Raw genomic sequence first — 65,042 nt, forward strand, 5'->3', positions numbered from 1 at the left:
GCTGATTGATGCACTAAAATCCCTGAAGGACAGTGCTCAAGTTGTAAGCCTAGGCAATACTTGGTCTTACCCAAATCCTTCATCTCGAATTCTATCTTTAGATGTTTGCTTGCTTCTTTTATTGTAACACCTCGGGTGTTAGCCTTGCATAACTTGACTTGCATAAAATGAGCATGATCATAAAGCATTCATAAACAAGCATTTGATATTGAAACATTCAATTGAAACATATGCAACATTCTTATTATTTCATATTTCCATATGTGTATGCAAATGATCATGAATGAAAACATGTACTTGGTAGAAGTGAGTCACAAAAACATATAACCACACTTGGGTTAGCAATTAGAACATTGTTCATGAAAGTCACTTTTCTAAAATCAAGCCTTTAAGGCATGTTTCATGTGATTGCCCTAACTAGCTCTATGAGTGACCACTACATAAAATGATGGAATGACCTTGCAAATTGCTTAAACATGCTTAGGATATCATCAGGAACAACTTTGGTATTTAGGGCTAGGGCTAAATTGGTCATTTAGTCATGGTTTGAGTATGTATCATGATTTCAAAGTGACATGTTTGACTAAAGTTGAACTAGGTGCTAGAGACCTTGCATGGAGGAGTTCACTAAAGCAATGTTGTAGTGTTTGACATAAGGAACAACTTTGATTTTTGGGTCTTTGACTGATTCAGCTCCTAACATGTGTGAAATTGGATTTCAAAAATCATCAAATCACTGATTTCAGCACTTAGCAAATTTCGCTAAGTCATGAACACTGACAGCCTGACAAGCCAACCTTGTGCCTGATTTTTCTGTGTTTCTGTTGCGAATTAGAACAAGTGCCTTGAACAAGTATTGCAGTTGGTACATAGTTCTACAAATCGTATTCATACAATTTCTACCTAGGAGCAACGGATTAGCAGTTAGATGAGCGTCGAAACTCGTCGTCAGGCTCGGCATGTCGCGACTGAACGAACTGAATCAAGCCGATCGGTGGCCGACCGGCGCCAGAGCGCGAACGCCGCGTGTCCGCGGCAACGGCCGCGTGTCGCCAACGCCCTGACCGCGCAGGCCACGACGCGCTTGGGCGCGGCCTTAACCCCGCCAGCGTCTGCCCGAGCCATCCCGCGCCCCCATTTGCTTCGCCTCGGCCTTTCTTCCTCGCCGCAGCAGCAACCGAGCTCCCGCAGCTCCGCCGATGCCATAACCGTGCGCCAGCTCGCGTCTAGCCACTCCATCACCACCGCCATAGCTCCACCACCACCCCAGCAGAGCACTGCCTCCTCTCGTGCCCGCTGACCGCGTTCGGTAAGCGCCAACGCCATGCTAGTGCTCGCCGGAGTTTCCCCGCCGCGCCCGTCACCGTGGCTGGGGCGCGTCCCTCCACCATAGACCGCGTAACCGTGCGCGTTAGGTTCGCCTGAGCCCCGGGATACTCGTCCGCGCCCTCTTTCGCTTCGCCGTGGCCTCCACCAGTGTACCGCCGTGGTCCAGCCCCGCCGTTCCGCCATTGCCGCCGCCGTCGTCTCTAGAGTCAGCAATAGGTCCGGCCATCTGGCTCATTAGGCGCGCTAGGTCGAGTAGAAGGTTTGGTGAAGATGTCACCGCCGGCGAAGCTCGCCGTCGACGAGTCGTAGCCGCGCAGTGCCAAGCAGTGCCGCTGCTCTGTTTCGTCTCAATGACGCGTGGGTCCAACTGACGTGTAGGCCCCACCGGTCAGCGGCAGCAGTGTTGAGGGCTAGTTCAAAAATTGCAGATTCACATGTGTTTTGTTATTTTTGTATCTTCAGTTTGGTAGCTCCTAAATTTGTGAAATAAATTTTGTAGTGTTCATTAGGAAGTGTAGTATTTAGGAAAAATATGTTCTTGACTTGTACAGTAGAAATTTTTGGAGAATTAATTAGGGATTTGAAATGTGCTTTTGAATGCATTCAAATTTGTTTATTTAATATCTAGAGTTCCTGTGCTCCAAAAATTATGAAATTTTTGTGGTAAGCTATTCTTGTCATATATGAACTCTGGTAAAAATTTGAGGACCAGTGCATGGGTAGATTTATAGTTATAGATTTTCTTTTATGAATAGTCAATCCTTGCATGAATTTTTATAAATTATTTATGAGTCCAAAATTCATGAAATTTGTTGGAGGTAATCCTAGTACCATATGGATGTTAAGAAAAATAGGAAATCTGTTGCTTGACACTTTTCAATAGGATTTTCCATTTATGCTATTTCAAGCCTTGCTTCCTTATCATTTTTGTATAGGATGTTCTACTTGGTAAAATGACCTGAAATTTTTATAGTAGTCCTTTGATAGCATTAGTAAGGCACTGTAAATTTTTGAGAATTTATTAAGCACATCTGATATATATTTATTATTTAACCTAGATATATAAGTAAAATAATAAAGGCAATTAAATGAATAGTTTGGGCTTCACCATTATATGATCTTATATGTATTTGGTATGCTTAAACTGTTGGTAGATTCTATGTGGTCAAATTTTGAATGATTACATGAAGAAGAAGTATCGTTACTTTATATTGCATATTAAATAGTTTCCGGACTGATTCTAGAGTTCGATGAGTTGCATGTTGAAACTGATGTGTACTGTAAAAATAGTTAATAACAAAGTTGTAGAGAATTTGATAAGCTTTCTAGAAAGTCTAGGATCACTGTTTTTGGATTAGTAGAACTCCAGTTATGAGTAAAACAAGTAGCTACTGTTTGTGGCATAGTCGATACATTGTCGGAGTAGATTAAGTAATAATCAAGAAGAGATATGCACCTACTCAATAAACATGATGCACTTGTTAACATTTATGCATTCGTAATACTTATGCCATACTCATGCATCTAGGATCGGAGGAAGAGATCACGTTGCTGGAATTCGAAGAAGCAGAGGAAGGGAATCAGCAGGAGGATCCGCAAGCCGCAGCTCCCGAAGGCGTGGAGCAGAACCCTGAAGAGCTTCCGAAGTGTCCTGACCACCGCCCTACTTCCTTTCTGCGAGGCAAGCCCCGGAGCATTATAAGTCTCCCAGTAATTTACAAATGTTTACTTACGTATTTATGATTGATGCATTAGGTTATAAGAGTTGAATGAAACCACTTGATGCATGTACATTCCTTGTCCAAATATTACACCTTTAACCGGTATAGGTCTAGGATCGAATATATATGCTTAGCCATGCTTAGACTGGTAGAAGTCGGGTGATGTCCTGTCACCTGCGAGATATAGGTGGATACCGGAGCACAGTTGGCTATATTTGCTATCGTGGAACGAGAACCATGGGGTAAAAGTAAATCGAGACCGGACGGGAAGTCGATAGAGAAGCGACAAGACATGGAGGTCTTGGGTGTGGATTTATCCCCGTCTGTGTCGATTAAGGACCGTACCATTGTTGGTGCTTCTGACAAGATTGAACGCATGCCTCTCACTTAGCTGGCCGGATAACTCGTTCCGACTGCGAAGCCAAGTAATTCAACTCAGGCCGAGAATCGTTCTGTTGTGCGCTCCTTCCGGGGAACGATCAGACTAAGCCCAAGGGTAGGCTTGGCCTGAGCATCCTGGCATCTGGTGTTCCAGATTGTGTGGCGCAGTATGGACCCGCAAAATGTGTACCGGAGTTGTACCAAAGGTGACCTAAGGCTATCGTGGCTGGTAGACCTGGGTTTGTGTTAAGAATAAATTCTCAGCTGGTTGAAATCGATTCGAATCGCCGTCTCTCCCGGATAGTGAGAAACTTGGCTAGTCCCAACATCATAGTAACTGTGTTATGAAACATGATGGTTCGGATGAAAATGGAATTACAATACCTGCTATGGTTACTATTGTATGCTTCTAAATGATATACCACATGTTTGGCACAGGATAGTTGCTAATCTAGAAATGGATAGTTATAATTAACTTGATAAAGGAATCATAATTGTACAACGGGTAAGTTGCCTTTTTCGCAAAATGTTGTCAAGTTACGTCCACTTATACAGCCTTGCATAATCCTTGGAGTCATTTTATTTCTGGTTCATGATGGGTAAGTCTAGCTGAGTACCTTCTCGTACTCAGGGTTTATTTTCCCATTGTTGCAGATGGCACTGTGTATCATGGTTATTGCAAGAGTTGCTTCTATCCCGCTGTGGATGAGGAGTAAGCCTTGGGCAGGCTTCTTTATTAATTCCTATCCTTGCTTTTGTGGACCGTGATCTTACTTGGCACTGTATCAAACTATGTTGGAAACTTTATCTTTGAACTTATTTGCTTCCGCTTTATTTATCAAACTTGGTTTGTAATAACTTTTATTCGTACTCTGATGATGAAATGTATCTGCGAACTTTATGTAATATGTGGCATGTATGTTGAACCCTGTACGATCTTGGTTGTTGTAAATCGTTTATCGAGACCCGTCGTGGTACTCGACGGACTACCGGGTTTATATGGGTTCAAGTATAACAGTGCGACCGCTTGCGGATTGCCATTGTACTTGTATTCTTATAAATTGGTCGGTTCTGCGACAGCTGGCATCAGAGCAAGATTCAACGTTAATTGTCACAAGTGTATTTAAAACAAAAGTTTTTGTTTTCCAAAAACCCTTCTCTAGCAACTATTAGTTATATAATAGGTATTTGAAATCTAAAGTGTGCCAATGATCACTTTCCTTATGCCCAAATTAAGGACTATTAGGTGGCTATTTAAGTACTAACATGGGGGTTTTTACTTCGTCGTCCATACGGCGTGCTATTGTATGGATACCATTCATTTGAGTGGTAATGTATGGATCAAATGCCTCTACGCCAAGGTAAGATGATGAGTGTATGACCGCAAGATGTGAGCGTGCGGTCGGGAAGAGTTAGCTTTGGTACGACTATGTATGCATGCTTGCATGTGTATATGGTACGTATTTAATTGTGGGTTTAAATTATTGTCGGGTAGATTGATAGGGAAGTATATGTATGGGTATACATATATGGAAGTATTTACAATTACATTCTGCATATTTCACTATGGGTTTAGGGCTGAAATGAAATTTTATGCAGGTACACTAACAACGAAACGTGTAGCTCGACTAGTTACGCTATTTATGAGAGAACGTATGTATGCCACCGTGTCTACCGTTAGAAACAAATTTTTCCTAAGTTTGTGAGGACGTACGGCACGAGCATGCATCATGTTAAATTACCATTCACATAATTACATTGTTCCTCCCCTTATAAAATTCTTACTCGGTTATGTAACTCTTATCCATTATGGCATTGTCTCACCAAGGGGTACATGTTAATGGTGCAGATGGCACGCACCAAGCAGACCGCTCGCAAGTCCACCGGAGGCAGAGCTCCTAGTCGTCAGCTTGCTCCACGTACCCATCAACGTCACACGTTCCTTGGAGAGTTTGGGATGCCTACACTCTTGTGGAGAGTGCTCAGCTATGTAGGCTATCCTGATGGAATAGAACCCTGCTACTTCTGGGCGAATGAGCGGTTGGGAGAAGGTCTCTTAGTTACTGTGGAGGCCGTTGTTCGTCCCCGAGGTGACGATTCTGAGTGGACAGGCTGGTGTTATGAGTCAACTGGCAGGACTGCTGAAGAAGCAGCTGGCAGGACAGCCTTTGGGATCTTGAGGAATATCATGGATCGTTTTCCTCAAGAGCTGGCAGCCACTTTGGTTGGAGTCTTTCCAAGAGGTAACCCCTCCACTGACTCATGGCAGCAGGCAAGAGGAAGATCTTTGGAGATTGGTGCAGCAGAAGGGCAGAACAGTGATAACCCTGCCATGAGCGCCATGTTCGCAATAATGAGAGTGTTAGATGGAGTTGAAGGTAGCCTCAGACGTGTGTCTGGTGCTCTTGGTCATGCCCACGAGGATCGACGTCAGCTTCAGAGGGAGCACGACGCCGAGATTGAGAGGCTCACTGAAGAGATGACTCGGTTAACTCACCAGCGAAATGTAGCCTGGACCAGGGAAGATGTCCTGAGAACTCGACAGTTTGAGTTGGGACAGCAGCTGGCCAATGTGGAAGAATACAACGATAATCTGCATGAAGAGGTTCACCTACTGAACAATCAGCTCCACCCTTATGTCCCACCTGGAGCCGCAGAAATGGATCTAGAAGGGTACGAGGAAGGAGAAGAAGAAGTGGAGCCTGAAGAAGAAGTAGAACCTGAGGAAGGAGATGATCCTGCGTCTGACCTCGATAGTGATCATGATGAGGATTAGATCGCTTAGCACTTAGTGGAAGGACTAATGTATCACCTTTATTCATGTAATGGACCTGTAGTTTGAAGTTGGCATTAGTAACCAGACTATCATTTAATGTTGATTATGTGCACGTTTGGTTGAACCTCAATGTTATTCCAGTCCTTTGTTGGTGATCACGATTTAAATTTGCATGCGTTATGAGCATGATAAGTGGTCAAATTGGTGATGTCATGTTGCGAGAATGAATTATTATGCCTCTGTTTTATTGTGATTTTGAGAATTTTCTCCAGTAATTTCAGTTTGGTATGAGTACAAAATTCCTCTGCAATCTCTTGACCTCAACCAATAATCGCTTATTGTTGCAACTTCGTAGATGACGCGCACCTGTGTAGGAGCTAGTAGCAGCCAGGATGGCAACCATGATGACTTGCCACCCCCACCGCCGCCGTCTGCTCAGGAATTCTTTACCCAGTTCCTATGGAGCCAGAGGACAATGGAAGAAGCTTTGCGCCTTATCGCGCAAAACACTGCTCGTGGCCACCCACATCAACCAGGGGCCGAGCCAAATCAGCACAGTACATTCAAGGAGTTTCTGGACACGAAGCCTCCGATCTTCAAGGTGGCTGAGGAACCACTGTAGGCCGATGAGTGGCTGAATACCATTGAGCAGAAATTCCGTCTGTTGAGGGTCACGGAGCATCTGAAAGCAGAGTATGCTTCTCATCAATTGCAAGGACCAGCAGGGATCTGGTGGACACATTTCCTGTCGTCTTTGCCCGCTAATGCACGAGTTGCCTGGGAACAGTTCAAGCTGGCTTTTAGGGGACACCATATTCCCCCGGGCCTGATGCGCATGAAAGCAGCCGAATTTATGAGGCTCACTCAAGGAACAAAGTCACTCATAGAATATATGCACGCATTCAACAACTTGTCAAGATATGCTCCAAGTTTCGTGGATACTGAAAAGAAAAAGATAGAGAGTTTCAAGCGAGGTTTGGGTACTAAACTGATGAAGACAATGGCAAATTCTCGATGTGCTATGTACAATGAGTTTATTAGTGATGCCTTGACCCAAGAAAACCACAACAACATGCATGCAGTTGCTAAAGGTCGCAAGAGGGCATATGAGGCCGGTGCATCCGGATCTTTCCAGTCGAAAGCGCCTATCATAGCTAGGCCACAATTCCGTCCACCTACACCCAAGTTTAGGCCTCCACCACCGAAAGCTCAGAATAATAGGCCACAGAAACCATTCCGTAAGGCGTTCACTATTGCCTTACCAAAAGGAAATGGCAATCAGGACAGCTCCACCGGATTCAGAAGTAATCAACCATGTTTCAACTGCAACCAACTGGGTCATTGGTCCAAGGAATGCCCCCACCCCAAGAGGAATGGCAACCCAAATCAGAACAATCAGAGGCAGGTGAATGCCAGGGCACGTCAGGGACAAGTGCATTATACCGCTGTAGAAGAGGTGCCCACCGGAGAAGTTGTCACGGCTGGTATGTTTCTTGTCAACAAGCATCCCGCTGTTGTTTTATTTGATTCAGGAGCTTCTCATTCATTTATGAGTCAAGCATTTGCATCTAGACATGATCAAGAAATAATTGAAGTAAGCAAAGGGGGTTTTAATATAAGTTCAGCAGGGGGAACTGTTACTACCAAAAAGATAGTCAAAAACGTACTCATCTCGATACAAGGGAGAGAGTACACAACAGATTTGATAATATTGCCGGGGTTGTCAATAAGTGTAATCTTAGGCATGAATTGGATGAAGTATCATGGTGCTCTTATTGACACTAGCACCCGTACTATCATGTTGAGAGAACCCACGGGAGGGAATGCTTTTCTAGTCCCACTCTCCCACGATTTCGAACCCCAACATTTAGCCTGTGCTATCCAAACCACCACAATATGTGATATCCCCATGGTTTGTGAGTTTCTGGATGTATTTCCAGAGGAATTACTAGGTCTACCACCGGATAGGGACGTGGAATTTAAGATCGAATTAGTGCCAGGTACCGCACCCATATCCAGAAGGCCCTATAGAATGCCACCCAATGAGTTAGCGGAACTTAAGGTTCAATTGCAAGATCTATTGGACAAGGGTCTTATCCAACCTAGCTCATCTCCGTGGGGATGTCCAGCCTTGTTTGTGAAAAAGAAGGATAAGTCACTGAGAATGTGTGTAGATTATAGACCACTCAATGCGGTGACCATCAAGAACAAATATCCATTACCCCGCATCGACATCTTGTTCGATCAGCTAGCGAAGGCAAAGGTATTCTCCAAAATTGACTTGAGATCAGGTTACCATCAGATAAAGATCAGACCGGAGGATATACCTAAAACTGCTTTCTCTACTAGGTACGGCTTATACGAGTATTTGGTTATGTCTTTCGGACTAACAAATGCTCCAGCCTATTTCATGTACCTGATGAACTCGGTATTCATGCCCGAACTTGATAAGTTCGTGGTCGTGTTTATCGACGACATATTGATTTATTCAGAAAATGAGTCAGATCATGAGGAGCATCTGAGGATTGTCCTATCTAGACTGAGGGAGCATAAGCTATATGCCAAGTTTAGCAAATGTGAATTTTGGATGAGCAAAGTACCTTTCTTAGGTCACATTTTATCAAGAGATGGAATCTCAGTAGACCCATCCAAAGTACAAGAGGTCATGGATTGGAAAGCCCCAACTTCGGTTCATGAAGTTCGGAGTTTTCTAGGGTTAGCAGGATACTATCGTCGGTTTATTCCAGATTTCTCAAAGATAGCTAAGCCTATGACCAGACTACTTCAGAAAGATGAGAAGTACAAATGGACACCAGAATGTGAAACAGCTTTTCACACCCTCAGAACTTTGTTGACTACAGCACCTGTGTTAGCACAACCAGACATTGAAAAGCCTTTTGATGTATTTTGTGATGCATCAGGAATAGGTTTGGGATGTGTGCTTATGCAAGAAGGGAGAGTAATTGCATATGCCTCTCGGCAATTGAGAAAACATGAAGTCAACTACCCTACACATGATTTGGAACTTGCAGCCGTTGTTCATGCATTAAAGATATGGAGACATTACTTGTTGGGCAATGTATGTCATATCTATACTGACCACAAAAGTCTCAAGTATATCTTTACCCAGCCTGAGCTGAACATGAGACAACGAAGGTGGTTAGAATTGATTAAGGACTATAATTTAGAAGTGCATTACCATCCGGGTAAAGCAAATGTAGTAGCCGATGCACTTAGTCGGAAGTCCCATTGCAACACTGTGGAAGCATTGTTGGAAGATGGATTCAACTTGTTACACCCTGCTGTACTACACAATATCACAATCAGTTGTTCGCTTGAGGGCAAAATCATTGAGCTACAGCAGACAGATGTGGGAATAAGTCACATCAAGAGAAAAATGCAAGAGCAAGAAACCAAACATTTTAGATTGGACGAAAGAGGTGTATTATGGTTTGAGGACCGGTTAGTGGTACCAAAAGACCGTGAGTTAAGGAATCAAATTTTAGAAGAAGCTCACTCATCCAAATTGTCTATCCATCCGGGTAGTAGTAAAATGTATCAAGATTTAAGAACCCGTTTTTGGTGGACTAAGATGAAGAAAGAGATCGCAGCCTATGTTGCTAGGTGTGATAACTGCAGTAGAGTGAAAGCCGTCCATATGAAAACTGCTGGATTACTTCAGCCATTGCCTATTCCAGGATGGAAATGGGAGGAAATCAGCATGGATTTTATCACAGGCCTTCCAATGACGCCAAAAGGTCACGATTCAATCTGGGTCATTGTTGATCGTCTCACCAAGTCAGCCCACTTTATACCCGTGAACACACGGTATATAGTTGGAAAATATGCTGAGATATATGTTTCCCAGATCGTGAGACTGCATGGAGTACCCAGGACTATAATCTCAGATCGAGGACCATAGTTCATAGCTCGTTTCTGGGAGCACTTACACCAGGCTTTGGGAACCAAGCTAATCAGAAGTTCAGCTTATCATCCGCAAACTTCAGGACAGACAGAGCGAGTGAATCAAATCCTAGAAGATTTACTTAGAGCTTGTGTTATATCTTCAAAAGGTTCATGGGAGAAATGGTTACCTTTAGCTGAATTCTCCTATAACAACAGTTATCAAGCGAGTATCAAAATGGCTCCATTTGAAGCCTTGTATGGCAGAAAGTGCAGAACTCCATTGAATTGGATTGAGCCCGGTGAAAGGAGATACTTTGGTATTGATTTTGTCAATGAAGCCGAAGAGCAAGTACGTATCATCCAACAACATATGAAGGCAGCTCAATCAAGACAGAAGAGTTATGCAGACAGAAGAAGAAGACCACTAACCTTCGAAGTGGGTGACTATGTATACTTGAGAGTATCACCCATGAAAGGTGTGAAAAGATTTGGGATGAAAAAGAAGCTTTCACCAAGATATGTAGGGCCATACAAAATTTTGGAACGAAAAGGAAATGTTGCGTATAAGTTACAACTTCCACCAGAGATGAGTGCAATCTTTGATGTGTTCCATGTTTCTCAGTTAAAGAAATGTCTTCGAGTACCGGAAGAAGCTATTGCACCCACCAACGTGCAGCTTCAATCGGATTTGACCTATGAAGAAAAGCCAATTCGAGTATTAGAGGAGATGGAGAGAGTAACAAGGAGTAAGATTATTAAGTTCTATAAGGTGATGTGGAACAATCATAGTGAACAAGATGCTACGTGGGAAAGAGAAGATTATCTATGGGAAGTTTATCCCGCCTTTTTCCAAGAATGGTAGGTCTTGCAAATCTCGGGATGAGATTTTTATAAGGGGGAGGGGCTGTAACACCTCGGGTGTTAGCCTTGCATAACTTGACTTGCATAAAATGAGCATGATCATAAAGCATTCATAAACAAGCATTTGATATTGAAACATTCAATTGAAACATATGCAACATTCTTATTATTTCATGTTTCCATGTGTGTATGCAAATGATCATGAATGAAAACATGTACTTGGTAGAAGTGAGTCACAAAAACATGTAACCACACTTGGGTTAGCAATTAGAACATTGTTCATGAAAGTCACTTTTCTAAAATCAAGCCTTTAAGGCATGTTTCATGTGATTGCCCTAACTAGCTCTATGAGTGACCACTACATAAAATGATGGAATGACCTTGCAAATTGCTTAAACATGCTTAGGATATCATCAGGAACAACTTTGGTATTTAGGGCTAGGGCTAAATTGGTCATTTAGTCATGGTTTGAGTATGTATCATGATTTCAAAGTGACATGTTTGACTAAAGTTGAACTAGGTGCTAGAGACCTTGCATGGAGGAGTTCACTAAAGCAATGTTGTAGTGTTTGACATAAGGAACAACTTTGATTTTTGGGTCTTTGACTGATTCAGCTCCTAACATGTGTGAAATTGGATTTCAAAAATCATCAAATCACTGATTTCAGCACTTAGCAAATTTCGCTAAGTCATGAACACTGACAGCCTGACAAGCCAACCTTGTGCCTGATTTTTCTGTGTTTCTATTGCGAATTAGAACAAGTGCCTTGAACAAGTATTGCAGCTGGTACATAGTTCTACAAATTGTATTCATACAATTTCTACCTAGGAGCAACGGATTAGCAGTTAGATGAGCGTCGAAACTCGTCGTCAGGCTCGGCATGTCGCGACTGAACGAACTGAATCAAGCCGATCGGTGGCCGACCGGCGCCAGAGCGCGAACGCCGCGTGTCCGCGGCAACGGCCGCGCGTCGCCAACGCCCTGACCGCGCAGGCCATGACGCGCCTGGGCGCGGCCTTAACCCCGCCAGCGTCTGCTCGAGCCATCCCGCGCCCCCATTTGCTTCGCCTCGGCCTTTCTTCCTCGCCGCAGCAGCAACCGAGCTCCCGCAGCTCCGCCGACGCCATAACCGTGTGCCAGCTCGCGTCTAGCCACTCCATCACCACCGCCATAGCTCCACCACCACCCCAACAGAGCACTGCCTCCTCTCGTGCCCGCTGACCGCGTTCGGTAAGCGCCAACGCCATGCTAGTGCTCGCCGGAGTTTCCCCGCCGCGCCCGTCACCGTGGCTGGGGCGCGTCCCTCCACCATAGACCGCGTAACCGTGCGCGTTAGGTTCGCCTGAGCCCCGGGATACTCGTCCGCGCCCTCTTTCGCTTCGCCGTGGCCTCCACCGGCGTACCGCCGTGGTCCAGCCCCGCCGTTCCGCCATTGCCGCCGCCGTCGTCTCTAGAGTCGGCAATAGGTCTGGCCATCTGGCTCATTAGGCGCGCTAGGTCGAGTAGAAGGTTTGGTGAAGATGTCACTGCCGGCGAAGCTCGCCGTCGACGAGCTATAGCCGCGCAGTGCCAAGCAGCGCCGCTGCTCTGTTTCGTCTCAATGACGCGTGGGTCCAACTGACGTGTAGGCCCCACCGGTCAGCGACAGCAGTGTTGAGGGCTAGTTCAAAAATTGCAGATTCACATGTGTTTTGTTATTTTTGTATCTTCAGTTTGGTAGCTCCTAAATTTGTGAAATAAATTTTGTAGTGTTCATTAGGAAGTGTAGTATTTAGGAAAAATATGTTCTTGACTTGTACAGTAGAAATTTTTGGAGAATTAATTAGGGATTTGAAATGTGCTTTTGAATGCATTCAAATTTATTTATTTAATATCTAGAGTTCCTGTGCTCCAAAAATTATGAAATTTTTGTGGTAAGCTATTCTTGTCATATATGAACTCTGGTAAAAATTTGAGGACCAGTGCATGGGTAGATTTATAGTTATAGATTTTCTTTTATGAATAGTCAATCCTTGCATGAATTTTTATAAATTATTTATGAGTCCAAAATTCATGAAATTTGTTGGAGGTAATCCTAGTACCATATGGATGTTAAGAAAAATAGGAAATCTGTTGCTTGACACTTTTCAATAGGATTTTCCATTTATGCTATTTCAAGCCTTGCTTCCTTATCATTTTTGTATAGGATGTTCTACTTGGTAAAATGACCTGAAATTTTTATAGTAGTCGTTTGATAGCATTAGTAAGGCACTGTAAATTTTTGAGAATTTATTAAGCACATCTGATATATATTTATTATTTAACCTAGATATATAAGTAAAATAATAAAGGCAATTAAATGAATAGTTTGGGCTTCACCATTATATGATCTTATATGTATTTGGTATGCTTAAACTGTTGGTAGATTCTATGTGGTCAAATTTTGAATGATTACATGAAGAAGAAGTATCGTTACTTTATATTGCATATTAAATAGTTTCCGGACTGATTCTAGAGTTCGATGAGTTGCATGTTGAAACTGATGTGTACTGTAAAAATGGTTAATAACAAAGTTGTAGAGAATTTGATAAGCTTTCCAGAAAGTCTAGGATCACTGTTTTTGGATTAGTAGAACTCCAGTTATGAGTGAAACAAGTAGCTACTGTTTGTGGCATAGTCGATACATTGTCGGAGTAGATTAAGTAATAATCGAGAAGAGATATGCACCTACTCAATAAACATGATGCACTTGTTAACATTTATGCATTCGTAATACTTATGCCATACTCATGCATCTAGGATCGGAGGAAGAGATCACGTTGCTGGAATTCGAAGAAGCAGAGGAAGGGAATCAGCAGGAGGATCCGCAAGCCGCAGCTCCCGAAGGCGTGGAGCAGAACCCTGAAGAGCTTCCGGAGTGTCCTGACCACCGCCCTACTTCCTTTCTGCGAGGCAAGCCCCGGAGCATTATAAGTCTCCCAGTAATTTACAAATGTTTACTTACGTATTTATGATTGATGCATTAGGTTATAAGAGTTGAATGAAACCACTTGATGCATGTACATTCCTTATCCAAATATTACACCTTTAACCAGTATAGGTCCAGGATCGAATATATATGCTTAGCCATGCTTAGACCGGTAGAAGTCGGGTGATGTCCTGTCACCTGCGAGATATAGGTGGATACCGGAGCACGGTTGGCTATATTTGCTATCGTGGAACGAGAACCATGGGGTAAAAGTAAATCGAGACCGGACGGGAAGTCGATAGAGAAGCGACAAGACATGGAGGTCTTGGGTGTGGATTTATCCCCGTCTATGTCGATTAAGGACCGTACCGTTGTTGGTGCTTCTGACAAGATTGAACGCATGCCTCTCACTTAGCTGGCCGGATAACTCGTTCCGACCGCGAAGCCGAGTAATTCAACTCAGGCCGGGAATTGTTCTGTTGTGCGCTCCTTCCGGGGAATGATTAGACTGAGCCCAAGGGCAGGCTTGGCCTGAGCATCCTGGCATCTGGTGTTCCAGATTGTGCGGCGCAGTACGGACCCGCGAAATGTGTACCGGAGTTGTACCAAAGGTGACCTAAGGCTATCGTGGCTGGTAGACCTGGGTTTGTGTTAGGAATAAATTCCCAGCTGGTTGAAATCGATTCGAATCGCCGTCTCTCCCGGATAGTGAGAAACTTGGCTAGTCCCAACATCATAGTAACTGTGTTATGAAACATGATGGTTCGGATGAAAATGGAATTACAATACCTGCTATGGTTACTATTGTATGCTTCTAAATGATATACCACATGTTTGGCACAGGATAGTTGCTAATCTAGAAATGGATAGTTATAATTAACTTGATAAAGGAATCATAATTGTACAACGGGTAAGTTGCCTTTTTCGCAAAATGTTGTCAAGTTACGTCCACTTATACAGCCTTGCATAATCCTTGGAGTCATTTTATTTCTGGTTCATGACGGGTAAGTCTAGCTGAGTACCTTCTCGTACTCAGGGTTTATTTTCCCATTGTTGCAGATGGCACTGTGTATCATGGTTATTGCAAGAGTTGCTTCTATCCCGCTGTGGATGAGGAGTAAGCCTTGGGCAGGCTTCTTTATTAATTCCTATCCTTGCTTTTGTGGACCGTGATCTTACTTGGCACTGTATCAAACTATGTTGGAAACTTTATCTTCGAACTTATTTGCTTCCGCTTTATTTATCAAACTTGGTTTGTAATAACTTTTATTCGTACTCTGATGATGAAATGTATCTGCGAACTTTATGTAATATGTGGCATGTATGTTGAACCCTGTACGATCTTGGTTGTTGTAAATCGTTTATCGAGACCCGTCGTGGTACTCGACGGACTACCGGGTTTATATGGGTTCAAGTATAACAGTGCGACCGCTTGCGGATTGCCATTGTACTTGTATTCTTATAAATTGGTCGGTTCTGCGACAGCTATATCCTTTGGGCTGCCAATGATATTTAAATCACAACATACACGGATATAATACAAAATCCCGTTCGAGATTTCTTAATGAAAACACATGGGCAATCATTATTGTTAGTGTATCCTTTCTTTAAAAGGAATTCACTCAGTCGGTTGTACCACATTCGTCCCGACTGTTTCAAGCCATATAATGACTTTTGTAGTTTTACACAATACATGTTGCGATTTGCGTTTGGATTCCATCGGGAACCTTCATATATATGTCTGAATCAAGTGACCCATATAGATATGCTGTCACCACATCCATCAACTGCATAGATAGATAATTTTGAACTGCCAATGATATTAAGTATCGGAAAGGAATTCTACTCATTACTGGAGAATATGTTTCATTGTAATCAATGATGGGTCTCTGCGTGAACCCTTGTGCTACTAGCCTCGCTTTATATCTCACCACCTCATTGTTCTCATTCCATTTTTGGACGAAAACCCATTTAAAGCCTATAGGAAAGACTTTGGAAGGTGTAGGTATTGCAGATGTGAATACCCCTCTTCTAGTGAGCGAGGCTATCCCAGCTTGAATTGCTTCTTTTCATTGAGCCCAGTCCGAGTGCTTTTTGCACTATGCCATGGTCTTGGGATCTGGATCATTGAGAAAGATTTCTACAATTGCTGCGGAGTACATGTCGACAACAGTAGTCTTACGATCGTATGATTCTCTAGAATTTATATAATTGATGGAAATTTCTTTCACCCCATTATTTGACTCAACATTTCCCAAAACTATGGAGTCAGGGTGTTTCGATATCCCAAGATCAGAATTTGGATGCACTGTTGATCCAGGTTGTGGATTTGGTCCTGGTGTTGGATTTGTATCCACTATTGGGTGTCTACCAACTTGAGGTTGGCTTGGATTTACTGATTTAGAGGATTTAGCCCTCGATATCCTTGGACGCTTACTTGGAGCATTATCCTTAGGAGCGGCCGTACTTCTCCCTCTCTTCTTTGAAAGTGGGAGTTGAATGGTTTTTATTGGTACCTCCACTCTTTCGGGCGCATTGCGAGCAGGATAAGAGGATTTAGTGACACCCTTATAATCAGTAAATGCTTCTAGCAGGTTATTTGCAATATGTTGCAAGTTTATGATTTTCTGAACTTGTTGTTCATTCTCTAGAGTACATGGATCTGGGGGGGGGGGGGGGGGAATGCCTTGGGCATCCTAGATGATTTCCTGGCATTCGTTTTGGTACTTGAAGTCTCCCCCTAATACTGGGAAATTGTCCTAATTAAATATGCAGTCAGCGTATTGGGCCATGAATAAGTCCCCTATAAGAGGCTCGAGGTATTTGATAATTGATGGAGATTGATATTCCATATAGATACCAAGTTTCCTATGTGGGCCCATAGAGGTACGCTTAGGCAGTGAGATCGGTACGTATACAATGCAACTGAATTTTCGCAGATGGGAAATATTTGGCATATTCCCACGTACTAATTGCAATGGGGAGACTGCGTGATATACAGTTGGTCGCAATTGAATTAAGTCAGCAGCGTGTAAGGCTGCATGACCCCAACTTGAAATTGGTAGGTTGCAATTTTATAATAACGGTCTTGCAATGAGTTTAATTCTCTTAATAAGAGATTCTGCTAAACCATTTTGTGTATGGACATATGGAGCAGAGTGCTAAACTTGAATTCCCAAAGCCATACAATAATTGTTGAAAGCCTTTGAGGAAAATTCAGCAGCATTGTCCATTCGAATTGAATGAATTTGTTATGTGCTCTAAGTCTAATAAGTTGAGCAATAATTTTTGCAAATGCATGGTTACGTGTGGACAAAAGACACACATGAGACCATCTAGTAGATGCATCTATTAGAACCATGAAGTACCTGAACGGTCCAGACGGTGGTTGTATGGGACCATAAATATCTCCTTGAATGCGTTCAAGAAATTTTAGTGGCTCATTTTGGATCTTTACGGGCGATGGCCGTACGATCAATTTCCCTATAGCGTATGAAGTGCACATAAATCTGAAGATTTGGGGAATTTAGCAGTATTTAACTCATGACCATTAGAATTGCTGATAATTTTCGCATCATCCCTATACCAGGATGGCCAAGGCGTTAATGCCAAGTTTTGAATGCGTCAACATTCTGAAAATTTACCTTGTACGCAACATGCGGTACGGGTTTGATGTATGTGTAGTACAATCTGGACGAAAAAGAGGGAATTTTCTCAACAATTCATTTGCCATATCCGCTATTTTTAGTAACAAGGAGAATTTCCTCATTATTGTCATCACGGGTTTCTATATAAAAACCATTTTGATGGATATCTCTATAACTTAACAAGGTACGCTTTGAATCGGAATACAATAATGAATCCTCAATTATAATTTGGGTACCCATGGGGAGTACAATAGTGGCACGACCAGAGCCAACTATGTAGCATCGCGCCCGGCGATTGTCAAAACATTTCCTTGTCTTTTTGTAAGAGTTTGGAAATACTTTGTTTCTCTAAGTATAGAATTAGTGGTACCACTGTCCACTAGGCATAATTCCTCCTCCATCAGATTAACCCTCATAGAAACTATATATAAATAAAGAATTTGATAAGAAACTCTTTGATAATATATAGAATACATACTTTATTTATTGAATATCAAATGTGTACAATACATCAAATGTGTACAATACATTTATTGGGTATTCAAACTAAATAGTGATGACATTATTAAATATTTACAACACATAGGACATAAATTATTTTAACTATTATAATCACTAGGACATAAAGACATGAGAATCTAAGGGATTGGGAGCCTATTCAAAGTCTCCAAATATATCATTGGATGCATATTCCACGATCATATTCCCCGTATCAGCAAGATCCTCGCCTCCTCGTATGTTGTTGTTGCTTGGTTCCATTGGAACTTGTTGTGAACAACTATCCACATTTCTGGTGATGTCAGGTCGAATGTTGAAGTGGGCTTCATACTTCTGTCCTGGTGCAGCACGTCCGTGACCCATAGACTTTAAGTAGAGATCAACAAGATGACTTGGGATACGATATTTCTTTGTAGTATGGTTATAACAACCACACTTCTGACACACAGGTTTGTCATTCCTGTGTTTGGAAATGTTCTTACCATTGTTAGAAACACGAGTTTGGGATTTCTTATTGCGTCTGCGTTGTTTTTACCTTTCTTGGAATTTCTCTGAGGATGGGTCTTAGAAAGTCCACCATCAAATTTGGGTTTATTCTGAGTGTAGGCATGTACTTCAAGCAATGGAGCAGACCCTACGGGACGCTGCTGATTATTCCAAACCATAAGTTCAGAATGTTTTTCGGCCTCAAGTAAAGTTTGTATAAGCTCAGAATAAACCTGGAAACGCCTTTCACGGTATTGTTGTTGAAGAATCCTTTCAGAGGGAAGCATAGTAGACAGAGTCTTTTCTATTTTATCTGCATCTGTAGGTTCTTTTTCGTAGAATTGCAACTTTGAGCAAATCCTATGAACAACATGGTTGTAATCACTCACAGTTTTGAAATCCTGTAAGCGAAGTTGCGTCCACTCGTAGTTGGCCGCAGGCAGGACAAGTGCCTTTTGTTGTTCATAGCGTTGCTTAAGAGAGTTCCATAGATTTCATGGATTTTCTTCCAACAAATATTCAGCCTTAAGGTCATGATGAATATGGCTCCTAATGAGATATAGGGCCATGTATACATGTTGATCATCAAGAGGTGCAACACCCTCTTCGGGTGGTAACACTGCTCGAACTCTTTGACGGTCATTGATCCTACATGAGGCAAACCATCAAAACATTTTAAGTTATTAAAATGTTGTGGTGTGTTGTAATTATGGGATTCAAACTAGAGACAAGATAAATCTTGTATTATTAATGTTGTAAAGATCTCATGTGCATAATAAAATAATGGAGGTAGTCACCATCAAAGTGTAGACCTCAAATTGGGCAGTCTGTATTAACAGTAGATGCCAAGTAATTATGCAAGTTGTATAAACACATCTTAAGGTAGTCATCAAGAATGATGTAGACCTTAGTCAATTTGCAAACGAATTGGGTACGCACGTTGAGGATAGTCACTAAGTTATGGACTTAGTGTAGATCCCACAGTAGCAACTATGGTGCTACCTTGTGTATGGCCAATAGGAATGCGATTTAATGGTAGTCATCTTTGTGAAAAGATGTAGACCAAATATTCTAATTTGTGATGTTGGGTATGCACGTTGAGGATAGTCACTAAGTGTTTACTTAGTGTAGATCCCGCAGTAACAACAGTGGTGCTACCTTATGTATGGCCAACAAACAAATAGGGAACATGCGCGTTATACAATTGATGAGAAAATATATATAAAATGTCGCATCCATTATTTAAGCGCGTAGTGCTTTAAAGTCGAAAAGCATAAAAGGGGCTTAAATAAAATGATCGATTGCAAAAGTGATAAATGAATAAATAATTTGCAAGATCATGGTTGTAACAACAAGGATATTATTTATTGGATTTGCCATACATACGGGGACAAATACTTTGAATAATATCATAAATGGATATTTTACAATGATAAAATATCACAAGTACAACTATAGTTGAAGTCAGCGACTAAACACAAGAGTACTTAATTTTACAGCATATAATCACTAGAGACTAATAGTGTCTTATGCGAATCACTGCTGAAATAAAAAAAAGGATAACTAGCCCGCCGGACCAAACGGATATAATATTCATCCCATAGTCGGCGTGGGCCATTTGTGCAGGCGCAATGGGAAAAAGGGCAGGGCGCTCACGGGCTGTTTTGGCCCATTTTGGCTTGTGCCTTCATCCAGCCGGCTGGTAGGAATTAGAAATTCCTAACTGTCGTATCGCTGGGAGCCGCCGCTATCGTGTGACTAGAGGGTGCCACCGCCGCAAAATCACCTCGCCGCTCCTCTCCACTGCACTGCCCGTGCTCACCATCTTCAGGTCGAGGAAGACTCCCCCTCGTCGGGGGAGTAGAAGCCGCTGCCACCGACAGCCTTGTTCAGCACCTCCGCGCTTGGGAGGCCGAGATCCGCTGGATTCCAGGCACTGGTGCGACGGAGGCCGGGGCGCCTATCCACTACCACCGTCTTGCGACCGAGGAGGCGCCGGAGCGTCGGTGGGGTGGTCGCGGTGCCCTCTGTCTGAGATGGAGTCATCACCAGGAGGGCCTTCTCCTTCATGCGGGCCATAGCCTCCGCACGAGTCACGGGCGGAGGAGGAGCCGTTGGCGGGGTCGCCGCCGCCGGAGGAGCCGAGGGGCCCGCGCGTGCCGGAGGCGTAGCCAAGGGTCCGACCCTGTCGAGGAAGAAGTACGATGAGACACCAGTCCTCGCCGCGCTGTTGAAGATGTCGCTGATGCCGAGGCCGATCACCACATCCTCCTCTTCCTCAACCTTCACGGCGTCAAGAGCGGGAGTAGCCCGCGTGTTCAGGAACCACGGATCGAGCGGGAGGACGCCATTGCCTATCGCCACTAGAGTTGGAGAGGCTGGTGTGGGCGTCGGTAGCGAGTAGGCGTACTCGAGCGTGTGTGGGATCGAGGTGAACTCCTTGCAGAAGTCGCACCAAAAGTGAGGCGGTGCCGGTGCAGGCGACATCGGCTCCATGGGGACATAGGCGGGCGTGGCCACCACTGCTTCAACGGGCGGCGCTGGGGCTTCGATGACGGGTGGCGCCGGGGCTTCAACAGCGCATGGTTCGACGTTGCTGGGGCCGGCACCGTCCAAGCCAAGGCGAGGAGATGGTGGCTGGCTCTGCAGACGAAGATCGCGCGGAGGAGAAGCATGGCGGCCATGAACAAGAGTCCATCGACGACAAGGAACTGCATTGGCACGGAGGCCACGAACAGCAGAGTCGAATAGGCGACCGAAAGGACCATGGCCATGACCATGGGCAATGTTGCGACGAACACGAGGCCCAAGGCGCTCGAAGACGCTGCGGCGTTGTCCATGGTGGACGTGGTGGCGGATCGGGCCACGACGAACTCCATCGACGCGGCGAAGGGCGAAGAGCAAGCCACGAACAAGATGTGAAGGTAAGTTGATCTTTGCCATGCTTACCGATGGTGGTGTAGAGGCATACGTGCCTCTGTTGTCGTTCTGTCGTTCTCCTTCTCCCGTTCCTGAGAGCAACGTGTCTGATAACGTATTGCAAAGTGAATGAAATGAACATAGATTTTGGGAACAAATTCTGTGTTTCATTGATCTCATAGAATATATACATGTGAAGGGGTGTGTCCAAAGGACACAACTGACAGGAGAAGTTAAATCTCGTCACCAAGAGACATGCCCCTTCGGTGACACAGTTAACTGTAATATAATCTCTAATCCTAACTGTTTGTATGGACGCCGTACGGATCTGTATGGACGGATGAGATCATCTGTAGAAGGACACTTGCTGGTGTACTGGCGTCATTTCACAACATCTATCATCCTACGTGGAACGCTGCACTGTTGCACCTGGTCATCTCCAACACCACCAACGATTAGAGATAGAAAAAATAATATTCATCCAAAAACTCTTTATTGGCCATTAATAATTCTAAGTTGTTATTTTATAATGGTATTGTTTATATATATCTGACTAGATGATTTTTGTGGGAGCAATGATGATTGCTTCGAACGCTATTTATTGCTTAAGATACATGAATATATTGAAACAATAGCAAATCTACATTTTTTCCTTAGCTACTTCTAGTGTTAGGCCCAATTAATAACCATTTGTGTATTAAATAATATTTTTATCCATAGGTGAAAAATAATTCATATTTAAAAATATTTAGATCTATATTTATATTCATCTTAGAATATGAATATAAATGTTGAAAGTGTGTTGTCGGATTTGATAGTTGGGACGACGCTAGGGACAATACTCAAGTCGTAGGTGGTGCTGGACAAAGGACGTAGTTGAGCCAAAATGCATTTTAATAATTCATGAATGAAATTGTGCCTAAATATAAAGTTTTCTTGAGTTGAAAATAAAAGTTTAAAGACCGAAATACACTTTGATAGTTTATGGATGAAATTGAGCCCAAAATACAAAGTTTAAGGACTGAAGCGATCATCTTCATAGTTCTAAGATGTAATTGAGCCTAAAAGTAGAGTTCGAGAACTAAAACGGCCGTTTTCAAAGTTCAGGGATGAAAATGAGTCTCGGGTAATAGTTCAGGGACCAAAACAGCTATTCTGCCAAAAATAGAAGACACTGTTTCTAACGTGGGAAACGAAATCCTCACGTCATCCAACGCATTAGGAGACAAAGATTTTTGTGTTTGGACTTGAAAAGAAGCGGACACTTTCTTAGTGAGTTTCGTGACTCTGTTTCCAAGACTCCTTGACATTGAAAACAACGTAAACAAGCCCATAAAACTCATTTTATCCCATGAAACTATTTTTATCTCTCACCTCATTTAAATTATGACACATCAGCTTATTTAATATACATGAAATTCTCATTAAGACTGACATTATACATTGAGAGAGGACAATCAATTTATTGTGACGCCACGTTAAGAAACTGGTGCGATGGGGCCAAACGTAATTTCTTGCTGACGTGAAAACTACCCTCTAGTTTTTGGGTTGGGACTGTCCTTAGGCGAGCATCGCAGCCGCCAGGTAATTTGGGGTGCTGTGCTGACAACCCCTAAGGAACAAGAGATTTTGAATAAAGCAATGGACACGGTACACCATAATCTAATTATTTGTCACGTCAGCAAAATTCGATGAAGTGGAGATGCTATTGTTGTATATGTATGGTTGTTATAGTTTAGTTTGAGTAGAGATAGAAGTAAATTCATCCGATCCATTAGGGTTTACTAGCAAGCAAAGGTGCTTGTGCATTAGATCGTTATCCGATTCGAAGTTGTTACGTGCTCGCTCATAGTTGTATCGCTCTCGTACCCCACAATCCATTGCTGTGCTTGACTGTGACAAGTGGCGACATGCCGACATTCTCGAAGCACCTAGACACACTGGTTAGACGTCCATCTCCCAGCAGCATCGCTAGAATTTACACTTTCTTTATCGGTAATGTTCGTCGACGTGATGACCAAGAAAAAAAAGAGGAGCGGGTGTTGTAGTCACAGGGCCGCACCCGTCTTTTCCCCCTGTCAACATATGGGAGCACGTGTGACCACTCGCTCGGCGTGGGGTGCATGCGGTGCGTGGGGCCTGTGCATGCACAATGACCAGAGAGAGAATAACGGGCTCAGAATTCATGAGAGGAGTGCGCGGGGAGGGGGGGGGGGGGGGCATCTGCATGTGCCATTTTCTTCTACTCCCGTGATCGGTGATGAAATGATCAAGATGTCCAAGAGGGAGTGAATTGGACTAATTCTAAAATTCTTTGCAATAATTAAATCCTACACATAGCCCACTTCACCCCTTGTGCCTAGAAAGAGTTTCTAATATTCTACCGCACAAAAATTTTGCACCCAAAGTTCTAATTTTACTCTAGCATGACAATTCTATAAATGTAAAGACAAGAATTGAATTGCTCAAAGTAAAGAGAGAAGGAGGAACGCGACGATGTTTTGCCGAGGTACCGGAGAGTCGTCACTCCCCACTAGTCCTCGTTGGAGCACCCGCGCAAGGGTGTAGCTCCCCCTTGATCCGCGCAAGGATCAAGTGCTCTCTACGGGTTGATTCTTCGACACTCCATCGTGGTGAATCACCCACAACCGCTCACAACTTGAGTTGGGTCATCCACAAGCTCCACCGGATGATCACCAAACTCTCAATCACCACCAAGCCGTCTAGGTGATGGCGATCACCAAGAGTAACAAGCAAGAACTCTCACTTGACCACAACAAACTTAATGAGAAGGGTGGATGCACACTTGCTACTCTCTTTTCACTAATGAGGCATCTCTCTTGGATTCTCAAATCTCAATCACCTCACTAGGACCTTGCTCTCATTGGCACTCTCAAGGGTGTTTCTCAGCTGTTGAAATAAGCAAAAGTGATCCCTTGAGTGAATAGAGGAAGTATTTATAACCCCTCATTCAAAACGAACCGTTATGTGCCACTGCGGGGTGACCGGACGCTCCGATCAAGGTGATCGGACGCTCTGGTCAGTTCTCCCCGCCACTGAGCAGTTAAGTTGTGACCGGACCCTATTCAGCGTCTGGTTAGCACTGACCGGACGCGTTCGGTCACGAAAACTGCCCTCTGAAACCTTACTGATGTTGACCGGATTCTGGCATCCAGCGTTCGGTCACTTTGCTGCTCAGCGTCCGGTCAGTAGCCGAAACCTGACCAGCGTCCAGTCAGCACTGACCGGATGCGCCCGATCAGGATTCTCCCTCTCTGGAACCTTACTGGAGTTGATCGGACTCTGGCACCCAGCGTCCGGTCACATTTCACTCTGCGTCCGATCGCATCCAGACGACTTCTCCTTGATCAAATGAACTGACTGGACTCTGCGCCAGCATCCGGTCACACCAGAACCAGCGTCCGGTCAACATTTGACCCTCCATTCACTTCCAACTCGCAATCATATGTGAATGAAGTTTGCTCTAATTGATCTAAGGGCTGTTTAGGAGCTACCTAGTGCTAAATTTGACAAGTGTGCACCACACCTAACCCACTAGACTTACCTAGGTGAAGCTACTAGTCCATGCCCCCCTTAATAGTATGGCCAAAGGAAAAACAAAGTCCTAAACTACTCTAAGTGTCTCTTCAACACCAAACGACACTTAGAACTAGTCCATCCTTTGAAAACCGAAACGATTTCCATCGTAGGGGCATGACAACAATGATTGCCCAATCAATTGCCATTACCATGACCTAACTTAATTGCATCTACAAAACACACGTTAGTCACAGTAATCTCGTATTGTCATTAATCACCGAAACCCAACTAGGGGCCTAGATGCTTTCAATCTCCCCCTTTTTGGTGATTGATGATAATACAACCTCGAGTATGTAAAAGAGATGAGGTTTTCAACATGCTTGGTTCATATAAGCTTTTGACAATAAGAACAAAAGAGTTAGTCAATCTTATATGACCCAAACCAACATGATGTACTCAATAGATATGAAATAAGCATGAGTACAAGAAATAAAGCTTATTTGCATCGGAGTAAAACACGGAAGCAAAATAAATGAGCATAACCAAGTGACATGACATATAAATAATTCAAAGTAGAGAGCACACATGTCACATATCCCATAAATATCACATCACATAGATATCACTATCACATAAATATAGTTCGATGCATGAAAGTAAACATGAATGCATAATAGTGTGTCACACATAAAAAGCCAAATATAATAGATAAGCTCCCCCTAGATCTATCGCTCCCCCTAAGTCTATCATACTCGATCCCTCTCCCCCTTTGACGTCAAATACTAAAACCTAAGGGTCTGTCGGTGGGGCTGTAGCGGACGAGTCGGGCGCTGAGGTGCGATGAGCGATCTAGAACTGTGCAGCATCATCATCCAATCCTAAGCTCTGAGCTGTATGACCCTCTATCGTTGGAAGTGACGCTGAAATGGTCTGGGTCAGATCTAGAACTGGTGCGGCCTGTGACTCTGCAGATATCACTGAAGCAGGCGGCTCTGATGATGCAACTAATGATGGTAGCGTCTCTATAGTCCCAGTAATAGGAGCAACTGTGGAAGGACCAGAGACATGTAGATCTGGCGGTGTAGGCTACCCTGTCAACTCGCTGAAAGTAGCACCAAGGCTTTGTGAAACTGGGGTATTTGGCACAAGCAGCGAGGAAGTCTGAGCCGGTGTGAAGCCTGCGCGAAGCGGTGTGAACTACGAACCCTGGGCTATCACTGGCAAAGCAAACCACTAGGACACCTGCTCTGTAGGTGAAGCAAACTGAGTAGCAGTCTGTCCCTGACTCTGAAGCCCACTAGGCTATAGAACTAGAGTCTATGAAGTGGTGGCAGGCTGGCCGAGCTGTGGCGGTGGAGCCTCGATAGTAGTAACAACATGCTGCATGAACCCGAGTAACTGCTGCTGCATGAGGAGCTGCTGCTACTACATGGCCTACTACTTCTGCTGGATAGCCTGCTGCTGTCGCTGAAACTCATCCTGTCTAGCCTAAACCTGTGCTAGAGCAGCTGCTGTCTCCTAGGCCTAACGAGCCTGATCCTGCCTCATCCGCTCAAGTATAGCAAGTAGAGCGGGGTCTGTCTGTGGTGCAGGTGGAGCTGAGATGGAGCCACTGGCCTCACCATCATGTCGTCGAGGAGACATCTGAGGGATATCCTGGTAGTCATCATTTGTACTATCGTTGGGGTCGCTCTTGACAATACCCTCCTGCTGAGCATGTAGCTGCTCCTCCTCTGTCGCTGCAATGCCTCTGATAGTCTCATCCTGCTGGGCTGCAGACTCTGCACCTCTGGCGATGGCTCGGCTAACTAGGTGTCCTCGCTGCACTGTGGCGGAGCATCTAAGTCATGTTATATGCTGGAAACTCTATAGTAGCTCCTGAATACTCTACCAACATCTTAGGAGGCCTCACTGTGACTGCCCTGTGAATTAGAAAAGTAATCCAGTGAGCATAGGGCAACTGTCGGTGACCTCTAAACCCCTCTGCAAGTGTATCTTCCATCTTAGATAGAATGAAATCCCATACATCAAAGACTATCTGCTGCATCAGAGCGTTCAGTAGCCACAACTGAATGCGAGTCAATCCATCGCGATATCCCATCCTCGGTAGCAGTGTCCTCCTCATGATGGCATCAAGCAATCTAGCTATAGGAGTAAGATCTCTGGATGTTCTGCTCGACCCCTCACCGAATGGCTCTGTGAAGCAAGGTCGGATGAGATATGTGGGAGGCACAAGACTGCTGTGAGGGCGTCTAGGAGGCTCTGTATGTCCATAGCAAACCTCATGAATGCAGATGGGTGACTCCTGTAACCTGAGTATCTCTCGGACCTTGAAGCTCATCAGCCTGTAGTCACGGTCTCAGAATGCAAAGTGAATAAACCTGTGGCCTGGGTCAATATAAAGTGAAGCGTAGAACTCACGAACCCATGATGGAACATATCTGCCTGTCCATCCAAGTAGATCTATCAGCCCTAGCAAGTACAAGAGATGAGGACAGATCTGCTCTCCAGCTGCTGCTACAATGGCCTCAATAGAACAAACCTGTTGAGATCTGAAGGCCACCCCACTGTTAAGATATGCATTGTAGAAGTCCTCCTGCAGTGGTATATAGAACAACTCTGAAGTACGCTCATCCCTCATCGGTGGGAACTAGTTCTCGAACTGAACAAATCTGAGCTGCTGCACCTGCTTGGCCGTGGCGGCCCTCAAATCCAGATGAGTCACTAGAGGTGGACCCTGTGGTCTGCGAGGCAAATGAGAACCCCTCCTCTGTGTCTCTAGCCTCGGTGTCACCTGGGTACGAGTACTACTAAAGTGGCGAAGCTGTGGCTGAGATGCCTACTCTATCTCCTCAGTCTGCTCTGCCTCCTATGTCTGCTCTGTCTGCTACTGTGGCTCCCCCTGAGGCTGAGTCTCCTCTATAGCAACACGTCGTCCCTCAAGCATGACAGTCCCAGCTGGACTACCATGACGACGCTCAACCTTCTCAATGGCTGCCCTCTGTGCTGGTAAAAGCTGATCTGCAATATGGACTCCACTCTGAGCACCTCTTCTCTCTGCATGCTCTGCGGCGACTGCTACTGCTGCTGCTCTCGCTGTATCAGCATCTGCATACTTCCGCTTCTTCGATGTGATCTTCTTCGTCGCCTTGCCTTTCACATCACCAAGCAAGCGAGGCGGAGGCCTCGGATCCTCATCACTTGGACCACCTCACACGAGCCATTGCTGAAGCTAAAACAAACTGCAATCATGGACAAGAACAAACTATCACTGACACTTCCGAGGCTTGGCCTCAATCCGTACTCGCGAGCTTGGCCCCGAGTTGACTGACAACTGCCAAAGTGACCTCAACAACACCGATTCGCTGCACGATGGAATACATTGGATATATAAATAATTTCAATATGCATCTAGAGATACTAAACCCTAAGAAGCAAGCAAAAGATACGAAATTAGAATCGAGGGCTTGCTACCTGACGAATCGGCGATCGAAGAGAAGAGGAATGAATCACGGGCACCACCGAATCAGCAACTTGACATCTAGGGTTAGGGTTGTGGCAATGTGGCATGGATCGGCGGCAGAGAAGATGCAGGGTAGTGCAATGCGGTGCAGGCATGAGCTCGGGCAACAGTGCGGTGGCGCTATTGCTGCAGAGGAGGCGCAGGCGGCGGCGTGGACGTGGTGGCGCAGTGCGGCGTGGGTGCAGGCGGAGCTATGGCGCGGGCATGGACGACGCGAGCGCGGCGGTGCAACATGGCGATTTGGGCGCGGTGCGGCGGCTCGGGAACAGTGGATTCACGGTGGATGCGGGTTAGGTCAACAGGCGGTGACATTATATGGTGGCCCCCCACGAGTTGGATAAGGAAAGGAAAAAGAGTCCACAATCCAAACGTTTTCTACTGACCGGACGCTTCGGTGGCAATAACCGGACGCTGCCACCTTAGAGTCCGGTCGACTCCAGAGAGGTTCAAATCCCCTCGAGTCGCGACCGGACGCGTCCGATCACAAATGACCGGACGCATCCAGAGTTCGGTCGATCCTGTCTTCGTCTTCTTCGCTTGACCGGACACAGGATCACCTTTTGACCAGATGCAGGGAGAAGACTGTTCCAGCGTCCGGTCACTCCTTCGCAGCAACGGTTCACCTCCTATGAACTGACCGGACGCTGGACATCAGAGTCCGGTGCAGCGTCCAGTCACTCTTTTTCAGCAGATCTTCAAAGTTCCTTCGTGCTGCCTGTTCCCAATCAAGTCCCAACTTCAATAAGACCCAAATAAACACCAATTGGAACTGATGTGAGTGGCCTCTCTCAAACCCTCAAAATTTTCAAAGTATTTTGCCTTAGGCTATAATTCTTTTTAAGAAAATAGACAATAAAAGGGTGATTGAAGAGAAACGATAAAACAACTTTCATGCATATGTAATGCAATACTTGAAAGCAATTCTAGTTGCTTGTCAAGTTTGATCCAAGGTTAAGCTTCTTCACACGCTTTTCGGCGGTTATCTTAACCATATTAGACAAGCCCTAAATGCATTACCAAAAGTTAAACATGTTGTATATTACAATACAATGCAAGGGACAACACAAGCTCATTTTCTAGTGAAGTTGCTAAAATAAAGCACATTGAGCTCATTCCTCAACCGACAAAATGCCGCCTCATCTAGCGGTTTAGTGAAGATATTCACCAATTGATCCTCGGTCCTTACACCTTCTAGTGAAATATTATTCTTAGCAACATGATCTCTAAGAAAGTGATGATGACAATCAAATGAGCTTCCTTAGGATTAGCTTGAAATCTAGCACACATACACACACTAAACATGATGTCGGGCCTAGATGCGGTTAAATATAACAAGCTACCAATCATAGAGCGGTAGAGAGTTTGATGAACCGTTTTACCTCCCTCATCTAGGTCAAGATGTCCATTAGATGGCATTGGTGTCTTGATTGGCTTACATTCATCCATATTGAACCTTTTAAGAAGATCCTTGGTGTACTTTTCTTGAGAGATGAAAATCCCTTCTCTCATTTGCTTGACTTGAAAACCAAGAAAGAATGTAACCTCTCTAATCATTGACATCTCGAACTCCTTCGACATCAATTCACCAAATTCTTTGCAAGAATCTTCATTTGATGATCCAAATATGATATCATCAACATACACTTGACAATGAAGATATATCCATCAAGCTTCTTGGTGAATAGTGTGGTATTGACCTTCCCAATGGTGAAGCCCTTCTCAATGAGGAAATCCCGAAGACGCTCATACCAAGCTCTTGGGGCTTGCTTAAGCCCATATAGCGCCTTGGACAACCTATAAATATGATTAGGATATCTAGGGTCTTCAAACCCGGGAGGTTGATCAACATAGACTAGTTCATTTATAAAGCCATTTAAAAATACACTTTTCACATCCATTTGATATAGTTTCATTTCATGATGTGATGCATATGCAAGGAGGATACGAATGGCTTCTAGTCTTGCAACCGGTGCAAAGGTCTCTCCAAAATCCAACCCTTCAACTTGAGAGAACCCCTTTGCAACTAGTCTTGCCTTGTTCCTCATAATAATGCCTTGATCATCTTGCTTGTTGCGGAACACCCACTTTGTTTCAATGACTCTTGCACCTTGTGGTCGCTCTTCAAGAGTCCAAACTTCATTACGGGTGAAGTTATTCAACTCTTCATGCATGGCATTTATCAAATTCAGATCTTGAAGAGCTTCTTCTACCTTGGTAGGCTCAAAGCAAAAGACAAAAGAGTGATGTTCAATAAATGAAGCAAGTTTTTGAGATCGAGTCATTACACCCTTTGATGGACTCCCTATGATGAGATTTTGTGGATGAGCTTGTAGTAGAGGTGAGTTTCTTCGATCAACCACTTAAGGGGGAGGTTGTGGAGCATCAACATCTTGTGCTTGTGCCACCATTTGATCATGGGAGACATGAGTATCTTCATTTTCTACTCTCCCATCTTTATCACCATCTTGTGACATATTTTATGAAGAAGGTGGATTGATCACTTGTACATCATCTTCATCATCATTAGGCTTGATGTCTCCAACCGAAATGTTCTTCATAGCCTCCCTCAATGATTCATCACCTACATCATCAAGATTCTCATGTGCTCCTTGGGAGCCGTTAGATTCATCAAATTCCACATCATATGTTTCTTCAACCAAGCCGGTGGCATGATTAAATACTCTATATGCTTTGGACTTTGATGAGTAACCAACAAGAAAACCAATATCACAACATGTTTGAAACTTCCCTAGGTGTTGCCACTTCTTGTAGATGTAGCATTTGCAACCAAACACCCTAAAGAAGGAGACGTCCGGCTTCTTCCCATTGAGCAACTCATAAGGTGTCTTGCCAAAAAACTTTTGAAGGAATAGGTGGTTGGATGCATAGCATGAGGTGTTGATAGCTTCCGCCCATAGAGCTTCGGATGTGTTGTACTCATCAAGCATTGTTCTTGCAAGTGTTATTAGTGTCCAATTTTTTTTCTCTCAACATTTGTAGGTTGTGGAGACTTCATGCTTGATTCCAACTTCATCACAATAGGCTTCAATGTTTGTGTTGTCGAACTCTTTACCATTGTCACTTCTAATCTTCTTAAGCTTCACTTCAAACTCATTTTGTGCTCTCTTGGCAAACTTCTTGAAACATGATGCCACTTCGGATTTGTCATGAAGGAAGAATACCCATGTGTATCTAGAGTAGTCATCAACAATCACAAGACAATAAAGATTTCCTCCGAAACTCTTGTATGTTGTTGGTCCAAATAAGTCCATATGAAGGAGCTCTAGCACTCTTGTTGTTGACATGAAAGCTTTTGTAGGATGAGTGTTTGCAACTTGTTTGCTGGCTTGACATGCACTACAAAGCTTGTCCTTCTCAAACTTCACATCCTTCAACCCTCTCACCAATTCATTCTTCATTAGCTTCTTGAGTGAGCTCATCCCAACATGAGCAAGTCTTCTATGCCATAGCCACCTAAGTGTTGTTTTGATGAATAGGCATGTATTCAAGTTAGCATCTTCGGAGGTGAAGTCTACTAGATATCGGTTGTTGTATCTAAATCCCTTAAATATCGCTTGATCATCATCTTTCTTGGATACAACCACTTCCTTCTCAGTAAATAGGCAGTGAAAGCCAAGATCACACAATTGTCCAATAGATAGCAAGTTGAAACTCAATGAAGCAACATATAGCACATTTGAGATTGAATGATCATTTGATATTACCACTTTGCCCAATCCTTTGACTTTGCCCTTTGAGTTGTCACCAAATGTAATTCTTTCTTGTCCATCTACTTCTTCATCTAGTGATGTGAACATACGAGGATCATCGGTCATATGTTGTGTGCAACCACTATCAATTACCCAATGACTTCCACTAGTCTTGTAGTTCACCTACACATAAGATATCAAGCTTGTTTAGGAACCCAAACTTATTGAGGGCCCTTCACTTTCTCAACAAGTGACTTTGCTACCCAAATTTTCTTAGGCCTATTCTTGTTGGGAGGTCTTAAGAACATAACTTTCATCTTTCCACTAGAGTCCTTTCTAAGCATATAATGAGCATTGAAAGCAAAAGGTCTAACATGCTTGGACAAGGGTTGTGGTGGTGGAGTTTGACACTCATGGGCAAAGTGGCCTTCTTGTCCACACCCAAAACACCTCTTTGGCTTTGGCTTTGACTTTTGTTATTGTTGGTGTTGAGCTTGAGACTTATTCTCTTGATTTGCCAAATATCCAATTCCACTTCTATCCATCTTCATGACGGTGTTCATGAGTAACTCACTTTGAAGATGCTTGCCTCTTGTGAACTTGCTCAATCCAATCTTGAGATGTTCTTTTTCCAACTTGAGCTTCTTGTTCTCTTCTTTGAGTGCATCATCATTTTTCTCTTCCTTGAATCTCTTGTTCTCTTCTTTGAGGTTCTCATTCTCAAGAATCAAATCACCATCATGATCAAGAGTTTCTAACACTATAGTGTTGGTGGTTTTGAGCTCTTCAAGATCTTTCTTGAGCTTTTCATTATCATGCTTGAGCTTGACATACTCATCATAGTTGCCAGTTTCAACCACTTGCTTGCCTTTGCCACTAGATCCTTGCTCAATGCTTTCAATAATTAAATCATCACATGATGTAGCTATATCAATCTTAACAACATTGTTAGTAGCATCATGTGGCTCATTGGATAAAAATTCTTGAGCGATAACAAGATTATCATGATTGATCTTGAGAGTTGTATATTCTTCTTTTAGCATTTTGTAGCTAGTGATGAGCTCTTTATGCATCCCTTCAAGTTTATCATGTTTATCTTTAAGATCTTTCTTAGAAGATTTGAGCTCCTTGAGTTTGGATGACATAGCATCATTTGCTTCTCTAAGCTCAACACTAGTCTTTTCCGCTATATCACATTTAGCTAAAAGAGAATCATTCTTAGCTCTAGTCTTTCTAATGATCTTAGTGTATTGGTTTAACAATTTGATGAGATCATCATATGAAGGTGATTCAAATTCATCATCATCACTATCACTATCACTATCATCATTGTTAGCATGATCATCACCACTATTATCATCATCACTTGATACCTTTCGTTCACCCGTGGCCGTAAGGCATAGGTGTGCAAAGGATGATGGCGGTGGTGTCGGTGAAGATGATAAAGAGTCAATCACAATGGCGGCCACCTTCTTGTTGTCACTACCATCATTGGATGAGCAACTAGACGAATCAATGTCCGTGAGCCAATCACCGATGATGTATGCCTTCCTATTTTTCTTCTTCTTGCCATCTTTCTTCTTGTGTGGCTTGTTTTTCTTCTTCTCATCATTATCTTCATCACTTGAGTCATCTTTCTTGCCCTTGTACTTCTTGTACTTGTATTTCTTTGGCTTGGTGCATTGATGAGCTAGATGACCAAGTTCTCCACAATTGTAGCAATCCATCTCGGAGATTGGCTTCCTTCTAGTGCTAGTGAAGAACTTCTTTTTCTTGCCATCAAACTTGACACCATTCTTGTTGAGCTTCTTTAGCATCTTGGTGGTTCTTCTCACCATGAGAGCAATACTTGCATCATCAACTTCATCATCACTTGAGCTCTCATACTCAATTCTTGCTTTGCCTTTCTCTTGGCTAACCTTGAATGCCAAGTCTTTGTCTTTCTTCTTGGTAGAGGATGGGCCATCTTGTGGTGTAATGTGCATGTACATCTCATGAGCGTTGATCTTTCCTAAGATTTGAGTCGGTGTAGCGGTGGAAAGATTACCTTGATGAAGCACGGTCACAATATGCCCATATTTATCAATGGGGAGGACACTTAAGATTTTTCTTACAAAATCGGATGGTTATATTTGAGTGAGTCCAAGCCCATTGACTTCCTCTACAAGAACATTCAAGCGTGAGTACATTTCATTAACACTCTCTTTAGGAAGCATCTCAAAAGAATTAAGCTTTTTTCATTACGAGATGATAGCGTTCCTCACGCTCGCTATTAGTTCCCTCATGGAGCGCACAAATGTCTGACCATAGTGCATGGACATCCTTGTGGTTCCTCACCCTATTAAACACATCTTTACAAAGGCCTCTAAAGATGCTGTTTCTAGCCTTTGCATTCTATTTTTCATAGTTCACTTCATCGCCTTGAAGGTGCGTGGGATCCCGAGGTTTTGGGAATCCTTGTGAGGCGGCTCTAAGTATTCCAACATCTAGAGCTTTTAAATACGCCTCCATGCGGATTTTCCAACAAGGAAAATCATCTCCCTCAAAGATAGGATGAGGTCCATCCCCGTGAGACATCTTTCTCTAGGCGGTTAAGCCTAAATATGTGAGCACGAGGCTCTAATACCAATTGAAAGGATCAAGATGCCCAAGAGGGGGGGGGGGGGGTGAATTGGACTAATTCTAAAATTCTTTGAAATAATTAAACCCTACACTTAGCCCACTTCTCCCCTTGTGTCTAGAAAGTGTTTCTAATGTTCTACCACACAAAAATTTTGCACCATAAGTTATAATCCTACTCTAACATGGCAATTCTATGAATGTAAAGACAAGAATTGAATTGCTCAAAGTAAATGCTCAAAGTAAAGAGAGAAGGAGAAACACGGCGATGTTTTGCCGAGGTATCAGAGAGTCGCCACTCCCCACTAGTCCTCGTTGGAGCACCCGCGCAAGGGTGTAGCTCCCCCTTATCCGCGCAAGGATCAAGTGCTCTCTATGTGTTGATTCTTCGATACTCCGTCGCGGTGAATCACCCACAACCGCTCACAACTTGAGTTGGGTCATCCACAAGCTCCACTGGATGATCATCAAACTCCCAATCAGCACCAAACCATCTAGGTGATGACGATCACCACGAGTAACAAGTAAGAACTCTCACTTGACCACAACAAGCCTAATGAAAAGGGTGGATGCACACTTGCTACTCTCTTTTCACTAATGAGGCCTCTCTCTTGGATTCTCAAATCTCAATCACCTCACTAGGACCTTGCTCTCCTTGGCACTCTCAAGGGTGTTTCTCGGCTGTTGAAATGAGCAAAAATGATCTCTTGAGTGAATAGAGAAAGTATTTATAACCCCTCATTCAAAACGAACTGTTATGTGCCACTGCGGGGTGACCGGACGCTCCGATCAAAATGACTGGACGCTCCGGTCAGTTCTCCTCGCCACCGAGCGGTTAAGTTATGACCGAACCCTAATCAACGTCCGGTCATAAGAATTGCCCTCTGGAACCTTACTGATGTTGACCGGACTCTGACACCCAGTGTCCGGTCACTTTGCTGCTCAGCGTCTGGTCAGTAGCTGGAACCTGACCAGCGTCCGGTCAGCACTGACCGGACGCGTCTGATCAGGATTCTCCCTCTCTAGAACCTTAATGGAGTTGACTGAACTCTGGCACCCAGCGTCCGGTCATATTTCACTCAGCGTCCGGTCGCATCTAGATGACTTCTCCTTGATCAAATGAACTGACCGAACTCTGCGCCAGCGTCCGATCACACCGAAACCAGTGTCCGGTCAACATTTGACCCTCCATTCACTTCCAACTCGCAATCATATGTGAATGAAGTTTGCTCCAATTGATCTAAGGGCTGTTTAGGAGCTACATAGTGCTAGATTTAACAAGTGTGCACCACACCTAACCCACTAGATTCACCTAAGTCAAGCTACTAGTCCATACCCCCCTTAATAGTACGGTCAAAGGAAAAACAAAGTCATAAACTACTCTAAGTGTCTCTTCAACACCAAACGACACTTAGAACTAGTCTATCCTTAACCTTGTCGTCCATCCTTTGAAAACCGAAACGATTTCCATCATAGGGGCATGATAACCATGATTGCCCAATCAATTGCCATTACCATGACCTAACTTAATTACATCTGCAAAACACACGTTAGTCACAGTAATCTCGTATTGTCATTAATCACCGAAACCCAACTAGGGGCCTAGATGTTTTCAGGTGACCGTGGGCATCCAACTCCGCGTCAGCGTGTTTCATATGTTTCATCTGGATGTTGCATATGTTTCATCTGAATATTGTATGTGTTGTAACGACTAGCGGATCTACAGTATTTTATCAGGGTCCGCCTACCCCGATGATCTTCCGTGAACACCAGATATCCTCCGTTCTGCCACCAGCTAAGACCCCAGTAAAATTCGAAGTCGACCCCGGCGATAACTGTCAGCCCCCAAGAGAATGCGTCGTGTTTCATTTGCTAAAGGCCGATAAGCCACAAAGCCCGCTGCCTGGCATGAACGTGGAGTTGTGTTCTCATGGCCTCAAGCTATTAAGCAGACACGCGACCCAAAAGGCCCAAAGCCTTACCGCTCGATTGCTATCCGCCTCTCCTGGAGACTCGCCGAAGACACCGCGAGAGCAGCCGACGATGTTGTATAACTAGTGCAGGGCGCGCGCCATCGCGCGCACATGCAGGCACAAATTTGAAGAATGAACAGCGTGGTGATGGATGGGTCAGTGAGATTATTTCATAGATGCTCAGCAGACCAAGCAAATAATATGAGTAAGAGTAACATAGATACGAAGCTAAAAGCCATTTGCATAATTTTGTACTGTATATTACCAGTTCATTGCACCTGCATAACATAAAGTGTGAATCCAACAGCCTAGCTGGCTCTGTACTTGCCCTGTGAACATCTTCAGATAATGATACCATCCTGGGAAGAACAGAAGGTTGAACCAGAGGAGGTTGCAGTGCATCTAGTTGCGGCAATGATGCAACGACATATGCAAAACTGACCTACACATAAAATTGTTCGGTTCTGAGACCTGTATATATTCACTGCAACCTGTATTTTTCTAAGAACCAGCATGCTGCAAACATATATGTATACTTCCGTATAACTATATTGTTGTCCGAGTATTATAATTATAGAAGACTATAGATCAAATTACAAGCCCAAAGCCCTATATGGGTTTCTATAAATGCCACATCCCACAAAACAGTGCAATTAGTAAATTGCAGTGGCTTAAAGAGTTGCATACATATTTTATATAGGGTACTGAGGCCACTGAATCATATGTTTCCTTTGACTTAGAGGTGATACGGTCAGCTAATCTTGTAATCTCAGTTGCTGACACGTTGACTTGAGCAGCAAACCCTGGAAGCTCTGCAACCACTCAAAATTCAAAAGAAACATGCTGTAGTAGAAACACAGACAGAAAAGCACTATATTACCTATGGTTAAGGACCTCAGAAGATAGAGGAGAGCGCCAGGCGCACATTTCCGGAATACTTCTACAGGGAGCATTCTCCGTTTTATGCCTTGAAGAGGACTCGAACCTCCACGCTTTTTAGCACGAGATTTTGAGTCTCGCGTGTCTACCATTTCACCATCAAGGCATCTTGAAAGTGAATCGTATTCCATGAATATGAGATATGAAGAAGTAATCCAACAATACCTTACAATTCAACCAACAATCAGAATAGATGCAAACCACATTTGTGCACATTCCCCTGGTCTGCTAGTTCCAACTGTAAATCGAATAGGTGTGTAGATGATCAAACTTTTAAACGGTTGGGCAAGTCAATTTAAAAACTCATAGAAGCTCATATAAGGATAATTGACACAGCTGAGCGAATACTCCATGTATCCATTGTATTATAGACTAAGGCTTTATCAAAACCTAGATGGATGGGCAAGAAAATAAAAGAAACAGAGATCATGAAACAATAATTACGTAGCTAAATCACTACTCCATAGACTGACTGGTCCATAGTCAAGTAAAATCCATATTGATTGAATTGGTTGATGAAAAAGGGCAACAACCTGAGAAATAAAGCAAAGAAGACTCCAGACTATTGCGTAAGGGTGAAAATGAATTCCTTGAATCTATAAGTAGTACTGCAATAAATTTGGCTGGACATTGTATCCCTTCCATATATATTGGCAGTATGACTAAGACACTATTTTGTTAAAGGAAAAAAACTTGAGAGGTCTGGCTAATAAAATGTTTCATACATCCTAAGACGCTGTGAGATGGCAAGACTAGGCTATATGTTTTAGTTTAAATGCGGGAACTAATATGTATAAATCACGTATCATTATTCCAAATAACAAATCTTCCAGGAAAAATAAGCGCAATTATCAAAATATCAAAATCCATGTTTTCAGGTCTTTGATGCCTAGGATCATCTATCTATTTGCAGTACTCAGGAAGCCTATAACTAAAATAACCATGTTATCTGCAACTACATATAGCGGCATAACTATTCAAAATTAGTTTAAAGATCAAATATGAACAGATGCAAAACTAAAGAAGCAACATGGCCAACTGCTGTCCTGTTGAAGTTTCATATAACAATACTCCGTAATCTTAAAATTAAGCATTCTAAAATAGAAAGAGGGATTGATTCACTCAGATTTCAGAATAGTCATACCGAAAAGCATCAGTCACAATGAGACAATGAGTGCACTTCGGATGTAGTGAGTATTTTTTTTCCGTTAGCGTGGACCATGTTGCTGAACGCTGAACCTTGCGGCTCTGATAAGAAATAAATTTACTGGGTGGACTATGGGGAAAAGAACAATGATAAAATTCATTTGATTGAAATCTAAGATAAAAGCACGCATACACTACATTAAAAGCATAAGTATGGATCTGATTACCTGAGCACATTAGAACAAACATGATATAATATTTATATCCTGAACATGGTCCAAAATCGCTGATCGGCTGAAAAAACTAGAGAGTATTAGCTCCATATGCCAACCATAAATATAAATTGGCAAATAAATTAACATTAAGGTATGGATGCAATATATTTCTATTTTCTATTCGGCATGCATCATATATCTACCTGGAACTTCATGTCACACTTACTTTGTTGGAACAATTCAGAACATGGCAGATCAGAGCAGTCTGTGCCTTAAAGAAAACACCATATTCATTTATGAATTCTGCATGGTCTTGACACAGCTGAAAATAAAACTGAACCCAAGGCCATTGCAAAGGAAGGAAAATGAAATTGTAAATTGAACTGTTAATATTTGAAACCTTGTAAAGCAAGCAAAAAAGGAAAGTGGACAGTTAATAATTCAAACCTTGCAGATCCATGTTTGGCATTTCCCTTTTTGTGTTGCACCAATCAAATTGATGTTAAAAGGCATAACATCGCAAGACACAGAAGCTTTATTTCTTGCAAATGCATCGAACGTTTCAAATGTTTGCTATAAATATAGTTGGCGAGTTAAAAGAAATTTTATGGAGGAACATATGCAGACAAAAAAAAATGATTAGCACAGGTGGTCACTACCCGAACCTGTCTGGAAAACATGCGAGAAGTTTTTTACCTGAACATGATTAAAACACAAAGGGTATTTGAAAAATATTGAACCAAACCATTGATCATAATAATTGAAAACACACAAGGAAGAAAATAATAATTGAGAAAGCAGGAGCTACAATTATTACCTTTCTTTGCTTGCATCAACCATGAATTGGAACTCCTACTATTTGCTGCTTGGTACTGTCACTGAGCACTGGGCTGTTAGATTGTGCGGTGAGTGAGGTCAGTCTGCACGCTTGCATGCCTGATGCAATATGCGCTTGGTGGTAGCAGGGTTTTCCTAAACGCTAAACGGTAAACAGTCGGTCACCTACCGTTTAGCCATTATTCGGACAAAACGTCCCATTAAACGGGCTAAACGGCCAATTAAACGGAGTAAACGGGTGATTAAACGGAAACGGTGCACCACCGTGTAGCGTTTACACGGTATTTAAACGGGCTAAACAACCGTTTAGGTGAACAGTGGGTGGTAGCGTGCCACACGGCCACACCATCCACTCGGTTGTCCCGCGCCACCATTGCACTTGCCGCGTCCGCTTGTGTGTGGCACAGTAAAGGCAACTCGTCGTTCAGGTATCTCAATTTCGTAGCAATCTACCATAAATACTGGATGCAGCAGCCTGCACATCTAAATGCAATAATTCATGGCTTAGCAATGGTAAATGGCATGCATAGGAAAAATTGGCAGATTGTCTTTGCAATGGACAAGGTAGTTTTATTTTGATGTAGCTAGACTACTAAATTGAAAATATGCCGAACATAATTATGCAGTTTGTTACTATATATATGAAGACCAACCAATACAAAGAGAACCTGGAATGCATGGGACATTATGAAGATGTTTTAGATGCATTAAACCTTTTACCTGCTATTGAAACTAAGAACACATCCAAAACACCTGAAATTGCAAGTTCCAGAAGCCATTCTTTCTGGAAAAATTAAGCAGATGTCTGCACTGAAGTTAATGTAATCAATGTAAAGTAGGTAGACCACAAGAGGATAGTGTAAAGATCTACCTCGAAGGTTGTTTCATCGATAAACATATAGGGTCTGGGTTTATTTATTTTCCTAAACACGACCAATCTGGAATTAAATGGTGTAAGAGGTACATGAAGAAACACTGCCGGAGCAAATGTGATTATTTTGGGAAGATTGCACTTTTCAATTTGAAGCCAAATAATAAATCTGTTCAGTTGTTTGCAAATCTGTTCAGTTGTTTGCAAATTCGATTTTTAAACTATAAACACGTCAGTATTCACTAAAGAGCATGAGCAGGCAAGCAACGACCTAAGCTCTCTAGGTTTTAGATCGATGAACTAAGACAACACAAAGGCAAAATAAAATATCAGCCAATAATTTAAATATCATCAAATAATTTTAAATATGAGAAAATGCATTCAAGTTGCATACTTCTAATATTGTTGTCCTGTCTTTTAGCATGTGTGGCATGTAAGGAAACTGAACATCACAAAGTCACTCAATTAATTAATCTCCAGGTGCCAGGACCAAGCAAGGTCAAACGGAAGCAATGCGTAACACTGTAACAGGCTGTGAAGACAAACCTAAAAATGAGCACTAACATGAGGAGAAGCACAACGTGCTTACCATGCACCTTTTGAATCTAGAATATTTATCAAACCTTCTAATCCACCCATGATAGACTCAATAAGGGACTCCACATAAGAGATAGTATGTCTGCAAATTTTGTTAACCTACATTTGAAACAAAGAAAGATTCACTAATTAATATGCCAAACACAGAATAGAAATGTAACCCTGTAGAGGAGGAATCTGAGTAACAGATTGGGGACATATTGTTATGTCATAGTAAGAGGTGGACTGTTGGAGCATATAGGATTATTATGTCAATGGCAGTTCAAAGCCTTCAAATCCCAAGGCATAGGCAGTTGGCTTGCCTCTTGCTCGATAGATCAAGCATAGCAACTGTCCATCTTGCCGAGCAAAAATTAATAGCTTATGTGGCACCTTATAATATTTTACTAATCCTCAAAACGCCATGTTGCAAAAAAAACTTCTTGAGGATGCTGTAAACCTCAAAATAATGCTCAAACTGAAATCATATAGTGAATTCAAATATACACCTGTTTAGGAATAACTGCAGAAGCACATTCTGGAAAACTGGAAACTGCTGCAAGCCAAGCACAACAATGCTGTCGACGACCTTCAGGGCCAGACATTTTATTTCAGAAAGATCTATGGGTCCTAGGAAAAAAGAAATGACTTATTATCAGCATAAAAGTCTAGCTACTTAGAAAGGATTTAAAGGACTATGAGAATCACACAACAATATAAACTTACTGTGGTAAGATGCCGATGATAAAATAGAGTTTTGTAAGGCTTCTGTGTTTGGAGAGTTGGCTCTCAAGTTCATCCACACATCCACAGAACATTTTAACTCTAGGCAGATGAAAATGATTCTTAAAGAATTTTGATTCAAATTCAAGTATTCAAGTTCTGGCCAAAAGCACAATAACAAAGAACAAGAGCTATGCAGATGGATGCACGATGAACAACTACTTTAGTTATTCTACTTTAACAAATGTATTTGTAGCAGTGTAAAACATAGGGACAAGGGACATGCAACCAAATGACATGAAGATGGTATAAAACAAACTATAATTTTAGGAGCATGAAATATGATTATTTATTTATGTTGGGCCAATTATGCTAAGCACATTACAGAAGCTGTAGTTAACTCAATACCACACTAACCACAGCAAAGACCCATATTGGGAAATTACTATCCCATGCTTGGGCCTGGGGCCGCATGCCATTGACACATAGGATAGCATTTTCCAAATAACGACCATTTCGGGAAAATTTTGGCTGGCAATAAAAGTTAAAAATTTAGCTACCTCAAATTAAAGCAGGTTGTCACCACGGCATCACAACCTCAATCTAATTGAAGAACTTGAGTTTTTATTTTCGTTCATGGCCTGACCTCATACTCAATTTTGGTGACGTCGGGAAGAACTTCTCCCAATCTTCAGAGTCGCCACCATCGTAGTTGCTGTGGAGCCAACAGGGGAGGTCTGCTGCGCGTCAACCTGACATGGAGCGGCGGAGCAAGTTAGGCGGAGAAGGCAAGGCTAGATCGTGCTCCATGAGCAGCACAGATCTACCCTAGGGGCGTGGCAAGAGCAGATGAACGCCCATCCCTGGCGCCGACGAGGGAAGGGGAGGAGGAAGAAGGGAGAGAGGCTATCACCTGGTTTTCGTCGCGCCGCTAAGATGGTGCCAGCTAGGGTTTGCTCCAGCATAGGCACACAGCTAGGAGCGAGGACCTCTGAGAGCCAGCCACGGTGGGGGAGGCGGTGGCCACCACCGGGGTGGGGGGGGGGGGTGGGGGGAGGGAGGGGGAGGCGTCCGGGTAGCCGCGACGCACACTAGGGGTGCCACTGCTCCGGCCACGCGCAGGGCGTCAAGGTGGCCATGCTGGGGCCAGTCGGTGCACCATCACGTCGGGAGAGAGGGAGAAGAAGGGGAGGCGTGGGCCGGGGGCGCGAGCGGCGGCAGCGCGGTAGGGAGGAGCGGGACGACTGGGAAGGAATGATGCTCCCTTTCTTTTCTTTTCTTTTTCTTTTTTTTGCCTGGAAGAAGAATCGGAAGCGGCTCTTATATATTTAGTGGCCTGGCTTCGAAGGAGAAGCCAATTAACATTGAGGAAATAGATGAGAAGCCGGTGGGAGAGAAGAAGGAGAGGCAGAAGCTGCTTTCGTCCAAATCCGCTTCAAGCATTCATGGCCCCACGATTGAAGATCCGACGGCTGGAGGCAATCAGGGTGACGTGGCACGTGGTTCTGGCCGAGAATCACATGGAGAATATAGGGCTAAACTAGTGGAATGCGCGCGCCCCCACGCGTGAGAGCGAAGCAGCCTAGTTGAGTTTTTTCATGGACATACACTGTACTAGAGTGACACAGGGAACTTCAGAATAGAATCGCACATGTCTATGTATGGTCTATTGGTCTAGAGTACTACGTAATATGAATTGAGCACAGCCTAAAACTATCAATCTATAAATATTTGTCACACACAGGCCCTGTTCGCTTCTCTTATAATCCGTCTTTTTCAGCTTGTTTTTTTAGCCAAAACAGTGTTTTTTTCTCACAACAAATCAGCCAGAACACTGTTTTGGCTTGTTTTTTCAGCAAAGCGAATGGGGCAACAATCTGTGAATTGGAATTGAAAAATAGCAGCAAACAAAGGGAGGTGGATGATACATGGCCTGCTTAATATTGCTATGAGGATCCAAAAGCAATGGATGGTAAAATAGAATAAAACACGACGAGGAATGTAGCTGAAAGAGTACTTCCTATAGATTTATCTTAGGCATGTTTCATCTAAAAAGAATGCATTGGTTTCACTGGTTGAGACAAATTTTAGTAAATACAATAGCTTAACATGTAGAGGAAATTACATGTGCTTTGGATTGGCAATGCTTGATAGAATCTTTTTTTCCTCGATCAATAGGCAGGGTATCATACATAGAGGAAAACAGCAACATACCAGCATATATAAGAGGAAGCACAAAAATCGATCAGCAACAGACCACCAAATGGATAGATGTAGCGACAGCTGGTGCGAGCTTCTAAAGCAACAGAAGGGTTATAGATGACCATTTTTGTGTTGAGCTAAGGGTTGTAAGTAAAATTGATTAAAGACGTGGCATTGGCTTACTTGTTGGGCAATAGCTTTGACCTTCGAATAATTTCCTACATGGTGCATCTGTATGTTGCCCTGATCTGTATTTAGCTAGAGCTAAAAATCTGAGATGAGCTGAATGGGAGGGCGCTGCCACTGCCGCTGAAAGCTCTAGTTTGGTTTTGGTGAATTGATGAAACCCTAAGTGCTAACCTAGTTTATCAAAGTAATTATGAGATAGGTAGCACTACTCCAAGTGGTGAAGCAAATGAAGATCATGACATGATGATGGTAATGCCATGGTGATGATCAAGTGCTTGGACTTGGAAAAGAAGAAAGGGAAAAACAAAAAGCTCAAGGCAAATGTGAAATTGATAGGAGTTTTTTGTTTTAGTGATCAAGACACTTAGAGAGTGTGATCACATTTAGGATCGACAGCCGTACTATTAAGAGGAGTGAAACTCATATCGAAATGTGGTTAAGAGGAGTGAAACTCATATCAAAATGTGGTTATCAAAGTGCCACTAGATGCTCTAACTCATTGAAAATATTTGTGAAAATATGCTAACACATGTGCACAAGGTGATACACTTGGTGGTTGGCACATTTAAGCAAGGATGGAGATGTTGGTGAAATAAAGGAAGTGATAGTCACTAAGATACAGTGACCGGACGCTGGTCACGCAGGTGACCAGACTCTATCTGAACATTGTTCAGCGTCCGGTCATGCTGATGTGGAGCCGCAAAGAGAAGAGGGTGAGTGATCAGACGCTGGACGAGTCCAGTCACGAATGAAACCTTACTGGAAATGACCGGACGCCAGTGATGGTGCGTCCGGTCACTTTGAGCAGTGCGTCCAGTCACAACTTAAGTGTACTGATGACCGTTGAGATTGGACGATCAACATTTGAAGTAGGGGACACATGGCAAAAATCTGTGGACCGGACGCTGGGGTCCTACGTCCGGTCAATCCGACCAGCGCGTCCGGTCGCCTGTTTTTTTTAAGTGAATAGAGAGCCCACGACTCTATTAGTGGGGGCTCTCTATTTAAGCCCTAGTGCCAGTTCTTGCTCACTCTCTTGGTCATTTGCATTAACATAGCAACTTTGTGAGCTTAGCCAAAGCCCTCCCACTCATCTCCATCATTGATTCATCATCTTTGTGAGATTGGGAGAGAATCCAAGTGCATTGCTTGAGTGATTATATCTAGAGGCACTTGGTGTTCGTGTTTTGCTATGGGATTCACTTGTTACTCTTGGTGGTTGCCACAACCTAGATGGCTTGGAGCAGCGAGGATCGTCGAGCGGAGGTTGGTGATTGTCTCTGGCTCTAATCGCGGTGATTGTGAGGGGTCTTGTGCCTTTCCCGGTGGAGCGTCGAAAGGTAACTCTAGTAGAGTGCTCATGTCATTGAGTTACCTCACTTGTGGGTAGGTTCTTGTGGTGTCCAATTGTGTGGATGAGGTTCGTGCAACTAAAAGGTCCTAATGGCTAGAGGGGGGTGAATAGCCTATTAAAAATTTCTACAACAACACTTAACAAACTGGTTAGACAATTATGATGTGAAGCAAGTGTTGCGCTAGCCTACTAAAAATGCAAGCCACCTACCACAATTCTAGTTTCTATAGTTTCTATCCACACAATGGCTATGTCACTACACTAAGTTAGTGTGCTCTCAAAGACTAACTAAAGAGCCACACTAACCAAACTAACAAGCTCTCACAACTAGCTACACTAAAGAGCTTGATAACTAGTTTATGGTAATGTAAAGAGAGAGAGCAAGGTAGTTATACCATCGTGTCGAGGAGTGAACCAATCAATCACAAGGATGAATACCAATGAAGACCAATCACCTCGGAATCAAAAGATGACACAATGATTTTTTACCGAGGTTCACTTGCTTGCCGGCAAGCTAGTCCTCGTTGTGGCGATTCACTCACTTGGAGGTTCACGCGCTAATTGGCATCACACGCCAAACCCTCAATAGGGTGCCGCACAACCAACACAAGATGAGGATTACACAAGCCACGAGCAATTCACTAGAGTACCTTTTGGCTCTCCGCCGGGGAAAGGTCAAGAACCCCTCACAATCATCACGATCGGAGCCGGAGACAATCACCAACCTCCGCTCGATGATCCTCACTGCTCCAAGCCGTCTAGGTGGTGGCAACCACCAAGAGTAACAAGCAAATCCCACAGCAAAACACGAACACCAAGTGCCTCTAGATGCAAACACTCAAGCAATGCACTTGGATTGACTCCCAATCTCACAAAGATGTTGAATCTATGATGGAGATGAGTGGGAGGGCTTTGGCTAAGCTCACAAGGTTGCTATGTTAATGCAAATGGCCAAGAGAGTGAGCTAGAGCCGGCCATGGGGCTTAAATAGAAGCCCCCATGAAATAGAGCCATTATACCCCTTCACTGGGCACAACTTGGGGTGACCGGATGCTCCGGTCAGATCGACCGGACACACCCTGCTAGCATCCGGTCAATGGATGGCTACCACGTCATCCCTCTCTTCAAATACTGAGCGCCCGATCCCAACGGTCAAGTGATGACCGGACATAGCACAGTGCCACGACCGAACATAGGACCCCAGCATTCGGTCACTTCTAGTAAGGTTCCAGCTGCGACCGGATGCGTCAGTTTGATCATGACCGGACGTAGGACCCCAGCGTCCGGTCATTTCTAGTAAGCCTCCACTCGTGATCGGATGTGTTTGGTCATGCCCGACCGGACAGACCCAGCGTCCGGTCACTCACTGTCTCCTCTATGCGCTACCACGTCAGCAGGACCAGACGCAGCCAGCCAGCGTTCGGTCATGAAGTGACCCAGCGTCTGGTCAAAGACTGATGCCAGCATCTCCACTGCTTCCACTGACCGAACGCTCCAGTCTAGTTGAGACCAGCGTCCGGTGCACTCTATGAAATCCTATCTTTTCTATACAGGGCACCGGTGGCACCGTCGGATGGTCCGCACTCTACAGACGGACACTCCACCGGTGAAGTTACTTACCCTTGCTCAAATGTGCCAACCACCGAGTGTATCACCTTGTGCACATGTGTGTTAGCATATTTTCACAAATATTTTCAAGGGTGTTAGCAGTCCACTAGATCCTAAATGCATATGCAATGAGTTAGAGCATCTAGTGGCACTTTGATAACCGTATTCGATACGAGTTTCACTCCTCTTAATAGTACGGCTATCAAACCTAAATGTGATCACACTCGCTAAGTGTCTTGATCACCGAAACAAAATGGCTCCTACCACTTATACCTTTGCCTTAAGCCTTTTGTTTTTCTCTTTCTTCTTTTCAAGTCCAAGCACTTGATCATCACCATGGCATCACCATCATCATGTTATGATCTTCATTTGTTTCACCACTTGGAATGTGCTACCTATCTCATAATTACTTTGATAAACTAGGTTAGCACTAAGGGTTTCATCAATTCACCAAAACCAAACTAGAGCTTTCAGCAACACCTCTTAGTCGCCGAGCCACCAAGTGTTGGTCGACACAACGGGGACTAGTGTGCTGGCAAGCACGTGAACCTCAGGAGAAAATTGGTTGTCTATTGCCCTTTGGTATTCTCCCAGTGATTGAATTAGTATTCATCTTGTGATTGATTCACTCCTCTACACGGCGGTATAATCACCTTACTTACTCATTTACATACCGGCAAACTAGTTGTAGTAAGCTCTTTAGTGTAGCTAGAATTGAGAGCTTGCTTTTGTAACATCCTAAAACTTGCATTCTTTTAAAATTAGTAAATATGATTTATTTATGCAAATATGTGAGCATTAAAAGATAGGGAAATAATAAAGTTTGTGGAATTAAAATTTAAAAATAAGGTTAGAAACTTTTGAGGCATACATGCTGCTGCATATCATTTTGTGAATGTTTGGAATTTATTAAATATTTCAAAAAGAATTGAAATTTGAATTTAAAAAGGGATTTGGAAAATTGTAGAAAAAGAAAAAGAAAAGAATCTTTTTCCTCTTTTCTTCCCCTTTCTTGACTTCGGCCCGTAGGCCTTCACTCCTTCACCCGCAGCCCAGTTCTCCCTCGGCCCAGCTCGCCTCCCCGCCCCGCTCGGCCCAGCACCGCTGCCGGCCCAGCCCAGCCGAACGGCCTGGCCGCAACCGCCGCCCACGCTCCTCCCCAGCCGCTGACGCCCGGGCCCCGCTTGTCGGCGCCGTCCTCTTCCCCGCGCGGCTCAGAACCGCCCGCGCCCGGCGCTGCAGCAACCGTCGCCCACGACGGGCGTCGTGGGAGAGTCCCCCCCGCTCCTCGGCCCTATTAAATAGCAGCCAAGCCTCCCCCCCGCGCGCCCCTGCTGTGCCCCGCTCTCTCTCGCGCTCGCCGTGCTCGGGAACCACCGCAACAGCAGCACTGAGGTCCGCCGACCACACCTTCGCACGGACTGCCGCCGCCGAGCTTCCCCATCCTCCTTCTTCCCCGCGGTGAGAATCCCCTGGCCTCCCTCTATCTCCCGGTACCGTTACTTTCATTTTCTTGGCTTCTAGATGCCCTGGCCGCGAGCTCCGCAAGCCTTGGTCGCCGGCCATGGCGGCCACCGCGCTACCCGCTGTTCCCGGCCGCCGTATCGGCATGGCCGAGACCCCCTTCTTCCCCCGCATACCCCGGTGCGCTCGGTTTTTCATTTGGTGAACCCTAGCCCCCTAACCGCGCGCGTCCGAGACCTCCACGCCGCCGGCAATGGTGCCTCACCGCCGGCGTCACTGTTCCGGCCGGCCACCTTCATCTCTCCCTCCTCTGATCAAATCCGATCCGTTCATTTTAAATCCAACGGCCGAGAACATCCGATACCCCTTCGCGTGGCTGATTTGCAAAAGAGACCCTGGACTTTTCTAAGTCCTAACCCGCAGTCCAAGGCGTAGTTCCCCGAATGCGCATTTTCGTTTGGAAAACATAAACTTCACGGCTTAAGTCAAAAATACGTTTTCAGTATTTACAGAAATGCCATTTGAACTGTTTCGCTTATAAAATTATCGTTTTAGCTCCGAATTGATCCATTCAAATCGTGTTAGCTTCGTAATTTCATAAGCTACATGTTGGAACTACTGTTAGTCAAGTTTGGAACTTTTTAATTTCATGATTAGATTTAATTAAATATATGGCTATAGGAAAACCCGTTTAAATCATAACTTTCGCATTTTAGCTCCGTTTTTCGTGAACTTCGCGTTAACGTGATCGTAGCGAGACGTAGATTATTTTTACAAACATTTTATCTTGATTTCAATACTGTTGGTGTACTGTTCTAATGATAGGAATGTTTGCTTTGCATGAATCCTTTTGGAATGTTGTATGTTGCCGTGTTGGTCGCGTTCAGACGGTGAGGAAAACGTTGGAGACCAAGAACTCTTCGACGACCAGCAGGACCAGCACGAGTTTATGAACCAAGGCAAGTATAGCATGGGCCTACCTTGATGTCCTATTTCACTTTAATCAATTACTCATTTGCATGTGTCTAATTTTGATACCCGTAAGGACAACCTAGTGATTGTTTATCCTATGCCTTGTCTCCTATGGGTTAAATGCATATGGGTAGATTGCTAGTGCTCTAACTGAACTTGATATACATGATGATGAATGATACTATGGAACTAAGAGTTTAACATGATTTATAACAACTGTTCCATAGGGCGAAGGTGCAAATGACCTTTGTTCATGTTGCTCCCAGCTCTCCATAAGGACTTATCTGTCGGCAAAAGCTGGGACTGACAGTGCAACCGGGAGAGTCATATGGCTCTGACTTTAGCTCATTAATAGGATCTTTTCTAGCTAGTTAGAGGTTACCTTTTTGGCGCAAATGGGGCTTGCCACGTTGGGTATAGGGATGCCTCTGTTCCTATGAGTATAGCCGCGATGGATATGTGCCATAGGAAAGGGGGGTTCCTACATCTGCCTGCCAAGGAAACCTAGCGGCCCTAACTTGTTAGGGAAACCTATGAAATGGCTTCATAGCGTACCTTGCCCGCTCACCTTGGTAGTGACATGGGAGTAATTAACCCGGGCATATGGGGATCATGACTCACGGTGAATGTGCACCACCTCTGCAGAGGGTAACAAACTGTTATAACAGCCATGCTCACGGTTACGAGCGGTCCGAAAAACTCACAGAATAATTGGTTACTTGTTGATGATCATTTAAAGTTGTTCTATGATGATATACGATACACTTTACACTGATATATGTTCTTTTGGGATTAAATGGGAGCTTAAGCATAACTTGATAATACCTGAGAATAAAAGCTTGACCTACAAAAAATGCTAACTGCAGTAAACCAGTGTCAACCTTTTGAGCTTCATAACCCCATGTTAGCTTGTTAAGTACGGGATGTACTTACACTTGTTTATTTTCTTGATTTGGATAAAAATCCCGGATGGGTAACAGATGACAACGAGTATGAGGATTTTCCAGAGGATTTTTAGGCTTGTGGTCAACCAGTTGACCTTCCCTATGATGAAGCCCACGAGAGTTTATTATCTTTTATTTTCCGCTGTGTGATGTAAGACTAAGTTGTATTATGGATCTGATGTAAGAGACACCGTGATGATACTTTATATGATTTGTCGACTTGTGTATGTGACTGTTTCCTAGGCACACATGAGTATTGTGTATTCAATTTTATCCTTAAAATTGGGTGTGACAACTTTGTAGCTTAAGTTCATCTAGCGGAGCTCTTTAGTGTAGCATGTGTGAGAGCTCATAGTGAGTAGTGACTTAGTAAATTATGTGTCTAGTGATCATAGTAACTAGAATTGTTGAATAGGTGGCTTGCAACCCTTGTAGAGCTAGAGCAAGTTTGCTTTTTGCTATTTGTCATACTAATCAAATTGCTCTAGTTGGTTTGTAGATTTTTAAATAGGCTATTCACCCCTCCTCTAGTCATATTAGGACCTTTCAAGTCGTATCAGAGCCAAGGTCACCATTTAATTGAAGGCTTAACAACCTCGGTGTCAAATTATGGCTCAAGTTGTGTTCAACCATGTGGGGGGCAAACTACCGTTCTTTGATGGCACAAGCTATGATTATTGGAAAAGAAAGATGAGGATGTATCTTGGTTCTATCAATGATCAAGTATGGGATGTGACCAAGAGTGACTATGCTATCATTGATCCCGACAATCTCACCAACCAAGACAAGACCAACAAGCAATGCAATACAATGGCTCTCAACACCATATACAATGCCATTGATTCCAAGGTGGTTGAGCAAATCAAGGATTGTGAGAGAGCTAATGAGGTGTGGAAGAGATTGGAGGAAACATATAAGGGCACACTGGTGGTGAAGAGTGCCAAGTTGTACATCCTCAAGGACAAGTTGACAAGCTTTAAGATGAAGGAAGATGAGAGCATTCTGGAGATGTTCCATCGATTGCAAGTGATTGTCAATGACTTGAAGGCTTTGGGAGAGAAGATCAATGATAATGATTTCTCTTAGCGGTTCTTGATGTGCTTACCTCCAAGATTTGAGATGTTGAGATTGCTTATCATAAGAGGAGGATTGAAGGAGATTACCCCTAACCAAGTACTAGGTGATGTCATGACACAAGAGACATACCATGTGGAAAGGGAAGGGGTTGACAAGGATGACAAGAAGGAAGACGAAGACAAGAAGAAGAAGAAGAGTGTAGCACTCAAGGCTAGCTCATCATCCAAGAACAAGGGCAAGTCCAAGAAAGAATCAAGTGATGATGAGGATCTTAGTGACATTGATGATGAAGCCATGGCTCTATTTATACGCAAGATGGGCAAATTCATGAAGAAGAAGGGCTATGGTGCAAGAAAGAGAAGAGATCACACCAAAAGCAAAGAATATGTGAGAAGATGCTACAATTATAAGAGCCCCGATCACGTTGTAGCGGATTGTCCCTACAATAGTGACAATGATGAGGATGAGAAGAAGAAGCACAAGAAGGACAAGAAGAAGAAGAAGGAGAAGAGGATGACCTTCCAAAAGAAGAAGGGTGGAGGCTATGTGGTCACATGGGATAGTGATGGCTCTAGTGAAGATGATAAGAAATCTATCAAGAAAGCACTAACAAGCATCGCCATCAACAACAAGCCCTCCATCTTCGACACTCCATAGACATGCCTCATGACAAAGCCTACCAAGATAAAATATGATGTGAGTGATGATGATGAATGTGAAAGTGATGCTTGTAGGAGTGATGATGATGAGGAGTACACCAAGGAGGAGCTCATGGACATGTGTGAGCAAGTGCACACTTGCTTTGAGATGAAGAGAAAGGAGTGCAAAGAATTGAGCAAGAAAGTCAACTTTCTTGAGCAATCCATTGATGAGCGAAATGCCACTCATGAGAGGCTAATAGAAGCCCATGAGAAGCTTGGCAAAGCTCACTCTAAGCTTGAAAAGGCTCACTCCTCTCTCATCGAGCAAGTCAAGAAGGAGGAAGCCAAGAAAGAGCAAGTGATTGTGTCGTGTGATGTAGGACTAACATATGATATTATTGATGAATATTTTTATAAGCCCATTGTAGTTGCTCCCACTAACCCTTCTTGTAGCACTTCTACTTCAACTTCACCTTTGAGTGATGGTTTCACTTGTGATGCCTCACTAATGGTGGAAAATGAGACCCTCAAGAAGGAGGTGAATGAGCTCACTCGTGCCTTAGGCAATGCCGATGGTGGAGATGCCCGCTTGCTAAAGTGCTTGGGTAGCCAAAGGTTTTCTCTCAATAAAGAGGGATTAGGCTATATCTCTAAGAAATGCAAGGTGGCCTTTGTCACTCCCAAAGCTAGCTTTGTGAAGGGCAATGGTTGGTTTTACAATAGATACAAGCAAGTTGGGCATATAGAGCCATATTGCAAGACTAACAAGAACAAGCAACCTAATGTATCCTCAATTAGATTTGATTCTTGTTACATGCTTGTTAAGGGTACCAATGGTGTGAAGGCTAAGTTCATTGGTACACCAATTGTGGGCCCAAAGAAGAAGACCATTTGGGTACCAAAGACCTTGGTAACTAACCTTCAAGGACGAAGACCATTTGGGTACCAAAGACCTTGGTAACTAAACTTCAAGGACTCAAGCAAGTTTGGGTACCTAAAAAGAATTGATCTTCTTTTGTAGGTCAATTATAAAGCCGGAGGAAGGCATTGGGTGCTTGATAGTGGGTGCACACAACACATGACCAGTGATCCAAGAATGTTCAATTCAATCAATGAAAATAAGAGCAATGAGATTAATAGTATCACATTTGGTGGCAATGGCAAAGGCAAGGTCAAAGATCTTGGTAAGATTGCAATATCCAATGACTTCATCATTTCCAATGTGCTACTAGTAGAGAGCTTGAACTTCAACCTATTGTCGGTAGCTCAATTGTGTGATCTTGGTTTCAAGTGCATATTTGGTGTGGATGATGTAGAGATCATAAGTGTAGATGACTCTAACTTGATATTCAAAGGATTTAGATATGAGAATCTATACTTGGTTGATTTTAATGCTAGAGAAGCTCAATTGTCAACTTGTTTGCTCACTAAGTCTAGCATGGGTTGGTTATGGCATAAAAGACTTGGCCATGTTGGAATGAAACAATTGAACAAGTTGATCAAGCACGACTTAGTTAGAGGCTTGAAAGATGTCACATTTGAGAAAGATAAGCTATGTAGTGCATGTCAAGCTAGAAAGCAAGTGGGTAACACACATCCTAAGAAGAGCATGATGAGCACATCTAAGGCATTTGAGTTGATGCACATAGACTTGTTTGGACCAACCACATACACTAGCATTGGTGGAAACAAATACGGATTTGTGATTGTGGATAATTTCACTAGATACACATGGGTGTTCTTTCTTGTTAACAAGAGTAATGTGTTTGCAACCTTCAAGACATTCATTAAGAGAATTCATAATGAGTTTGAAACAACCATCATGAAAGTGAGAAGTGACAATGGAAGTGAGTTCAAGAACACAAGAGTGGATGATTTGTGTGATGAATTTGGAGTTAGGCATCAATTTTTGGTCAAGTATACTCCACAATCAAATGGCCTAGTTGAAAGAAAGAATAGAACTTTGATTGACATGGCAAGATCAATGTTGAGTGAGTACAATGTGAATCATTCTTTTTGGGCCAAAGCAATCAACACGGCTTGCTATTATAGCAACCTACTCTATTGTCACCCCATGATGGAGAAGATACCTTATGAGCTATTGAATGGAAGAAAGCCCAACATAGCATACTTTTAGGTTTTTGGTTATAAATGCTACATATTGAAGAAAGGCACTAGATTGAGCAAGTTTGAAAAGAAATGTAATGAAGGTTTCTTGCTTGGTTACTCCACTACTAGCAAGGCATATAGAGTTTGGAATTTGGATAGTGGTACTCTTGAGGAGGTTCATGATGTGGAATTTGATGAAACAAATGGTTCTCAAGAGGAAGATGAGAATCTAGATGATGTGAGAGGCACTCAATTAGTCAATGCAATGAAGAATATAGACATTAGTAATATAAGACCTAGAGAGGTGATTGATATTGAAGATGACAAGAATCAAGTGCTCTCTAACTCAAATGTACAAGTTAGTGGTTCTCAAGATCAAAGTCAAGCAAGTGCTAGTGTTGACAAAGTGCAAGATCAACAAGTGGCTAGTTCATCATCTCAACCAAATGATCAATCAAATGCAAGTGCTCCAACTAGCCAATGTTGCAAGAGATCATCCTTTGGACTCTATAATTGATCATATTTCTAGAGGTGTACAAACAAAATCAAGATTGACATCATTTTGTGAACATTTCTCATTTGTGTCATTCATTGAACCTAAGAAGATAGATGAAGCTTTGAAGGATGTTGATTGGGTCAATGCTATGCATGAAGAGTTAAACAACTTCAAGAGAAATCAAGTATGGGAGTTAGTTGAGAGGCCTATGGATCATAATGTAATCAAAACCAAGTGGGTCTTTCAGAACAAGCAAGATCAAGATGGGATAGTAGTAAGGAACAAAGCAAGATTGGTAGCACAAGGCTATACACAAATTCAAGACTTTGGAGAAACATATGCCCTGGTTGCTAGATTGGAAGCAATTAGAATCTTACTAGCCTATGCTTGTGCCCACAACATCAAACTCTATCAAATGGATGTCAAGAGTGTATTTCTCAATGGTTAAATAAATGAAGAAGTATATGTTGAGCAACCTCCCGGTTTTGAAGATGACGAGAAGCCTGACCATGTGTACAAGTTGAGAAAGGCTTTGTATGGATTGAAACAAGCACCAAGAGCATGGTATGAGAGATTGAGGGATTTCCTACTCTCTAAGGGATTCAAGATGGGAAAGGTTGACACCACTCTCTTCACCAAGAAGCTTGGAAATGACTTGTTTGTATTGCAAATCTATGTTGATGATATCATATTTGGGTCAACAAACCAAGATTTTTGTGAGGAGTTTGGCAAGATGATGGCAAGTGAGTTTGAGATGTCCATGATTGGAGACTTAAGTTACTTCATTGGTCTTCAAATCAAGCAATTGAAGAATGACACATTTGTGAGTCAAGGAAAGTACATCAAGGACATGCTCAAGAAGTTTAGCATGAGTGATAGCAAAGCTATTAGTACACCAATGGGGACAAATGAAAGCTTGGATAGTGATGCAAGTGGCAACATGGTGGATCAAAAGATATATCGGTCTATGATTGAAGCCTACTCTATGTTACCGCATCAAGGCCAGATGTGATGTTTAGTGTATGCATGTGTGCTAGATTTCAAGCCTCACCAAGAGAAAGTCAATTGAAGGCAACAAAGAGAATATTGAGGTACTTAAAGCATACACAAAATGTTGGATTGTGGTATCCCAAAGGAGCAAGATTTGAATTGATTGAATATTTAGACTCCGATTATGCGGGATACAAAAGTTGAGAGAAAGAGCACATCAGGCACATGTCAACTTTTGGGAAAATCACTTGTGTCTTGGTCATCAAAGAAGCAATCCAAGGTAAAAGTTGATTGGCATGGCATACATCCCTGCTAAGGACATGTTTAGTGCATGTAGACATCTTTCATATTTAATAGGTTCATTCATGAAAATCAAATGAATTTGATGCTTGTATTGTACCACTATTGCTTATATGCTTAATTTGGTCTAGTGGTAGCATATGACATGTTCGTGGGCTTGTAAACCTAGTGTTTGGTCTAGAAAATGAACTCTAAGTATTTAACTCAATATGGTACAAGACAACCCTTATTTGGAGGTATGAAGAAGCATGTCCTTGGATCAAACCGAGTTAAATATCTTTTGCAAGTGATCTAGATTGAACCAAATTGGGAAAATGATCCTCACTTCACATGGTTTCACAATTTGAGCTCACCTTTTTGTGCTAATTGTTGACAGGGGGAGAGAAATTCACAAAGATAGTAAGATAGGGGGAGCAAACAAATGAAATGACATTGTAAGGGGATCAATCAAAATTATACACAAGTAGGGGGAGCAAGCTCATAAACTTATATATTGCATTTGAATGTGCATTACATATATTTGCTTGCATGGCCCAAGTTTTAAATTTAAATATCCATGCTTGTGTGGTGTATGCTAGTTGTAGGTTTGAATGATGAAATGAAAAACTAGCATGCATAGGTTAAGTAACTAGACGCATGCTCACATTATGAAAACTAGACCCTTACTTCTAATGTTGATCTCACGGGGTATTCTACTTTTTGTGTATGTCTAGTTACTAATGGTGCTAAGGATGGTATATTGGTGCACTCCAATTTGTATCACACTTCAAAGGTCCATCTCTTATACCTTAGCATCATTTGGTAGACATTGTCTCCTATATTTCCTATCTAAGCATATGTGCAAGCTACAATCCAAACTCTTAGCACATATGTAGGGGGAGCAATTGCAACCATTTGGGGTTCATGAAACTTGTCCATATCCTTTTATACATGGTAAATATGCTTGGGCAAGCAACAAGGATTCAATTAAATTTCAATTCATATCTTTGTGTAAGGGTTGTCATCAATTACCAAAAAGGGAGAGATTGAAAGCTCTAGTTTGGTTTTGGTGAATTGATGAAACCCTAAGTGCTAACCTAGTTTATCAAAGTAATTATGAGATAGGGTGCACTACTCCAAGTGGTGAAGCAAATGAAGATCATGACATGATGATGGTGATGGCATGGTGATGATCAAATGCTTGGACATGGAAAAGAAGAAAGAAAAACAAAAAGCTCAAGGCAAAGGTGAAATTGATAGGAGTTTTTTTTTCAGTGATCAAGACACTTAGAGAGTGTGATCACATTTAGGATCGATAGCCATACTACTAAGAGGAGTGAAACTCGTATCGAAATATGGTTATCAAAGTGCCACTATATGCTCTAACTCATTGCATTTGCATTTAGGATATAGTGGGAAGCTAACATCCTTAAAAATGTTTGTGAAAATATGCTAACACACGTGCACAAGGTGATACACTTGGTGGTTGGCACATTTAATCAAGAATGAAGAAGTTGGTGAAATGAAGGAAGTGATAGTCACTGAGATACAGTGATCGGACTCTGACGCAGTGCCACTAGCAATACTATAGCACAAAGCCGGAGAAGCTTGAAATCATGGATCCCCCGGCTCCTCCTCTTCTCAGTTCATTTTCTGCCTTGAAATCCAAAATGGCTCCATGCTACAGTACTGCTACAAGTTGAGAAAGGATTTGTATGGATTGAAACAAGCACCAAGAGCATGGTATGAGAAATTAAGAGATTTCCTACTCTAAGGGATTCAAGATGGGAAAGGTTGACACCACACTCTTCACCAAGAAGCTTGGAAATGACTTGTTTATATTGCAAATCTATGTTGATGATATCATATTTGGGTCAACAAACCAAGATTTTTGTGAGGAGTTTGGCAAGATAATGGCAAGTGAGTTTGAGATGTCCATGATTGGAGAGCTTAGCTATTTCCTTGGTCTTCAAATCAAGCAAATGAAGAATGGAACATTTGTGAGTCAAGGCAAGTACATCAAAGACATGCTCAAAAAGTTTGGAATGGATGATGCTAAAGCTATTAGTACACCAATGGGGACAAATGAAAGCTTGGATAGTGATGCTAGTGGCAACATGGTGGATCAAAAGATGTATCGGTCTATGATTGGAAGCCTACTCTATGTGACCGCATTAAGGCCGGAGGTTATGTTTAGTGTATGCATGTGTGCAAGATTTCAAGCCTCACCAAGAGAAAGTCATTTGAAGGCAACAAAAAGAAAATTGAGGTACTTGAAGCATACACAAAATATTAGTTTGTGGTATCCCAAAGGATCAAAGTTTGAGCTAGTTGGTTACTCCAACTTGGATTATGCGGGATGCAAGGTTGAAAGGAAGAGCACCTCAGGCACATGTCAATTATTGGAAAGATCACTTGTTCCATGGTCATCAAAGAAATAAAATAGTGTTGCATTATCAACCGCCGAAGCTGAATACATATCCGTCGGTAGTTGTTGTGCACAAATACTTTGGATGAAGGCCACTTTGAGTGACTTTGGAATCAAGTTCAAGAAAGTGTCATTGCTATGTGATAATGAGAGTGCAATCAAGTTAACCAACAATTTGGTTTAATATGCAAGAACAAAGCACATTGATGTCCGCCAGTATTTCATAAGAGATCACCAACAAAAAGGGGACATTTGCATTGAGAGTGTAGGCACCGAAGATCAACTTGCCGATATCTTCACCAAGCCACTTGATGAGAAGAGGTTTTGCAAGCTAAGGAATGAATTGAACATACTTGACTTCTCAAATATGTGTTGATGCACCCCTGTCGATAGAATATCGTTGGCAGTCCTCCGAGGGTATCCCATGAAGGTGGATTAATCGGTAGAGAGGCGTGTAATCAAGAACAAGAAGGCAATAGAGACACATGAGTTAGACATGTTTAGGCCATCAGTATGATGCAATACCCTACTCCTGTGGTCTGTTGGTTTGTATTAGCTATCGTATGATATTGCGTGAGTTTGGAGGGGGTCCCTGCTCGCCTTATATAGTCCGAGGATAGGGTTACAAGTCGGTTAGATCTTAGAGATAACCAGAAAGTAATAACAGATTATAAAAATCTTGGGATCATACGTATCCTAACAGATCTTATAGTATCTTCAGGTTATCTGCCCGGTGTCTTGCGGGAGGCGCCGAGCAGAGTCATGCCCCGCAAGGCTTCATCTTGTGGGCTGGGCCACCCCTAGGGGCATAGCCCATGTGGTCTGCCATGGGTATCCGGGGTCATACGCCCCACAGCTAGTCCCCGAGCACCTTGTACACGTTGTGCAATGCCATCTTGAGCTTGTCTGAGCAGGTGCGAACAAAGTCGAGCAGTCAAACTCATGGTCTAACCACCATGATGAGTTGCTGAGCAGTTGTGAGCAGTTGCCGAGCAGTGTGAACCGTCGCTGAGCAGCGCGAACCGTTGCCGAGCAACATGAACCCAAGTACGGCTTGCCATAAGGGTGTAAGGAGCTCAAGTTTAGAATAAAAAATTTCTTCGCAGTGGACCAAGTGTGCCCACTTAGAGTCCGACCATGAGAAAGGGAGATAGTCTTCTTTAGCTTCAAGAGGTGCGGAGTCTTCCAGATTAAAGCAAACACATTCACCGCAAGGTGAAGTGTGCCCACTTAGTCCTCGCGCCTGACAATAGATGACGTAGTCATATGGTGCTAGGGTCCAAAGTAGAAGAATAGTAGAAGACCAGCCGAGCAGGCAGCCAGTCCCCGAGCGTAGCCCCAAAAGGAGAAAAAGCACATTCACCGCAAGGTGAAGTGTTCCCACTTAGTCCCCGAGCCTGATAGTAGGTGACATGGCCACGTGGTGCCAGGGTCAGAAACAGTAGTGAACTAAAGAAAAATCCCAAATGCGGTGAGGAACCGAGACGTAATGCTGACGCAGTCCATAAGCCACAAGACTAAAACTTGGAGAAAATAGAATCACGGAGAAAACATCGAAGTAATGGTTGTACAGTAGTAATTACTAAGCCATAACGTTGGCAGAGATGTCGATGAATATTCAGTGAGCCGTAACAAATTGCGGAGATAAATCGGCGATACGGGCCACGGTTGCGCGATGGCCCAGGTATCGGCCCACCTTGCTGTTGCGGAGAATTTAGAGAAGCGCACATCGCGGGAACGGTTTCCCAAAAACCCTCGAATGCGAAAAGGTGGGGATAGTGCTTTATAACTGCGCCGCCGCACCCCACGCTCCCACTTTTCCCACTTCATCTTTCTCCTTAGCCCTCGCATTTCCAGATTCGCATCCACACTTGCTTCCGCCGCCAAACCCTAACCAGATATGAGAGATGGCACCGAAGAAGGGAGCTACGAAACCAAAGAAGACGAGCCCCAAGAAGGCGAGCGCCGAAGCCCGGCGTGACAAAGAGTGGGTGCCATCGCGAACGGGAGAGGCGGATCTCAATAGATTAGTGGAGGCAGGCATTCTTCCTGATCGCACTACTGCCGGATGGCGGCCGGCCCTTGGTGAGCCCTTCCCAATGCCTCATACTGATGAAGTGGTGGTATTTGAAGATTATTCCTAGCGTGGGTTGGGTTTTCCTGTTCATCCATTCCTGAGGGATCTATTGGAGCTCTGGGTGGTTAGTCTATGCAACCTCCACCCAAATACCATATTGCACATATCTATCTTCATCTATTTCTATGAGGCGTATCTCAGAATCCTTCCACACTTTAATCTCTTTCATCACCTGTTCTGGCTGAAGAAGAGAGGCAGCGGTGGTTCCAAGGTGGTTGGCGGAGTGTATCTTCAGCTGCGCGAGGGAATGGCGAGGGAATACCTTACTGTTCTGCTAAGCACATCTCTGAAGGGGTGGAACACCAGGTGGTTCTACATGAAGCAGAGCCACCCTGTAGTCCGCTGCAGTGCTGACCACATACCGGAGAGCCAGAAGAGCTGGTCGGAGACACCAAGCAGTGCTGATATGGAGCAAGTGAGGGAGCTCCTTGGCTTAATAAAGGGTGTGAAGACCAACAGTGGATTAGTAGCAGCAAGCTTTATAGTGCGCCGCATCTAGCCCTACAAGGAGAGGGCTCACACAACCTTTGACTTCAAGGGGAGACTGACGGTACCTAGGAAAGGACAGAGATGCTGTCGAGGGATGTTGTGTAGGAGTGCGCCACAGAGCTGTTCACTCCACTTGCCTCATTCAACTTGTCAGGGCAGACAAAACCCTTTCACTACAAAAATCTGCCTCCTCAGGTAAATATCTCAATTACGTGTTCCTGATGCTGTTTATCTTCTGTCGTTGCCGAGCAGTGGACTGATTCACTTATGTGAAGATCCATTCATAGGAAAGAGTAGTGTACTTCTCGGGCGTGCCATGGGGCGATTGGCCACATGTGGTAGATGTCCGGCCACCAACGCAGCCTGAGGAGGAAACCGTCAGCATCTCATCAGAGAGTCCATCCCCGATATCGGAGAAAATCCAAGGGAAGAGGGCAGCGGCAGACGAGCCAGCCCAGAAGAAGAGAAAGACAGCGGGCGCCACTCCCCCAAATCGGGTGGCATCTCGCTTGGTGGTGACCATACCACTCGAACGCAAAGGACCACAGTGTTCGAGTGGTCGGATGATGATCAAGTTCTGGTTGCTCCTCAACTGAGCACGAAGACGCCTCCACATAGCATGCGCATAAAGGAACTATTGATGGGAGGGGAGGAAGTTCCCCAACAGCGGGCGACAGGAGCCCCCCGAGCAGCAGGCGAGGGGAGTCCCAGAGCAGTGGACAGAGGAAGTCCCCGAGCAGCAGGCGAGGGGAGCCCCGCAGCAGTGGGCGGAGGAAGTCCCCGATAAGCAGGCGAGGAGAGCCCCAGAGCGGCGAGCGAAGGAAGACCCTGAGCAGCAGGCGAGGGGAGCCCCGGAGCGGTGGGCGGACGAAGTCCCCGAGTAGCAGGCGAGGGGAGCCCTGGAGCGGTGGGCGGAGGAAGGGCCAACGACAGAGACTGTGGGACCTCCACCCCAAGACGCAGGCGTCGACCCCAAGGCCGCAGCTAGGGGCTAGGGTAAGCAGCACCGGTTCAAAAAATCTACCAGAAAACCACTACATAAGTACCCTTGTCTTGGAGTTATTTTGTTGTCATTTCCTTATCCTTTTTCGGCGATTGACGAGCTAATCTGATGCAGAGCGAGGCGTACGGAGGATCCGGCCCCGCCCATCCAGACTAATGAGCAGCCGAAGGCTAGCCTTGGGGCGAAGGAGATGCCGGTGGACCCCATCCTAGAGTCCCCGGGTGCTCAGCAGCCTATGGAGGAGTCAACCGCCACTGCCAGTAGACTTGGCGGTGGAGAACAGTTGGCGTCGGTGGCGGACAGGTCGACGACGGTGCTCGGGGCAATGATGGAAACCACCGGGTCTTCAGCGGCAATTGTGGGAGATGCCGGTGCCGCGCCTGAGTTTGGGGCAGCGAAGCCAGTCACGCCCGAGGAGCAAATGGCGCCCCTAAGGCGTCACAGGGCGTGGTTGGACCCGCTGTCTAGCCATGGACCCCTCGATGGTGCCATTAGCCACAGCAGAGGAGGACGAGGTGGAAGAGATCGAATGTGAGGAGTCTCGACCCCAGGTCGTCCGAATCCTTTGCAGACGTGGCGATGAGGTGGTGGTTGTCAAGGAGGAGGATACCACCAGGGAGATGAGGAGATTGAAGTCCACACTTGCTGGAGTGATGAAAGAAATCGAGGTTAGTACTGCATCTGGAATCCTCGTCTTTGACATTGGAGATCAGAGTTCATCATTGTCATTATGCGCTTGTAGGGGATAACTCGGACTGCCGAGCAATGCCACCAGGTGATCAAAAGGATGGAGCCCCTCGCCGAGGAGAATGAAAAGCTCAAGGAGGCGGTGAACCTTATGGAGAAAAACATCCAGATGGCCCAGCGCGAGTGAGACCTTGCTGAGTCCAATGCGCTGGACCTAGAGTACCAAAAGGGCATCCTATCCGAGTAGCTGGCGGCTGCGTCCGAGCAGCTGGCAAGTGCTTCCACACAACTGGAGCAGAAGTCTGAGCAGCTTAGAAGCATATTCAAGTAGAAAGCAGGTATCGTATATCGGCGAATGTTCTTTGTATTGCTGAATGGCCACATTTTTAGTGATGACTATTGTGCTCGTAGAGCAAGATACAGAGCTCACCCAGCTACGCCAAGCCATCGAACAACTCCGAGAGGAGAAGGCGAAGGAGATAGGGCAAGCAGACAAACTGGATGAGGAGCTAAAAGGTGAGTACTTCCTGGTCAGAGTTACTATTGAAGTTGTTTCCTTGATTGATGGAACCTTGTAATGCTTGCAGATTACCGCTAGAGGGTCAAGGCATAGTTTGATGTGCTAGTGCAGGAGGCCAGGACCCAAAGGGGCAAGTTTGATGCCATAATCGCTGGAGTTAAACCGATGCTCGACTACGTCGACCTGGAGGCGGCTCCTCAGCCCAATGGTAGGCCACCATGTTCAGACACTATCATCCAGAGGTGCAAAGCGGCGTGGGAGAATTTCAAGGGCTTCAACCACGATGCCATTGTTACCACCATTACTCACGCCCTTGCAGTGGTTCGGTCCCACTATCCATCTGTTGACCTATAGGCAATAGGGGCTGGATTCACCGAAGGGATGGGCGAGGCGGAGACCTAGCAGTTGGAGGATGAGGTGGAGGACGTGGTGAAGAAACTGGCCAGCAACATAGACCTATTTGGCGAGACAGACGGTGATGGCGGAGCTCGGTGATCTGCTCGGAGAGTATTATCTGTAACATCTAGAGAGGGTAGTTAGAACACGCGAGAGCGTAGAAAACATTTATGTATTTGTATAAATGTTATAAAGTGCATGTTTATGCAGCTTGCTGGTATTTGTGGTGAAAAATCATTGTAGTAATAACCCTAACGCAATTATACGTAATATAAGTAGCGTCCGAGTAGTTAGTTCATTACTGAGCTCTTTGGCCTTAGCTAGCCCATAGTCCATAACGTTGAGCGCGGAGCCCGTGCACGTGTAGGAGGAACAGGCGTCACCAAGGAACCACAGCCGACCACCCATAACGCAGAGCGCGGAGCCTGTAGCACATGTAGGGAGAGATCGGAGACTAGGTCTTCTCCATAGAGCGCAGAGCGGAACGTGTGCTGCTCGACGGTTGGTGAAATAACTTGGAGATAAACATAGCATAAGTGGCGTTTGAGCAGTTAGTTCTTTACTGAGCTCTCGGCCTCGGCTAGCCCATAGTCCATAACATCGAGCGCGGAGCCTGTGCACGTGTAGGAGGAACAGGCGTGACTAAGGAACTACAGCCGACCACCCATAACGCAGAGCGTGGAGCCCGTAGCACGTGTAGGGAGAGATTGGAGACTAGGTCTTCTCCATAGAGCGTAGAGCAGAATGTGTACTGCTCGGTGGTTGGTGAAACGTTTCAAAAATATGGAGAAACGTGGTCAGCGATTTGGAGAAACTTGTTCAGCGAAAACATTGGAGATTTGGAGAAACGTGGTCGGTGATTTGGAGAAACTTGTTCGGTGAAAACATTGGAGATTTGGAGAAATGTGGTCGG

At 43.9% G+C, this 65,042-nt stretch overlaps 1 non-coding gene across 1 annotated transcript; it reads right to left on the reverse strand.

Moving 5' to 3' along the window:
* Positions 1-37,801: 37,801 nt before the first annotated feature.
* Positions 37,802-37,882, reverse strand: TRNAL-CAA (transfer RNA leucine (anticodon CAA)). The gene has a single exon. It is a non-coding gene; the product is annotated as a tRNA-Leu (tRNA).
* Between the last annotated feature and the right edge of the window lie 27,160 nt (positions 37,883-65,042).

The sequence above is a fragment of the Miscanthus floridulus genome, chromosome 10 (genome assembly GCF_019320115.1).
Source record: "Miscanthus floridulus cultivar M001 chromosome 10, ASM1932011v1, whole genome shotgun sequence".
Taxonomy (NCBI): domain Eukaryota; kingdom Viridiplantae; phylum Streptophyta; class Magnoliopsida; order Poales; family Poaceae; genus Miscanthus; species Miscanthus floridulus.